This window comes from Lampris incognitus, chromosome 13 (genome assembly GCF_029633865.1).
Source record: "Lampris incognitus isolate fLamInc1 chromosome 13, fLamInc1.hap2, whole genome shotgun sequence".
NCBI lineage: Eukaryota > Metazoa > Chordata > Actinopteri > Lampriformes > Lampridae > Lampris > Lampris incognitus.
This window is the reverse complement of record NC_079223.1, coordinates 38,039,097-38,111,185: the sequence shown is the minus strand read 5'-3', so window position 1 is coordinate 38,111,185 and position 72,089 is coordinate 38,039,097. Positions and strand designations below refer to the sequence as shown.

General features: G+C 47.5%; 1 protein-coding gene across 5 annotated transcripts; it reads right to left on the bottom strand.

The window, feature by feature from the left end:
- Positions 1 to 13,025: 13,025 nt before the first annotated feature.
- On the bottom strand, positions 13,026 to 67,014 carry fgfr2 (fibroblast growth factor receptor 2). Of its 5 annotated transcripts, none has more exons than XM_056292337.1 (18): positions 66,404 to 67,014; positions 63,946 to 64,201; positions 54,712 to 54,969; positions 54,135 to 54,209; positions 48,809 to 48,978; positions 45,812 to 45,935; positions 39,163 to 39,353; positions 37,335 to 37,473; positions 33,009 to 33,214; positions 30,818 to 30,957; positions 28,063 to 28,184; positions 26,189 to 26,299; positions 24,862 to 25,052; positions 23,038 to 23,160; positions 21,161 to 21,231; positions 17,656 to 17,793; positions 16,555 to 16,660; positions 13,026 to 14,916 (listed from the first exon to the last, which is right to left on the bottom strand). In XM_056292337.1, the coding sequence occupies exons 2-18, from the start codon at positions 64,124 to 64,126 to the stop codon at positions 14,752 to 14,754; spliced, it is 2,511 nt and encodes an 836-aa protein (XP_056148312.1). In that variant the 5' UTR covers positions 64,127 to 64,201; positions 66,404 to 67,014; the 3' UTR covers positions 13,026 to 14,751. The 5 variants fall into 5 exon arrangements, with proteins under 5 accessions (XP_056148312.1, XP_056148313.1, XP_056148309.1 ...); XM_056292338.1 differs by having other exon boundaries at positions 33,015 to 33,214; XM_056292334.1 differs by lacking the exon at positions 37,335 to 37,473 and adding an exon at positions 35,600 to 35,744.
- Positions 67,015 to 72,089: the final 5,075 nt, after the last annotated feature.

Here is a 72,089-nt window from a genome sequence, read left to right as displayed (position 1 = left end):
AAAGAGAAAGAGGGATGGTGATGGTGGTGGTGGGGGGGGGTCAGGTTTTTGCTGGAAAAAAGGAAGAGTGATTGGACTTGACAAAGAGAAGAATGTGGGACAAGGAGATCCAGACACAGGCAGGAAGAGAACCAACAGACGTTGAAAGAAAAATTTGAAATTGACAAATTATGCCACAGAAAGTACGTTTTGCAAACGCTGACATTTCTTCTTTGTGCGTTGCTGTTACTCACAGAAACACTGGCCTCGGTGTTGACCAGAGACAGTGATGTAGGTGAGGGAGAAGGAGGAGGGCCCTGCTGTGTGATTTATACTCTTTGGCTGTCACCATGGCATTGCTATGTCGATCATCAGTGATTTAGACTCTGAAAACAGTCGACCTTACATGATTAGCCACCAAACCCTGCACATACAACTGAGCCTTCATTAGCTTTACCACTCAGCTCTGTCACGGTTAATGTGCTGTACATGTTTTTCAGCATGCCCAACAGCACTGAGGATCGGACATGTTGTTTTCCTTTAGTTATCCAGGGTCTCTTAATAACTGGACCTCAGTGCAGCCTTTGACACCATTGATCATTGTATACTATACACAGATTAAATTGTAATTTTGGTGTCTCCGACTTAGCTCTCTCTTCACTTAAGTCCTACTTATCTGGAAGAACACATTGTGTCTGCTATAGTAATATTACATCAAAATTCTCTGACGTTAAATATGGTGTACCTCAGGGCTCAGTTCTTGGCCGTCTACTTTTCCCTCTTTATATTTCACCTCTGGGTCAAAATATACGCAGCTATGGAATAAATTTCAATTGCTATGCTGATGATACTCAGTTGTATGTGCCTATAAGGGCTGATGATCATACTCAAATGACTGATATAGAGGCCTGCTCGGCTGCTGTGAAAAATTGGATGTCACTAAACTTTCTGCTTTTAAATTCAGATAAAACCGAGATGCTGGTCATTGGCCCTGCTAGATATAGACACCAATTTGATCAAGTAACAGTAACAATCGACAATTCTGTTGTTTTACAAAGTGTGGCACCCAAAAATATTGGTGTTACGTTTGATCCCAGCCTTTCCTTTGATAAGCACATAAAAGAAATCACAAAGACTGCCTTTTTTCACTGATGTAACATAGCTAAAATTCGGTCTTTTCTGTCCATGGCTGATGCAGAGACTCTAATGCATGTATTTGTTTCATCCAGACTTGATTACTGTAATGTCGTTTTCAGGCCTGCCACATTCAAGTACTTCAAGTCTTCAGATGGTTCAGAATGCTGCTGCTAGAATCCTAACTAAATCTAGGAAATTTGACCATATTATACCAATTCTTGCCTCCCTTCATAGGCTTGCTATCCATGTTAGATCAGAATACAAGGTGCTTCTGCTGACTTATAAAATCCGAAATGGGCTTGCCCATCTGACCTGTCTCATCTCCTTAAACCTTACATTCCATCTTGAGCCCTTCGCTCTCAAAATACAGGTCTCCTGTGTGTACCCAGAGTTAAAAAGAAGTCAGCTGGTGGCAGGGCCTTTTGCTATCGGTCCCCGTTCCTGTGGAATAACCTGCCTGCTGCCATCAGACAATCAGAGTCTGTTGAGTCCTTTAAATCCATACTTAAAACTCATCTTTTTGCCTTAGCCTACAATTAGTTGCCTTTAAGTTGAGTGCTTCACAACCTGTATTGCATGGTGGGTCGGTTTCTGTCTCAATGAATTTACCCATCATTGTTCTGCCAATGAGATTATAGCGTATAGATTATGACTAATTGATGACTTAATTGATTATGACTAATGACTATTGCAAACTGTTCTCTTCTCTCTCATGTCTTTTCTCTTTCTCTTTCTCTGAATGATGTCATCTCCTTTCTCTTTGTCTGTGTGTAAATGATGTCATGTGAATCTCCCTTGTGTGCATGTGTAGTCGGTTCTCCTCCCAGGTCTCCGTGTGGTGACGGTGGTCGCCACCTGGACGCTGCTTGGCATTCCCCTCGTCACATTTTCTTTTTATTTAGGTTATAAATCCGTATAATTTTGTTATCCTTTTTACGTGGTGATGTTGGTCGGGTGGCCTTGGTCCTGGGCTGGGCACTACTTGGCATCCTGTGCATCGTATTTATAAATTTTATAATTCCATCATAATTTTGCCATCCTCTTTCAATGTTGTATTCAGTAAATTGTGCAAACACAGCATCCATTGCACATTGTCCATCTTGGGAGATCCCTCTGTTGCTCTCCCTGAGCTTTCGTCCTATTTTTTCTCCCTATTGAGGTTTTTTTAGGGAGTTGTTCCTTATCCGATGCGAGGGTCTAAGGACAGGATATTGTGTTGCTGTAAAGCCCATTGAGGCAAATTTTTAATTTGTGGTATTGGGCTATACATGTTATGGTATGCAAGTATCAGTGTACATTTTTAGGAAAATGATCTGAAAACCAAGCAGAAAAACCGTAATCGTGGGCGTCCGGGTAGCGTTGCCTACCAACACGGGGATTGTCACTTCGAATCCCTGTGTTACCTCCGGCTTGGTCGGGCGTCCCTGCAGACAAAGTTGGCCGTGTCAGCAGGTGGGAAGCCGGATGTGGGTATGTGTCCTGGTCGCTGCAGTAGTGCCTCCTCTGGTCGGTCGGGGCACCTGTTCGGGGGGGGGGGGTGTGGAACTGGGGGGAATAGCATGATCCTCCCATGCGCTACGTCTGGCGAAACGCCTCACTGTCAGGTGAAAAGCAGCTGGCGACTCCACACGTATCGGAGGAGGCATGTGGTAGTCTGCAGCCCTCCCCGGATTGGCAGAGGGGATGCAGCAACAACCAGGATGGCTGAGTGGGGTAATTGGCCAGGTATGATTGTGGAGGGGGAAAAAGGGGGGGGTCCAAAGGGGGGAAAACCCCCGTAATCACCTCTGCTAGTGGAACATGAACAAAACAGTTATATCTTAAACTCACCGTCTTGACTTTTAATAATTATTTCTTGCACATGTTGAGTTTTGTGGAGGACTGCTTCGCCTGAGATATGAATGTAACACCCATAAGTCTGACACTAAGGGCCAAAATAATATACATGCCTCCTTCTTTTCTACTTCCGCTATGCCGTCTCCTCCTCTCTTATAGGCCAGCGGGTGTGGGCCCTTGGGAGCCATAGCTCTGATGAACTGCCCTTCTGCATAGTTTCAATTAAACATCATTTACGGGCACTTTTTTTTTACAAGGGTTTTTATTGGCCTAGGCCTGTGTTTACTCATGACAGTAACAGTGCTGGAGTGGTTAACTGTCCTGTATGTACACAGTCATATATCTCCATCAAACCTGCCTCTCGGGACAGAGGCACAGTGAAGACACAGATCTCCACTATGTTCGGCACACCAACAGTCCCCTCTCTGTTTGACTGTCCCTACTGAACTCCACTTTCAAGTTCAGGTTCAGTCAAAAATGAAAAAAAAATGTTGATAGCAACTTCCTTTAAATCGTGACTTGCAGTAAAAGGCACAAGAAAATTCATAAATTTTGGCCATGCACATACAACTTATACCATATTTAGTCACTTGGTTCAGGAATAAAATAAGAAAAAAGTTGATTTCACTCTAAACTTGTGGAAATATAATGGAAAATCAAATCAAATTGTGTCTGAAAATTGTCCTGGTCTCGCTGCACTAGCGCCTGCGGTCGGTTGGGGTGCCTGTTCGGGGGGGGGGAAGCTGGGGGGAATAGCGTGATCCTCCCATGCACTACGTCCCCCTGGCGAAACTCACTGCCAGGTGAAAAGAAGTGGCTGGCAACTCCACATGTATCGGAGGAGGCATGTGGTAGTCTGCAGCCCTCCCTGGACCGGCAGAGGGGGTGGAACAGCGACCGGGACGGCTCGGGAGAGCGGGGTAACTGGCCAAATTCAGTTGGGAGAAAAAAAAAGAGGGAGGGGATCCTAAAAAAAAAATTGTGTCTGAAAATGAGATAGCAAATGTGCAAAACAATGATGCCTGCTCTTCAAAAATGAGTAAGTCACATTAAAGACGACAGAGTTAGGCTTCATTTGGACGCATTTGGTTACAAAAAAAGAAGACGTGTGGGGGGATTAGAATAACCTCTGTCTTTGAAGTGATGGCGGATGAATTTTAATTTGGAGTCTATGAGCAATGTTGGTATGAAAACTAAGAATCTCAATTACACCCATACTGAAACAGGAAATAAAATAACGACAGCTATTAGCTGGGGTCGCGAGTGTGATAAAGCAATGGAAATGGGAAATTCGAGCATTAACACCCACTCGTTGTAATGTAGAGCTCTGGATTTCCTGCAGACCAATGAGCTAATTGCTCTGATTGGCATCACTGGGCAGGAACCATTATGACTAAAACTACACTCATTTATAGGGCACATGCCCCAAAACTGCAAAATATGCCATGAAATGTAATAAATCGTTGAATTTTACAGTACAACCAGAAACCTGACAAGAGTTAAAAGCATAACATTTGCACTTACGGCTACACCGTTAGCAAATGGAGCAAATGAAATTTCTGCGCAACTAGATTAAGTCTATGCTTTGTTAAAACACCATGAGGTCTTCAGTTGTGCTCTTTGAGCTGACTCTAAACAATTCAGAGCTGATGACTCTAAACAATTTAGAGTCAGCTCCTTTTTTTCTTCTTTCATTGTTACTCTCCAAGTGCTTCACGTTTGACCCTGGTGAACGTTGCAAAGTCAGCAAGTAAACTGAAGGGAAGCGGAATCTTTGAATTACAACTGCTCCGACGCAAATGAACCATTAGCAAATGTTTAGAAGATCCCATAAGGCAACAAACCACACACAGGCACTTGCTAACACAGACATAAACAGCGCCAAACGCACACACACATGCACACACACACATGCACACACAGATACAAACACACACTCGTCTTGTTTATCCTTGCATGAAGAACCAGACTTGGTGCCTTGCGAACCTTTAATCAAACACAAGTAGATCCCTCCCATGAGCAGTGACCTAGCGATGAACCGTTTATTATCTGCTACTCAATACAAATGTTAGGTTGAGGGGCACAGCCCTGATGGAGGGAACGCACGAGGACTCTGCTTGGCCTCTAGCGAGGCAAAAAAGTAAAAAAAAAATTTTTTAAAAAAGCTTAAATATAGAAAAAACAACATTATTTAGCAAAAACTAGGCACAAATGTTTTCCAAGCCTTTATATTGACTTGCCATTTCCTTATAACAGCCTCGAAATTCATGCACAGCCGGACTCTGTTACGGGTGTGGAAGAGTTAGCTTTAGGTTAGACGGTCACTGGTGGTAAAAATTAAGCGTAGTTAAACTTGGGGTCACACTATAGCTAATCCATTTCCCGCCGCCCTCTCGCTCCCCCCCCCCCTCCCCATACGTTGGTGGGATCTTATCTGCAGCAGGCTCCTATGGCTCTGCACAAAGCCTGATGTTGACATTCCAGAGGACCAAGCCTTGTGCAAACACACCAGCCCCCACCAGACGCCCAGCCAAGGAGGAGAGGGCTAAGACGAGGACCTCAGAAGTGGACTAAGACGCAGAATCAGAAATACTGCAAACACCGGATACAACAAAAAATAATAATATCCAGACATTTTGAGTGCAGATGCAACTGAAACGGTACATAACCATACATGGCATGAGGAAAAAACATCAACGCTAAGTGAATGGAGCATCCCGAGGTTGAAGCATTCCTCTTATATCCTGCTCCTTCACATTGCCAACGGCTACCGTCCTGTTCCCCAAAAAGCCATTCAAAGCTTGTATTTGGGGGTCGCTGGGTTAATCTTTAGAGTGTTGGGAACCCAAAGAAGAAGTAAGCCCTCAAAATGAGAAACTCATTTAGGGCCGCGGTGGGCCAGCTTTATGGGTGGAGGGCAAGAAAGTCTCAATGCCTGATAAGCTCGAGGAACAGTCTGGAGGGGGAAAAAACCCCGAGGAGACGTTGTAGTGCAGCAAACAGCCCACAATGATTATTTGTTGGTAGATTTATCCAATTAGACTACTTGAGGAAATGTGTTATAAATCTTAGCATGACATGGCAACTTACACAATGCTGTGCCTGGGGAGGAAGTAGTTATGTGCTATATTAGAATACTCTAACACACACACACACACACACACACACACATTATATATATATATATATATATATATATATATATATATATATATATATATATATATATGTAACCGGTTATGTTCTTGCCCGGTGCGGGATTCGATACGGGGTGTACTGCACCACAAGGCGACGTCACTAACTGCTCGACTAAAGGGTCAGACCCGTTAGCTAGGGACTAACGTGTCTTATTAGTAGTTTACATACACTATCTGGCCACTTTATTAGGTACACCTTGCTAGTACCGGGTTGGACCCCCTTTTGCCTTCAGAACTGCCTTAATCCTTCGTGGCATAGATTCAACAAGGTACTGGAAACATTCCTCAGAGAGTTTGGTCCATATTGACATGATAGCATCGCGCAGTTGCTGCAGATTTGTCGGCTGCACATCCATGATGCGAATCTCCCGGTCCACCACATCCCAAAGGTGCTCTATTGGATTGAGATCTGGTGACTGTGGAGGCCATTTGAGTACAGTGAACTCATTGTCATGTTCAAGAAACCAGTCTGAGATGATTCGAGCTTTATGACACGGCGCGTTATCCTGCTGGAAGTAGCCATCAGAAGATGGGAACACTGGTCATATAGGGATGGACATGGTCAGCAACAATACTCAGGTAGGCTGTGGCGTTGACACGATGCTCAATTGGTACTAAGGGGCCCAAAGTGTGCCAAGAAAATATCCCCCACACCATTACACCACCACCACCAGCCTGAACCGTTGATACAAGGCAGGATGGATCCATGCTTTCATGTTGTTGACGCCAAATTCTGACCCTACCATCCGAATGTCGCAGCAGAAATCGAGACTCATCAGACCAGGCAACGTTTTTCCAATCTTCTATTGTCCAATTTTGGTGAGCCTGTGCGAATTGTAGCCTCAGTTTCCTGTTCTTAGCTGACAGGAGTGGCACCCGGTGTGGTCTTCTGCTGCTGTAGCCCATCTGCCTCAAGGTTCGACGTGTTGTGCGTTCAGAGATGCTCTTCTGCATACCTCGGTTGTAATGAGTGGTTATTTGAGTTACTGTTGCCTTTCTATCAGCTGGAACCAGTCTGGCCATTCTCCTCTGACCTCTGGCATCAACAAGGCATTTTCGCCCACAGAACTGCCGCTCACTGGATATTTTCTCTTTTTCGGACCATTCTCTGTAAACCCTAGAGATGGTTGTGCGTGAAAATCCCAGTAGATCAGCAGTTTCTGAAATACTCAGACCAGCCCGTCTGGCACCAACAACCATGCCACGTTCAAAGTCACTTAAATCACCTTTCTTCCCCATTCTGATGCTCGGTTTGAACTGCAGCAGATCGTCTTGACCATGTCAACATGCCTAAATGCATTGAGTTGCTGCCATGTGATTGGCTGATTAGAAATTTGCGTTAACGAGCAGTTGGACAGGTGTGCCTAATAAAGTGGCCGGTGAGTGTATATATATAAAACTTTGGTAGGGAAAGTGCTAAACATATAAGGAGAAAAATATTTCAGTGAGTCAAGTAAATTCTTTATGAGACCGTACAAGGCTGTTTCATGCCATAAGCAATCAGCTGTCTATAAAGCTACTCGGGAAAGAACATACTGTAGCGAATTCGGGGGACAACGCAACCACAGGAACTGCCGCGGCCGGGAAGCGAACCCGTATTGCCCGCACCGCAGGAGGCATCGCTAACCGCTCGACTAAAGGGTCAGACCCGCCAGCTAACGGCCAGCGTGTGTTATCCATGCACGTTACAATACCATTTACTGCCTCGTCACGCACATCACGTGCACAGCGTCCAATGGATAAGGGAGGAGGGGGGTTATTTGTCTATTGGCATGATTTACTTATAATTACAAAATAGATGCTTACATCTATGTCTGCAACTGCTGGCCAATTCCTTCCTGTTATTCAATATGGACATTTGTGGTTTGCAAATGATAAAATATTTTTCAGTTCGCCATAGATTCCACATTTTACTGCTGGTTGAACATGCTTTGTTCTTTGAGAGGATTTTCCAGGTGGTTGAATAATTAATGTTTCGGTCCGCCAATGACCAAATATAATGGCTTAAAGAAGTCACATTCTTTAAACGCTTGTTTCTAAAGCCACACGTGTGCATTAAACCTCTTTTTGAATGTCCCCTCTGTTAGACCGACGTGTGTCTCTATTTTGCCGTTGTCATTTCTCATCACCGTAGCCTGGTAGATAACTCCTTTCGTCTGGCATTTGCCCTCGAGGGGGGCACGAGGCGTTCACACGGCAGTTGCAGTTGGGGGGACTCCACATGGCAGTTGCAGTTGGGGGGTTCGGCTGTGATGAAGGTGTCATTGATTTGTTGATGATTCTTGTGTTGTGGGATGATATTATTTGTTGAATGTTAGGCGTACAGCTGTAAAACATTTTGATGGTGTTCTTATTGAATGGCTTCCTCAGTTGACGGTCCGGGGTAAAGCACTTATCCAAAAGTTAAAAAAACTGCTTACTGATGTTTGCGGCCATGGTATCACTGTAAGGTGGGTTGTACCAGGTGATGTTTCGTCTTCTGCTACGTTTGTTGACTTGCTGGCAGTCAGTATTTAATGGTGAGTTGTACTTGAGCTTAAAATTGTTGCCGCTCTTTTGTAATGCATCGTGGTATGGGGGGTGCAGCTTCATTGAATATGGACTCACTAGATGATAATTTTGAGAGTCTTCTATTAATGCTTTCTGGGATGTTCTTGTGATTTTTAGCCCGTTGTTTGAGAATATTTTGCATATTGTTTTCTTAATTTGCTCGAACACTCTTGGTTTTTTGCTAGAAATTGCTAGCCCATCATCCCTGTAGAGTCCAACATTGATGTCTAGGTCTTGTAGTTGAGATAACAAATATATTCCAATTAGTTCACAAGTTTCCGCCCTGTCGAAGCTGCCCATGGTTACATCAAATTTGTTATTATTGATGGGCTATATATATACACTGCTCAAAAAAAATAAAGGGAACACATAAGCAATGCAATGTAGCTCCAAGTCAATCACACTTTTGAGATATCAACCTGTCCAGTTAGGAAGCAACACTGATTTGTGAATCAATTTCACCTGTTGGTAAATTGTCTAATTTCCACCAGGTGGAAATTAGACAATTTGCAAGACAACCCCTATAAAAGGAATGGATTTGCAGGTGGTGGCCACAGACCATTTGCCTGTCCTCATCTTTTCTGGCCGATCTTTGGTTAGTTTTTCATTTTGCTAGTGCCCTCACCACTAGAGGTGGCATGAGGCGGTATCTGCAACCTACAGAATTTGCTCGGGTAGTGCAGCTCATCCAGGATGGCACATCAATGTGTGCTGTGGCAAGAAGATTTGATGTGTCTCCCAGCACAGTGTCCAGAGCATGGAGGAGGTACCAGGAGACAGGCCAGTACACCAGGAGACGTGGAGGGGGCCGCAGGAGGACAACAACCCCGCAGCAGGACCGCTATCTGGTCCTTTGTGCAAGGAGGAACAGGAGGAGCACTGCCGGAGCCCTACAAAACGACCTTCAACAGGCCACTAATGTGCAGGTTTCTGCTCAAACAGTGAGAACCAGAATGCATGAGGATGGTATGAGGGCCCGACGTCCACAATTGGGGCCTGTGCTCACAGCCCAACACCGTGCAGCCCGATTGACCTTTGCCAGAGAACATCTTGGTTGGCAGATTTGCCATTGGCGCCCTGTGCTCTTCACAGATGAGAGCAGGTTCACACTGAACACATGTGACAGACGTGAGAGAGTCTGGAGACGCTGTGGAGAACGTTCTGCTGCCTGCAACATCCTCCAGCATGACCGGTTTGGCGGTGGGTCAGTGATGGTCTGGGGAGGCATATCCTTGGAGGGCCGCACAGACCTCTACATGCTAGCCAGAGGTACCATGACTGCCATTAGGTACCGGGATGAGATCCTCAGACCCATTGTCAGACCATATGCTGGTGCAGTGGGCCCTGGGTTCCTGCTCATGCATGACAATGCTCGTCCTCATGTGGCCAGAGTGTGTCAGCAGTTCCTGTATGTCGAGGGCATTGATGCTATGGACTGGCCTGCACGTTCCCCAGACCTGAATCCAATCGAGCACCTCTGGGACATCATGTCTCGTGCCATCCGCCAACGCGATGTCGCACCACAGACTGTCCAGGAGTTGACCGATGCCCTGATCCAGGTCTGGGAGGAGATCCCTCAGGAGACCATCCGTCGTCTCATCAGGAGCATGCCCAGACGTTGTAGGGAGTGCATACAGGCACGTGGAGGCCACACACACTACTGAGCCTCATTTTGACTCGTCTTGAAGAATTTCCACAGAAGTTGGATCAGCCTATGTTCTCATTTTCCACTTTGATTTTGAGTATGATTCTGAATCCAGACCTTAATGGGCTAATGATTTTGATTTCCATTGATCATTCTTAGGTTATTTTGCTCTAAACACATTCCTCTGTCTAATAAAGATTTTCAGCTGAATTATTTCATTCATCGAGGTCTATATTGTGTTTTTAGGTGTTCCCTTTATTTTTTTGAGCAGTGTGTGTGTGTGTGTGTGTGTACACAATACAAGCGAGAACACAAAGAAGAGGAAGAATTGTGGGTATGGTGTGTGTATGTATGTGTGTACATGTAATGTCAAAGGGGTGACGAGGGTTCGAAGCAAATTGAAGCTAATCCAGATTTTCCTTGAAAAGCACAAAGACAGTTTTCCTTGTCACTGAACAGACGAACCCATTCAAGATTTCATTGTACCTTTTATAAACTATAATTTACTGTTTTACCATGCATAGATACTATATTTATATCCACTTATCTATTCATAGTAAGCAGGATTAACTTGCCTTGAAAGATGTTTTTGATTACGAGTCGGCCTGCTTTACACATTACATCACATTACATTGCAGACATCACTTAGATTGTATTTGCCTTCGCTCACAGCCACAGAGACAGATCAGAGGGTATTTGTGAGGACAGAACAATCTAATCCTCTATGCAGTCTCTGTGGAGCTCACCCCTCCCTGGCCTCTGCCTGTGTGTGATCAGCCTGCAGCACAATGGCGAGCGGCTGTGCTACCATCCTGATAAAAGTGTGCAATAGCCAGTGTGGATATCCGGCCGCCTTTCTCTCCAGCTCCCCCACCCTCCAACCCCTTAATGAGGGGTGTATGGTGCTGTGGTTTATCCTGACACTCTTTCTTTCCAATCCTCGTCCAAGCCTCCAGGGCTCCTGGCTTTTTCCTCCCTTCATCCTATGGAAAAAGAGAAATGTTTTCTTGCCTGACTTTTCCCTTCAAGTCCTTCTCAAGTTCCGGAGACAGGAGAGAACACGTCCTTTGGAGGATAGGAGTCTGTGTGCATGTGTGTGTGTGTGTGTGTGTGTGTGTGTGTGTGTGTGTGTGTGTGTGTGTGTGTGTGTGTGTGTGTGTGTGTGTGTGTGTGTGTGTGTGTGTGTGTGGATGGATAAGTGATGGGGTGATGAGGAGTGGAAGCAAGTTGAAGCCTGGTAATAATCCCAGTTTTCCTTGCACACACAATGACATTTTATCTCTCGCTGAAAAGACCAACCCATTCAAGATTTAATTATATCTCTTCATTTCACTGGTATGATTGCATCGTTAAATAAAGTCAACTGTCGGGGCGTCCAGGTGGCATGGCGGTCTATTTCGTTGCCTACCAACACGGAGATCGCCTGTTCGAATCCTCGTGTTACCTCCGGCTTGTTCGGGCATCCCTACAGACACAGTTGGCTGTGTCTGCGGGTGGGAAGCCGGACGTAGGTATGCGTCCTGGTCACTGCACTAGCACCTCCTCTAGTTGATGGGGTGCCTGGGGGAACTGGGGGGAATAGCGTGATCCTCCCACCCGCTACGTCCCCCTGGTGAAACTCCTCACTGTCAGGTGAAAAGAAGTGGCTGGCGACTCCACATAGTATGTATCAGAGGAGGCATGAGGTAGACTGCAGCCCTCCCCGGATCAGCAGAGGAGGTGGAGCAGTGACCAGGATGGCTCAGAAAGGTGGGGTATTTGGCCAAGTACAATTGGGGAGAAAGTCAACTGTCCTAATCCTGGCTATTTTCACATAGCAGATATACCAGCTTTCTTTAAATGGTCCCCTATATTGATTTCCTGCTGTGTACTTGCAATGCAGAAAAATCAAGTGTTAAGTTAATTTTTTTCCCATGCCTAAAGAGGAATAAAAACACTAAGGAAAAAAAAATCCTGTGATGGCCTGGTGGCCTGTCCAGGGTGTCTCCCCGCCTGCCGCCAAATGAGTGCTGAGATAGGCTCCAGCATCCCCGCGACCCTGAGAGCAGGATAAGCGATTAAGATAAGGGATGGATGATGGATGGATGGAAATTGTTGAATAGAGGTACGTCTGCCACTAACACAGTGATAATTTCATGAATTCTGCACAATACTGCCGAGGGCAGCGGGGGCGGGCGGCTATGTCATTGTTATGGAAAAAAAATATGTAGTAATGTTATTGCTTGGGTTGATATGCATAAACCGCCATTACTTAATACAGCCATGGGCGAAGCAGGCGTTATCAATCACACCTGGTTAACGAAGCAGCTCTGATGAACGTCCACGTTACCAGATACATCAAGCATCCAATCTGCTAAGATGAAAGCTGGCCTGATAAGAGAAACAAGGAAATCAATCAGTTAATCAAAGGGCCTATGGCTTAACAAAGAGTCTTTGTCCCACTAGAAGTCAGACTGATCCCGTACTGTCCTGTCATCATGACAACGACGGGCTCGTCAACAAAATGCTTCGCCACTGCCGTAAAATTCCAGCATCTAACTTGATGACATCTGGATTCTTTGTGTCCTTGCTGAGCTTTGAGCTTTTGCGTGAAGTCTCGGTGTATCAGAGCAACCAGTAAAAGACACCAATCCAGACATGGGGGACAAAGGCCTACTTTTTTTTTTTTTACATCATTTATTGTCCCAAATGTGGTGTGAACACTTGCAAAAGACATCTTAAAATTGGTCCTGTAGAAAAGAAAAACAACCAAAAACCAAAAAAAAAAACACTTGAATGATTTTAATACTTTGTTTTTCGGCTTTTAACTGTGTGAAATAAATCTGGCTTCTATATTTAGTCTAAAATGAAGGGAGCAGATTCCTAGTGGGTGTTTCCAAAACTCTTCTTTTCTTTTGATCGTACATAAATATCCAGAAATCATCTCGTTTCCTAATTCAAATCTAAGAAAGAGTAAAATGGCTGGATAGAAAAACCGCATCATCTACATAAGAAAGGGATTAGCTGGCTATAAAATGTACAGTATTTAAATTTTAACTTAATATTCACATTCATATATAAAACTTACAAAACCTGGATCTTTCAAACCCGCTAAAAATACCTTTTTTTTCCTGTTACTGCTGAAAGATCATCTTAAATTACCATAAACTTAATGGATTATTTATGTGTGATCAGCATCATTAATGTCATCAGTTTCTTCGGTACTGTTTTTCTTCCTTTTTTCAGACTCTTCTACTCATTTAAAAAAAAAAAAAGTCAATAAATTAACATGCTACCTCTGTCCCTGAAGGCCAATACTCAACTGTGTTACTGATAGAGAGTGAGACAAGTGTGTGTGTGTATGTGTGTGTGCGTGCGTGCGTGTGTGTGTGTGTGATAGAGTGCGACAAGTGTGTGTGTGTGTGTGTGTGTGTGTGTGTGTGTGTGGAGAAACATAGGACACATAACCTGGGTGCGAGCACACCTGTCTCAAACTCGAGAAAAGGAGAGGGGAGCTGGGTGAGGTGTGGGGGGTAAGGGTTATTCTGGAGTCCATACAAAAAATAATTCACTGTAAATATATAATATATATTTATACATATTTGAATATATTTACAAATATACCCAGCACTATACAGTATACTGTGTATAGCGTTTTCTTCTCCGTTATAACTATGTAAGCTAACCGAGAGAACGGGAAAAAGAAATGCAAAACATTTTTTCCAAAAAAATAAATGAGGCAGTGTCTGTATGCGCTCTCCTCCTCTTCCTATGGGTTTGTTAGTCAACGCTTGTGCTCAGTCCTTTTCTTGTTTATCATCCTCTTCTCGTCCCTTGTTTCAGTACGCAGCGGTCCATACATTCTACCGGGAACAAACAAAAGTCTTGGAATGCCAGCCAACAGAATGGGAACGGGATCTTGGAATAAGTGACTTTGTCGATCCCGAAAAACCTCTAGGTAGAAATCATGAGAAAGAGAGTAAACGTGTGTGTGTGTGTGTGGTTGGGGGGGCGTCGAGAGAGGGGGGAGGTGGGGGTCTGGTTCGGGCATCCCTAGGAACATCAATTCATTGAGTCAGTGAGGGAACAAGTCTCACAAGGGTCCCTGCCCTCCTGCCCTCACCTTAAGACCTTTGAACACACATGGGAGCGGGTTTGTGTTCTTGTGTGTGTGTGTGGGTGTGTGTCAGTCTGAGCTGAGTGTGGTGCGACAGCAGCACTCCCACCAGTCCGGTCCAGTCCCGTCCGGGTCCATTAGTTCATTAGAAGCCAGAGGGGTCAGTGGAGGGGCAGGAAAGATTGGTTGATGGGGAGGGGTGGTGGGAAGGAGGTGTCTCTGTGCACGGTGTTTGTGTGTTTGTGTGTGTGTATGGTAGACAAGTTGGGGTTTGGGAGGTGGAGGTGCCTCTGAGCATGAGTTAGAGGGTCTCATGTTTTGACCCCGCCATTGATGTGCTGGTACTTGGGGAGGCAGGGTTCGTCTGGGAGGGGGTCATGGGAAAATACAGAGTCGTCGCCAGAAGAGCAGGAACTGCGGGTGTCGGGGAAACTCGGAGAATACTGCTCTGCGGGGGCGCACAGGTCCAGATACTCCTACACACACACACACATACACACACACACACACACACAGATTGTGAGAAAATGGGAGAGAAGCGAGATGCAGTACATGCAAGAATATGCAGAAAGTGCAGAGACATACAGCAGCAGAACGGGGGCTTTGCAGAGAAAAGAAAGGGAGCGAGAGAAAGTAACACTTTCATAGTGATGTTCCTGTAAACCAAACCAAATCATCTTGGGTGGACTCATTAAACGCTGGGTGGAACGCTGGGGAAAATACTCTTAAATCGGATACCATATAAAAATATTTGTAAGGATAACAGTTAACAAATTGTGCATTGGACCAGAGAGGTTGGTGGCTGGCGGGAGTTCATAGCGTTAGGGTTGTACATAGCAGGGCAGACCTTCACTCGGACCCGGTCCACTACAAAGTGGTTCAGTGTGTTTGGGAAGTCAGAGAGGAAAAGGGATGTTTGAGACCAGAATGCCGGGGGAGAGACATGCCACCCCATCCCACACAGCCCCGTTTCACATCAATCTCTACAGCAATCCAAACAAACTTCACATCTGAAAGTGGAACACTTAACACCAGCGCCATAGGATGGCTGGAAATTTTTTTTTCTTCAAGTTGCTAAACAAATAGACCAGTTCTCTGGCAGCATTCTGCGCTCGTCCCCCCCCCCCCCCAAAAAGGCAGAAAGATGAAAACCCCAGAAGTTCTGTTATTAATTTTTGACTTAGTCCAACATTTTGTGGTTGTTTTGGTCTTTTCATCTGGGCTGAGGCACCCCTTTTTTTCCTCTATCCCTCGACTTTCATGGCAGTTTTTGGGACTAGTTGTGAGAAGGAAGACTTCTTGGGTTTTTTTGAGAAAAAATGAGTGCTGGCTTCCATTTTCCCAGCTCAACAGGAGGAGTCTCACATTACTAAAGACCTCCACATCTGCCAGCGGTTTGGGGCAGAGAGAAGTTGAAAAAAGACAAGAAAAAGGCGCTTTATTACATTTCAAAAGTTCAAACTCAAAAGTTGAGCTTTTTGGCATAAATACATGAAGTCCTGGTCTGAGAGCAGACGAGCCTTGACAGATTTCCATCCACGGCCTCTTTTCAGCTCCGCACACGGATATCACACACGACAGGAGGAGAATGGAAAGAAACACAAGCCATTATGGGGAGTGAGGCATGGCTGTGATGATTGGTCAATTTCATTGGGCCGTGGCAACCATGTTAAGCCTGGATCAGATCATCCAGCCATTTTCTGGTCACCGTTAAGGTCATGTGTCAGCAACGCTGCTTCTAATGCTTCTCAGGGTCTTAGCAATATTGCAGCTGAACCTAGCTTGCCCTGCAAAGAGTAAGGATGTGGTTTGGAACAGAAATATGTAACTTTGCATAGGAACGCATCATATTATCCTATTATGCTGTTCAGAATGGCCAAACCTGTTTGCCAAGGAGTCGCTGTATGGTTTTTACTGTACATTCTTTTGGTCAATCATGAATGTGTCAAAAGAACTTTTTCAAATAGAAGAACTCTTGATTTTTGCTAAATGTGAACAACAGAGAAGAAGAAGAAGGAGAAGATGAAGCAGAAAAAGAAAAAGAAGAAAAAGTAGTAGTAGTACTAATAGTAGTACTAGTAGTAGCACAAAGTACAACTCCAATATGTTCTCACCTCATTGGTGCTGAGGGTGAGGATGCGATCCAGATCTTCCACTAGCTGCTTAAAGGTGGGTCTCTGGGAAGAGATGGCATGCCAGCAGTCTTTCATCATCATATACCTATGGAGGAGGGTGAGTGCAAGACAGAGAGAGAGAGGGAGGAAGAGAGAGAGAGAGAGAGAGAGAGAGAGAGAGAGAGGGAGAGAGAGAGAGAGAGAGAGAATTTGATTACACAAAAGTTGGTCTGTCTGTTTTGTCTGAAATCTTTACTTTGAAAGAGAGAGTGGAGGCAAAGGTGAGCGGTATGAATAGCTCAGTAAAGTGACGCGGCCATTATTCTCTCTGTCCAAACACAAGCTGTACAGTGCCAGACACCACTATTCAGCTCGTCATCGGCTTTCACCGTAAATTTCAAAGAATTGCCAGTCAGAAGTGGCTGAAATGATGAATTCCCTGGACCCCGGTGACTTGATATCAAAAAGAGCGAATTGAGACAGCAGGCCACAATTTCACTTTCTTGATGGCTTGCTGCTGAGAAACATGGCTGCCAGTCCTTTGATGTCTTTGAATGCAGTATTATCTTGTGTGTGGTGCACTGACAGTGTGTCTGGTTCTGCCGGGCTCTCAGTCAGCCCTCTCAGTGCAGGACCAGGGCAGTGCCATTGTCTCCGCTGACTGGAGAGGGCCTATTGTGAATGAGGACATTGATAGCAGCCAGGGACAGCTGTGTAGACTGCATGAGAGAGAGGACATTGAGCCCTGGGTTCATGGATCTGATGGAGACAACGTCCAGAAAGGCATTAAGAGTCATGACAAGCCTGAAAATGTATAGAATGACTGTTTTAACAGCAAACTGGCAGCTTGGCTGGGAAAGTGGGCCCACAGTTCTCCAAGTCTCCAGTTAAATCTTCATCATCACTGCTACTGAACTGCCTTTAAAGAAGGGACTCGACTCATGTTAGTACAGGAAAAAAAAAAAGTTGAAGGGGTTCGAAAAATCTATTATTAATAAATACAGCGATAAAATATAAGGCTCAGTTTCTTGCAAGATATTGTGCTTGTTTCTTTCTATGTGATATTAAACCTAAGGATGATGGAGAAACTCAGGCACTTACAATTCATTGGTGCAGTTGCCAGGCTTGTCCATGCGATGGCCCTCTTTGAGCAGCTTAAAGAGCTCCTCCACAGGGATGCCCGGGTAGGGGGAGCCCCCCAGGGTGAAGATCTCCCACATCAGCACCCCAAATGACCAGCTGGCGAGAGAGAAACACACATTTAAGCATTTATATTGAAGTCATGTATCTTACGATTTACAATAAAACCGTCACCACAGCGTGGTCTCTGATAAAGGATTCATTTATAATGAAATAGTCAAAGCCACAATTCCTACACTGCCTTAGAAATATGTCACTGTCTGAACGCAAAAATTACCGTGACGCACTTTTCTCCATCATCCGCAACTTAACCAAGAGACGGAGGCAACAACCATGTGGCTGTGGTGGTGTCAATGCCCTCTTTCTGCGCGCCGGTAACTGGTGGGCAGCACCCCTTCGGCCCTGGTCTCAAAGATGGCTTTTGTGTTTGACTGGGCGGTCACACTGGTTGGCATTGTCCAGTCACACCATTCAAAAATAAACAGTAGAACACCCACAGTGGACAAAAGAGACACGGTGAGGGGGGACGCAGCGACCGCTATCAACTATTAATCACTTCCTCATTATGCAAAATCCAGTCATTAATTATCAACGTCTTCATGCCACTGATATCCATCAGCGTCATCCCGCAGGATATATTAAAAAGAACCGGAGATGCTGTGTGACCAGTCTGTCTCTGCACTGCAGCCAATGAACCAGTCTTGCACCAAATGCATGCTTTTCTGTCAGCAACAAAGGCTGTATTATAACACACCGAGATGCCAAAACACTCTCGTGTATGTGCGCACACACAGCATACTTACACAAACACCCATTCTCTCTCTGACATACACACAAAAGGCAAACAGCTATGCTAACGGCACAAGGCGGCTGGCTGGTAGGCATGGCCAGGCAGATTGGGGGGTTTATCAATTTCTCCATCTGTTTACACAACCAACTCTGGGTTCGTGCTCTGCTTTATCTCTCGGTCCAAATCTGTGTGTTTGTTGACAGCACTCGTCTGCTCCTTTCAGGGGCACTTTGTATCCATCATTTGCCTGCACACACACCCCAGTGCTCTGTGCAAGTACGTGCGCTCCTGCACACACACCTTTGACTCACCTAACAACCACAAACACACAAATAAACATGCTCAGGGTCACTCTCTTGACCCGGCATCCTATTTTTACGGTTTGTGTTTATGTAACCAGGATAACTGTACACACACTGACCTGAAGTGGTCGCAATTAACACACAACACTGCACGCAACACTTTGTACTTTTCAAATCAGAATACAGACTCTTCTTTACTTCTTTCTACCGAAGTAAATTTCGATATCTTTTTTTTTTTTGGGGGGGGGGGTTCTCCATTTCCCCTGCCCCCAAATTGTATCTGGCCAATTACCCCACTCTCCCGAGCCGTCCCGGTCGCTGCTCCACCCCCTCTGCCGATCCGGGGAGGGCTGCAGACTACCACATGCCTCCCCCGGTACATGGAGTCGCCAGCCGCTTCTTTTCACCTGACAGTGAGGAGTTTCGCCAGGGGGTGGGAGGATCATATTATTCCCTCCAGTCCCCCCCCCCCCACCCCCAAACAGGCCCCCCTACCAACCAGAGGTGGCGTTAGTGCAGCGATCAGGACACATACCCACATCTGGCTTCCCACCCGCAGACACGGCCAATTGTGTCTGTAGAGACGCTCGACCAAGCCGGAGGTAACACGGGTACTCGATCCAGCGATCCCCTGCGTTGGTAGGCAACGGACTAGACCGCCACGCTACCTGGACGCCCTCTGTAAATTTTGATTTCTACCTGTCCTGTCCATCTGACTCATATTACATTCCCATCTCATGCACTTAGGTTTTCCATAGCCACACTCTGGATGTGTGTGATATTGAAAGAGAAAAATCATGAATATGATTATCAGTGAACCAATCAATAGGAAAACATCAGGGAATCGGAGCAAACCATTCAAGGGTTCAAGCCCCTACCGAGCCATTTAAGAAAAGCGAGGCCGAGGCGGAGAGACTGAAGGCTTGTTTTTCTTCTTCTTCTGTCTAGCCCCTCTTACTGGATTAGACCCCTCGCATCGCCACATCCTGGAACATAGTGGACTTTCCCTATGCCATCAGAACGACTCTCTCCCCTTAACTCACTAAGCCTGCCTGTGACAACCTCGCACCGAGTCCTCTGGGACAATTTGTCAAAACAACACAGGGCGGCTTTCATTGGAATGCATGTATTCATTTAATCTGATGTCATGTATAGATCGGTGGAGTTTCTGGTGAGGTTTGGGTGTAAGTCCTCCTCCCCTCCTCTCTTTATACCCTATTTGAAAAAGCCAATTACTAAAAGTGAGTGATGAAATGTAATTAGTAGTGAACACGGCACAAAGGACTAAAGCAGGCATTGCTTCCCAGCCCCCCTTAAAAAAAACACACACACACACACATACACACATACACACGCCCACAAAGGAGTCATTCCCCTCAAACTGATCGTTTAATTGTGAGGGTGCTTGTTGTGTGTGTGTGCGACCAGTGTATGACTCATAGGCCCACATGCACACACATACACACACACACACACACACACACACACACACACACACACACACACACACACACACACACACACACACACACACACGGAAAATGAGCTTTCCCAGGGGTCAGGACATAAGCATTTATCTAATTGCTACACACACTTTCTGCCGACTGTGTCTGGAGCACAAACTTCAAACAGCACTGTCAGACTGCATAAGACTCAAACACCAGAGTGAGAGGGACGCTATTCCTTTGTTCTCTGTTTTTAGAACGAGTAGCCTCCAACTTAAAGAGAGTGAGACAGGTCAGCTCTCCCCATACCAGATGAATGGAAGCAAGAAGGGGGCTGGGCGTATTTTGATCACAAAATTGGCTCCGATGGATGAGCCTAATGTTCACTGTGTTGGTGAATGAGGAGAGGTGATGGGGTGGGGTGGGGTGGGGTGGGGATGGAGCCAGAAGAGGGATGAGGCCCTGAATCGGAGGCGCAGCATTGTTGCGTTCAGACAAGTGTGAAGGCCTAAGAGGGGGGGAGACTTCCGTGCAGGGCTGGTGGAGTGCGGGTGAGGTGAGGGAGGGTGGTGGGCACAGGCCCCTTCTTGGGCTTTTGAAGCAGGCCAGATTAGTAACACAGCATTGGCTGCAAGTCTAGCATGAAATCCTCACTTTTGCCTCAGACCGGCCAGTGCTGCCCTCCCCCCCCCCATAAAGCTCCCCCACGCCAACACACCGCTCTCCGACAAAACACCTCACTATCTCCCTGCCTTTTAACCCTGATAAACAACCTTTAGAGACCCGCTGCTGCTACAGGAGACTGGCTGTATCCCACAATAACCATGTCTTTGAGAGTGTGTGTGTGTGTATGTGTCCAAGTGTTTTGGAGAGATAGGAAATTGCAACGGAATTAATAGAGAATCGGTATAAACCGATTAAATACTCACACGTCACTCTGGTGTGTGTACACTCGGTCAAACAGCGCCTCTGGAGCCATCCATTTCACCGGGAGACGACCCTGAGGGCGCACATACACACAGGTCAGAGGTCAAAACGGTGCAGTCTGTCACACTTTAACGTACGCACTGAAACACCCCTGGCATCATTAAATTCTTGTCTGATCAGCATGTTTTTAATTCAGACTCTGCTGGGGGATGCCGTTATCGCAGGCAGTATAGGAAATAAAGCCCCCCGGTGACTTGGAGGTTTATTTGGAAGAGGGTCATTTACATTGCTAAACCCTGGAGCTGATAAACAAGGTCATAGATAAAGCATAGTTTATCTCTATGTGCCACTAAAACACTAGCGTGGGTGGCTAAGCACAGCTGACAAGCAGACCCTGGTCAATACCGCCGTCTCTGTTGCGGTGAGGTAGATCAGAAAGACTTGGTTCAATTTGTTTCTACTTGGAAATAAAGCATTAAATGCTCTCATAGAATCTTCTATGAGGGCTTGATGGGACCCAACAAAACCGCACATCACTCTGCCACACTTCTTTTTTTTTTTTTTTTGGATCCCCCCCTTTTTCTCCCCAATTGTATCCGTCCAATTACCCCACTCTTCCGAGCTGTCCCGGTCGCTGCTCCACCCCCTTTGCCGATCCGGGGAGGGCTGCAGACTACCACATGCCTACTGCGATACATGTGGAGTCGCCAGCTGCTTCTTTTCACCTGACAGTGAGGAGTTTCGCCAGGGGGACGTAGCGCATGGGAGGATCACGCTATTCCCCCCAGTTCCCCCTCCCCCCTGAACAGGTGCCCTGACTGACCATAGGAGGCGCTAGTGCAGCTATCAGGACACATTCCCACATCTGGCTTCCCACCCACAGGCACGGCCAATTGTGTCTGGAGGGATGCCCGACCAAACCGGAGGCAACACGGGGATTCGAACTAGCCATCCCCGTGTTGGTAGACAACAGAATAGACCGCTACGCTACCCGGATGCCCATGAGCTGGCTATTTTAATAAATTTATACACCTTGTATTTTCATTGAGGGAATTTCATTATTTTTGGCTACGCTAGTTAATAGGCAAGAATAAGGCTACTTTATATGACCTTTGGCAAGAGTAGTCCAATAAGTACGAGCAAATAAAAAGGCCAAAAGAGCATAATGAAGATACAAGTGCAGCGCTACAACCATGATACTTGTCAGAGCAGTCTTAGTTAAGTAATCATCATCGTGGCTGTTGTCATTGTCCTCATCATCATCATTACCATCAGCATCAACGTGTATTGTTGTTGATGTCAGCTAGACTTAGCATGATTGTGCGTGTAATGAAAAGGCAGCCATGCATACCAAATGAGTATAGGCATGTGATGCAGTTCTGTGGTGGGAAAGATACCACTGGCCCACTAAGGGGGGTGTCAATTATGTTTAAGCCCTCTCGCTCGCCCTCTTGCTGTCTCTCTCTCTCTCGCTCTGGCTAATTGTATAAGTGTCTATGGACCTAAAGGTTCAAGAGACTGAGGGATAAACAAGGCAGACTCTTCAGAAACATTACACTCGCAGGGTGCCTGGGAACCTACAGCTTTTGCCAAGACACCGGCCAAGGGAGGGAGGGAGGGAGGGAGAGGGAGAGGGAGAGGGAGAGGAGAGAGAGAGAGAGAGAGAGAGAGAGAGAGAGAGAGAGAGAGAGAGAGAGAGAGAGAGAGAGAGAGAGAGAGAGAGAGAGAGAGAGAGAGAGAGAGAGAGAGAGAGAGAGAGAGAGAGAGAGATGGATGAAGGGAGAGAGGGAGGGAGGGAATTAAATAAAGGGAAAGAAGGGTGGAGAATAGGGCCCTTCAAAACATGCCACTCCCTTGAAGCAAACTAGCTAGGACTCACGTTGGTCGTCTTTTTGTAGTAATCAATATTGTGGACGTCCCTTGCCAGGCCAAAGTCGGCGATCTTCATGAAGTTACTCTCTGTGACCAAGACATTTCTGGCAGCCAGGTCTCTGTGTATACACTGGTTTGGAGAGTGTGTGTGAGAGAGAGAGAGGGCGAGAGAGAGAGAGAGAGAGGGAGGGAGAGGGACAGAGAGCGACAGAGACAGAAAGAGAGAATTTTGAATTTTTAAAACAAGTCTTTATTTAACAAAAGAATTATCAAAAAAAAAGACTCAATATCTTTTTAACAATATAAACAACATTTGTCAAATTACAAACAAACACTTAACATGCATCTTTTAACAATCCCAAAAATAATTATTCAACAACAACTCAAAACATAAAAAAAAAACAGGTGAGACCCGTTATCCAAGCTCTGCGGCAAAAACCAGATCATCCTCTATGGCTGAACACAGCACCCCTTTATCACACCACATGGTTGTGAATTTGTCCAGATCTCCCACTGCTTTATAATAATTAAAATTAACCCTTATCCTGGCCTTGACCATCCAGGATGGACAGACAGAAAGAGAGAAAGAGAGTGAGAGAGAGCGAGAGAGGGGGGAGCGAGAGGGAGGGAAGGAGAGGGAGAGAGTGAGAAAGGGGAGGAGAAAGAGAGAGAGCACGAGAGAGGAAGGGAGGGAAGGAGCGGGAGAGAGAGAGAGAGAGAGAGGGAGCAAGCGAGGGGGAGTGAGACAGAGAGAGAGAGGGAGCAAGCGAGGGGGAGTGAGACAGAGAGAGAGAGGGAGCAAGACAGAGAAAGAGGGAGGGAGAGAAAGAGCTAGCGAGAGAGGGGGAGTGATAGGGAGAGGGGGGAGAGAGAGTGAGAGAGGGAAAGAGAACAGAGAGCGAGAGAGGGAGGTAGACAGGAGAGAGAGAGCGAACAAGAGAGAAAGATGGGGAAAGCGAGGGAGAGAAAGAGAGAGAGAGAGCGAGAAAGGGAGAGAATTTTTTAAATGTTAAAACAAGAGAGAGGTAGGGAGAGAGAGAGGGAGTGAGAAAGGGGGAGAGTCAGAAGGAGAGACTGAGAGGGAGAGAAAGAGAGAGAGGGAGCGAGAAAGGGAGAGAGAGAGAGAGAAATGGTGAGAGGGGAAAATAAAAAAGAGAAAGAAAGAGGCCAGGTCAAAGAATATAAAGAATAGGAGAGAGGGAAGAATAAGATGTTTGTGAAAAATGAAAAATAAGTAAATACTCGAATGTGCACATGATTAGCTAGAAATGGTTTTACCATGTTGATGCTGCCTGTAATCAACCAGTGACCTGCATCTTACTGAGGGAGCAACTTACTGGATGCCACAATGCCACAGTCATGATGAACATGCCTGGATAAGTAAAGATTCCTCACATACTTTGTCAGATATATGGTAAGAGGTGTGTGCGTGTGTGTATGTGTGTGTGTGTGTTTGTGTGACCAGTATTCTCTGTCACATTCCAACAGTGAGAGGGAGCGTGAGGCTGCATTTGGCCAACATGGCCATTCAACATTGTGAAAACTCGACAATTCTTTGGTTGTCTAAACAGAAGGGCTTTGTGGCAGATTCGCAGACAATGCAGGGATTTGGATGGTGTGTTATAAAAGTATTTTCAGGAGACAATATTCCCACAGTGACGCGCACGCAAGTTTACCACGTAAAATATTCCCGGATTAAGCACATCAAAAGCCCGGCTCCCTGGCACGGAAACCTGTCTGGCCAGCCAGGGGGTAGATGTGAGAAAGGGACGCTATGATTGTGTGTGTGTGTGTATGTGTGCGCCCACTGGTGTGCCTGCCCATTGTATACCTTCTGTGACGCCAGGTACTCCATGCCCCGTGCCACCTGGTAAGTGGCAGAAACCAGGTCCTTGAAGGTAAGCTGTTCGTCTGACACGCGGGCGATGTCATAGGAGTATTCCATACCAGGGGGTCTTCGGGCACGGAGGTACTCTCTCAGGTTGCCCTTGGAAGCGTACTCCACAATCACATACAGCGGACCTGCACGGGGGACAAGATGGACATAAATGGTAGAGAACAGTCAGAAACAGATCTACTACTTAGGTAAGTGCTCCTCTAGCGCCTCCTCTGGTCGGTCCGGGGCGCCTGTTCGGGGGGGGGGACTGGGGGGGTAGCGTGATCCTCCCATGCACTACGTCCCCCTGGTGAAACTCCTCACTGTCAGGTGAAAAGAAGCAGCTGGCGACTCCACATGTATCAGAGGAGGCATGTGGTAGTCGGCAGCCCTCCCCGGATCGGCAGAGGGGGGTGGAGCAATGACCAGGATGGCTCGGAAGAGCGGGGTAATTGGCTGGATACAATCGAGGAGAAAAAGGGGGGGGGGGGGGTCCACAAAAAAAAAACTGCTCGTGTATGAACTGTATTTGCATAGTTTAGATGGCCCATTTCTGGATTAATATTATGGTCTGGACTGACAGGATGGGCTGCGGTCTCACCTGTTTATCGAGGATCTGCTTATTCCAGGGCAGGCTTATGCTTTGGTCCATGTTATGGAATGCAAAAGCCCAAAATTTACCTTGATCTCAAAAGTGCTAGCATATGCATGCGGCACTGCAATCTCCTCTGTTCCTGATTTGGTTTTCATACTTGGAAGCTGGTGGAAAAGGTTCGCAGCCACATGCAGGAAAGATGGAATTATATCGCTCAACTTTTAATCACCCTAAATGGGTTGCCCATTAAATCTAGAAGGAATTTTAAGATTTCATGGAAAAAACTATCAAGGCACATCTAGGTCTGGCATCCAGTTTCAAAACAGACCTCTCAGACCCCCCTTTCAACCCCTTATGCACCAACATATAGTAAGGTCCCAAAGGCTTTTCCTATGACTAAGAACACCGGGCCTTTGCTGTCAGGACGTGGCAGTGGATGGAGCACAGGCCGGCCAGATTAGCATCCTCTTTTAGCTCATTTCTCAATATATACTTCTACAGGAATTTGTGAAGCACCGTGTAACTGTGGTTTTAAAATATTCGAACCAAAAAGTTGAGAATGCCCCAAATCTTCCCAGTGCACAACAGCCAGTCATCTGGTAAGCTGTTTACCAAACAGTTGGTGTAACGTTTAAGGGGTTTTGGCGTGTCTGAAGATGGACCGATGGCATATCCTGCTCTGCTCACCGTCCTGTGTACAGGCTCCAAGAAGATTGATGATGTTCTTATGTTTGCCGATCATCTTCATCATCTCCATCTCCGACACCAGGTCAGACAGGTCCTTCTCGGTGGCGTCGTCTGCGTGAGCAAAAAGGGAGAACACTAAGCAGAGAGGCTAGGGTCGGCGAAACAAACACACCCCTGTCATCTCTCGCCTTTTTACCCTTAATTCAAGGCCCGCTAGTTGCCCTGTCCGGTAACAGCTTGTTTTGTAGATGGCTGTGATTAAGCGTGGCTGACAGACAACGTGGTCTAGCATTACGGCAGTGAAGGCCTCTCCTCGCACAGACTACAGAGGCGTCCTTTCAGCTGCCGGGGGGGAAATTAAAGACATTCACTAAATCTTGACTCATTATCTGCAGCACAGGCTCCTTTTTCATGGGGCTGATTGAGCGAGCAGAGGTAGCCCCACAGACACAATGGCATAGCCTGCATTCCTCCTCTGCATCATTAACTTGCTTGGGTGTTCTATGTAGCATTGTTCTAAAGGGCAGATTTCTACCGCCAAGGTCGGATCAACGGCTACCTGCTCTACCTGACCTAACCCCCCCCCCACACACACACACACACAGACACATGCCCTCAACCTCAACCCACTACTTTTATTAATTACAATAGTGCTGCTGGTGTAACTTGCCTCTTTGTGCGGGTGCTGACTGAACTCTAGCCAGCTGCTGCTTTGGGGGTCAGGTATGTGACCCAGTACCCCCCCCCGCTTTACACACACACACACACACACACACACACACACACACACACACACACCTTACACCTAGCCGTCACTCAGCAACAGCCAATAATGAATAATAATGACAGCCACAGGCTCCACCTCGCCCCCTGCTGAACCCTCATTGGAGCATGACAGAGATTCAATGTCAGATTTATGGAAAGGCGCTCTCGCTCTCTCTCTCTCTCTCTCTCTCTCTCACACACACATTTTTATGCACATGTATAAAAGTGTAAGTGGGATGGGTGTTCATCGGTGGTGCAGGAAGGCGGTACAGGAAGCAGGTTGTAAATACATAATGTGACAATTATAAGTAAAAAACGCACTGATAAAATGTTGCTAGATGGATCAACCAAAATATGATCTGTTACACCTCAACCGATCCATATCCAATTTTAAATGGGTCAAAAGTTTACCAACACAGTTTAACTGTTCAGGGCAGCCTTTTAATGGAGCTAGAATACCCCCCCTTTTTTTTTCTCCCCAATTGTACCTGTCCAATTACCCCACTCTCCCAAGCCGTCCCGGTCGCTGCCCCGCCCCCTCTGCCGAGATCCGGGGACTGCAGACTACCACATGCCTCCTTCGATACATGTGGAGTCGCCAGCCGCTTCTTTTCACCTGATAGTGAGGAGTTTCACCAGGGGGACGTAGCGCGTGGGAGGATCACGCTATTCCCCCCCAGTTTGCCCTCCCCCCCGAACAGGCACCCTGACCAACCAGAGGGGGCGCTAGTGCAGTGACCAAGGACAAGTACCCACATCCGGCTTCCCACCCACAGACATGGCCAATTGTGTCTGTAGGGACGCCCGACCAAGCCGGAGGTAACACGTGGATTCGAACCGCGATCCCGTGTTGGTAGGCAACGGAATAGACCGCCGTGCGACCTGGACAGCCTGGAGCTACAATATCTGTACACTGTGTCTTTATGCATGCTCAGTAATCCAGGTAAGAAAATCACAGGAAGTTGGATCAGTTCATCCGGCCATGTTTACTGAGAGAAGAACATTGAGGAGTGATGAAAGGTTCCCCTCAGTAAAGGTGTCCACATGAACCGATCCAGCGTTCTGTGATCTGGACACTGCGGCTGGGCAAATGGAAAGGACAAGCTTACCTTTGAGCATCTTGACAGCAACGGTTACAGCCTCCTTGGGTTTGTCCTTATCGATGCCCAGGGCCTCTGCCATTACCACCTGACCAAAGCAACCCTCCCCTAGAGGCTTGCCCAGGGTCAACCTGCGGGTGCCAGACACACGGCACGGGATTAAAAACACAAGAGGGAAAAACAGACCGAGCTCAAGCTGGCAGTAAGTTAGCTGCTGAAAGACAAACTAAAACCCATTTTACCGCTCACTTTATGTGACTCTAAAACAACAGAAAAAAAACTTCCAAGTTAGAGAGAAAAGTGAGAGGGATTGAAACTAGGCACGAGGCCAGTATTTCAACCTCACCCCGTCTCCATTCCTCCCTCTGTCTCTGACAGAAGCTATCTCTCCCTCCCTTTCATTCGCTCTCAATCAGATTGTGTCTATGAGAGTGCTTTGCTGGCGCGGTGACTGCAGCCCGTGCCAGGGCAGTAGGTAAGAAGGTAGAGACGCCAGCGATAATCACCTGATAAAGCGAGAGAAAGGAACTCTTCTCTAAACTGTTTACCCTACCTTGGCATGTTCCGATATACACTCTTTACAAGCCATTACATAGGGATTAGCTTAACCTTGACACATTAGCCAGTGATGGATCTTAAAAGTGTCTTTGTGCTGCCATACAGGTGGGGCTGACTACAAGATCAGATAGAGATAAAGCTACCCCAGTGTAAGCCACAGCACAATATCCTGCAAAGCTAAACTTTGTCCAAACCATTGTGCTTTACGACAGTGAACTCACACACACACAAACACAAACGCATAATCATGCACAAATATGCTTACACCTCTATCCACCACCTCCATAGTACCCCTCTGACCCCAAGACCTGGCGGTGCGCTCTGGTGGAGGTTGATTGACAGGTGTTGGCCCCGCCCCCAGCCGCCGAGTGTCCAGGCTGTGTAAACACTCACGCTGCTAGCCGTGAAGCCCAAGGCCTGAGGCCAGAGCACTGGCACAGTAACACAATCCCCTATCTGTCTACACACAGTCCTCACCACTACACTGCTCTCAAAGGCATCCTTTCTGTTCATCCCATCACACATAATCAATGTTATTTTTCCTCCATGCTACCACAAATGTTAGCATTCCACCATGTTCTGCCATTCCAACACGGCCCCTCAGGCGAGGAGCACAGAGGGATGGAGACCCGGGGAGAAAAATACACACAACTGCATCCAGCCTAGAAAGTCTCTCCCAACACATGGATCTGGTCTGAACCCTCAAACCCCCTTTGGAGGCTTGTATCAATTAAAATCAAGAGTGGTATGTTTCATGTGTGCATGACATTCTGCATGCATACAAAGAGGCTCTGTGTAACAGCGCATCACAAATGTCATTCTGTGACATGTGGGAATTGCTCAGAGATCCAAACTTAGTTTTGGCAAACTATTTTTTAAAAAAATGTTCCCCCTTTTTCTCCCCAACTGTATCCAACCAATTACCCCACTCTTCCGAGCCGTCCTGGGCCGCTCCACCCCCTCTGCCGATCCGGGGAGCACTGCAGACTATCACATGCCTCCTCTGATACATGGCAGTGAGGAGTTTCACCAGGGGGACGTAGCACGTGGGAGGATCACGCTATTCCCTCAGTTCCCCCTGCCCCCGAACAGGCACCCTGACTGATCAGAGGAGGCGCTAGTGCAGCGACCAGGATGCATACCCACATCCGGCTTCCCACCCACAGACACAGCCAATTGTGTCTGTAGGGACACTCGACCAAGCCGGAGGTAACACGGGGACTCGATCCAGTGATCCCTGTGTTGCTAGGCAACGGAATAGACCGCTACGCTACCCGGACGCCTTTGGCAAGCTTTTTAAAGAATGTGCAGACCTTCACATTTATGGTCAGGGATTTCCCCTGTCACAGCTATAGCCGGAGGCCAAATGCAAGTACTAAACTACAACGCCTTAGCTGGCCAACATCCTTCAACCTGAAACATTCTGCTGACCGCTGTAATGGTGAGTAAGCAAAACCTCGGGGGTGCTAATTTCTCTGGTATGAAAGCAAACAAATAGCCCTCCGCCCAACATGCAGATGAAAGGCACCAGGGAAGCGTTTCTGCTAACCACTAAGCACAGCCTTATGTGTATGTGAGTTTGTATGAGTGTGCCTAAGTGACACAGCAGCTGTAGAGTTGAAGCCAGAGGAGAGGTGCCAAATTCAGGCAAGTCTACTAAAGGAACTACTGATGAATCACTGTCCCGTATCACAACATTACTCACTAGTTAGTCATTACTGTCTGCTGTCTACAACAGTTAATGGCACACTTCAACAAGAACAATAGTTATCTGAGCTCATAACAGTTAGAACACAATGATCCAGATGGTCATTGTGTTATAATCTAGGTGTTATCTGATACCGTAACCAAACTGCTAACCAGAGATAACAGTAAATACTGTGGCGGGTGCAGGCCAAGGACCTTAATACTGATCACTGCAATTACAATATTGATGCTACTGTTTGCAGGGACTTGAAAACTCACCTTTAACCCATTAATGTTATATAACACTGCAGATAAGCACTTTCTGAAAATTCTATATTCTGAAATGTTTTGATTTTACATTTCATGGGGGAGAACCAGATCTGCATAAGAACTCATTAATGATGTATCTATAATCGAGGAAGCGTTGTCTATTTATATATCAAAACATGCATTAAGAACAAGCAAGCTGCTTATATCTTCCCAGTTTGCTTGAAATCCCAACCCCCATAACCATCTTCACCTGTCTCGGGCAAACTCCCAGCGGGGGTCCTCAGGGAGGTCGTATTCAGGAATGGGCTCATCGTGGGCAGAGCTGCGTCGTGTGGTGATACGGACCAGAGGTGTATTGGAGTTCATGGAGGAGCTGGAGTCAGCTGACACCTACAGAAAGAAAGAGAGATTGGCTGATCACCACAGCCTGGGCTCACAGGCTGACTATAACAAAAGGCATGACTAGAGGACTTTGGTCTGTGTGACTTTGGTCTGTGTGTGTGTGTGTGTGTGTGTGTGTGTGTGTGTGTGTGCGCGTGCGTGCATGTGTTTGAGACTCTATTGCTGGGTAAAATGGTTGGACTGGGGCACCCGAGTAGTGTAGCGGTCTGTTCTGTTGTCTATCAACATGGGGATCGCCAGTTCGAATCCCAGTGTTACCTCTGGCTTGGTCGGGCGTCCCTACAGACACAACTGGCCGGGTGGGAAGCCGGATGTGGGTATGTGTCCTGGTCGCTGCACTAGTGCCTCCTCTAGTTGGTCGGGGCACCTGTTTGGGGGGGGGGGGCTGGGGGGGATGGCGTGATCCTCCCATGAGCTACGTCCCCCTGGCGAAACTCCTCACTGTCAGGTGAAAAGAAGCGGCTGGCGACTCCACATGTATCGGACGAGGCATGTGGTAGTCTGCAGCCCTCCCCAGATCTCGGCAGAGGGGGTGCAGCAGCGACTGGGACAGCTTGGAAGAGTGGGGTAATTGGCCGGATACAATTGGGAGAAAAAGGGGGGGAAATAAAAAAAAAAAGAAGAAGAAAGAAATGGTTGGATTGGTGGGCCGCTCCCTCTGCCATCAGCCGTGTCCACATACACCGGGCCTCGACAGGAATGAGGAGGGGTTGTGTTTGTGGACTGTTATCTGCTTTAGCCGACGCGCCAGAAATGCACCATGACTAGAGAACCTTGGTCTGTGTGTGTCTGTGTGTGTTTGTGTGTGGTAGTGTGATACATTTACAATGAGAAAATGCCCCCGCATTAATCAATTAATAGACGACAAGTAAAATTATTAAACATATTTTGAAATCAAAAGAACTTATCACCTACCGTCTGCTCTGGAAAGTGTTGAATTTAAAAATGAACATTAGCAAGTATGGTGCAATAACATGCACATGGGTGAGAAATACTCCCCGCAGCTCATTTCCATACTTAATACGTCGCCATTATGCAGATTAATCTCTTTCTCCGAGCTAGAATTTACATTTAAGCATTTATTAAGTGTTAGCTACCGCCGTATTTCAGATAGGCAGCCTTGTTAATGCCCCTGGACTCCTCTCTTCTCCCTAACCTTACCTTGAAACAGGAATCCATCTCTCCATGGCATGTAATCCAATACTTTTTGTGCCTTTTAGAATGTTGTTTTCCCTTGAGGGGAAGGAATGGCTCATGCACAGAGGTAAAACTCAAAACGTGCAGGACAGCAGTGCTAGCTTGCTCAGATATTCATGAAATGCCTCTGAGATGATGCTTCACACTACAAAAGCCTCTCAAGAGGCAGCGCTGTTTAAAATGAGAAGAGTCTGCTGTGCTGCAGAAGGATGTTTTCAACAGAAACCTAGTATTTATTCTTTTTTCAAAATTCATTACTCCTGCACAGAAATACAGTCTCATTTTTAAATCTATCGGGTGTCCAACTTAACCTTTCCATCCATCCATTCTCCAAAGCGCTTATCCTGCTCTCGGGGTCGCAGGGATGCTGGAGCCTATCCCAGCAGTTCATTGGGCGGCAGGCGGGGAGACACCCTGGACAGGTCACCAGTCCATCACAGGGCCGACACACATTCACACCTAGGGACAATTTAGTACGGCCAATTCACCTGACCTACATGTCTTTGGACTGTGGGAGGAAACCGGAGCACCCGGAGGAAACCCACACAGACACAGGGAGAACATGCAAACCTCACACAGAGGATGACCCGGGACAACCTCCAAGGTTGGACAACCCCGGGGCTCGAACCCAGGGCCTTCTTGCTGTGAGGGGACCACACTAACCACTGCGCCACTGTTTTATTATCTGTATTTAATACCCCCCCCATACCATCTCCACCAAGACCCCATATTTCATATGCCTGAGTGTATATTCAAGAGAGTCGGTTATCATGAGTGCTTTTTACCATGTGTTACTGTCCTCTAGGGGTGTTAGATGCCTTTCAAACTCTTTATCTACTTTCTGTTACCTGGCGGCGGAGAGGGATCTGTTTGCTGAGTTTGTGGACCGCTGGCTGGCCCCCAAAGTCCGGCTTCTTGGCCGTGTTTCTCATTCGACACACGACCACGATCACTACCATGCAGGCGATGAGGAAGACGCCCACGCAGTATATGGCGATCTCCACGTAGTCGGGGGATGGCAGGCCTCTAACTATGTCATTGTCTTCAACTAAGAAAAAATATAAAAAAAATGGGAGCAGTTGGAGCAAGGGAGAGAGGTCATGGGGGAGAAGAGAAAGGTGGAACCTCTGTAAGGGAGGTGTTTATGGACACACATGTACGGGTGACCCCCGTACAACAACCCCCCCAACACACACACATCTATTCTTTTTTTTCCTCCCTCCCCAATTGTACATGGCCAATTACCCCACTCTTCTGAGCCGTCCCGGTCGCTGCTCCACCCACCTCTGCCGATCCGGGGAGGGCTGCAAACTACCACACGCCTCCTCCGATACATGTGGAGTCGCCAGCCGCTTCTTTTCACCTGACAGTGAGGAGTTTTGCCAGGGGGACGTAGCGCGTGGAGGATCACGCTATCCCCCTCAGTTCCCCCTCCCCTCTAAACAGGCGCCCTGACTGACCAAAGGAGGCGCTAATGCATACCCACATCCGGCTTCCCTCCCGCAGACATGGCCAATTGTGTCCGTAGGGACGACGGACCAAGCCGGAGGTAACACGAGGATTCGAACCAGCGATCCCCATGTTGGTAGGCAACAGAATAGACCGCCATGCCACCCGGACGCCCCATTCACATCTATTCTGCATATGACAAAACACATATGGACGGCAGACGTGACACAGACAGACAGCTGCATTACAAATGTTGCATTATGAATGTTACATGGGATATCTTCTCCTCTCTCCTGGTTTAACCTCGTGGCCACATCATTTGTGAGCGGCAGAAGCCAGCCTCTGCTGAGCCAGCGCATGTCTGTGTTTTATGCTACTAGGGGAGACACGCATGCAAGCACACAGACCGCAAACAAGTTAGAGCAGTGTCCTCTGAGACTGTATATGGCCTGAACTTCCTGTCGAGGAAATGAGCTGTGCATGTGCGTGTGTGTGTGTGTGTGTGTGTGTGTGTGTGTGTGTGTGTGTGTGTGTGTGTGTGTGTGTGTGTGTGTGTGTGTGTGTGCGCGCGCGCGCACATGCAGAAGACTATAGGAATGGACTGTTCTATTATGCATGGCCCTCCACAAACAAGGCCCATGTGCCAAACAGCGAGCCGGCCAGTCAGCCAGATTGGCAGAGGGGGGCTACATGGAGGAACTTCTTGCATCCACTGGGTTCCAAAAACCACATGACACACAGATGCCACAGCCACGCAGGCGCCACCAATGCACATAGAGCATATCAGAAGACAATCAATTACACATATTACACCCAGAGGAAACGGCCTCCCTGTGGTCATCATATTTCACTGTTTATGGGCAAAACAAAATGGCAATCTTGTAAGAACACTGTGTTTGTGCACGCGTGGATGGAGATGTGTGGAGGAGCGCTGGCTGTCTGTGTCGAGGGCAGAGACTACCCATCTAACTACCCTCAATTTATCACTTTGGTGCTAAGACTTGCGAAACAACACACATCTGTTGTTGTGAATGCCTGCAGACACTAGGGTGACGTTTTATGCATTTGGTCTTTCAGCAAATATCACGACAAACCAGATAGCAAGCAAAAGACAAAAACAGGAAAAATACAAACAGATGGGGACACACAATGCAGACACATGGACACAAGTGGACAAACATTCCCATACATTAAACAAGATAAATCAAGTTACTGTGTATTTGCTTTAGTGGTTTGGCCCTGATAATTAAGAAAGTCAAGCCAACAAGATATGAGCGTTGAACTTTGCCTTTCAATCCTTATTTCAAGGAGAAATAAGGGTCTTAAAGACATCCGATTATCAGAGCCAGGAAAAGGGCGGAGCCAATTTGAGGAAGAGGGAGTTAATATCCAGTCATAAGTCATGCAAAACGCACATACCATAAAGAGACAGACAGGTTCCCTTGACATGTAGTTAGAAAACCACAATCTGGCACCGCCACATTTTCCCCAAAAAGAGAGAGCGAGAGAGAGCACGAGAGAGAGAGAGAGAGAGCAAGAGAAAGAGAGAGCGTGAGAGAGAGAGAGAGAGAGAGAGCATGAGAGAGAGAGATAACAAAGAAGAAAAATGAAGGATGGAGACAAACCCTCTCCCTGTCACTCTGGAGTCGGGAGACACTTGAGCTCTGCTGGGAACGCCACTTCCGTCTCTAAGTTGTAATAAGTCATAAGTCAAACTACCCCGTTATCTGGCCCCAGCTTTCAACAGCTCGCCAATCTCGATAGCATTATAGAATTTATGCTCACTGCTCTTACGTTACACTGGCTCCAATGATGAGTGTGCGAGTTCATCACAGTAATCTAATATTTGAGTTTGCATGCCTTTGACTCCAGGGGGAGGGATTGCCTTCCGCAGAGGTCGCAGAAACAACATAATCCAACCATTTCGGACAACGGCGAGGAAAGACAGACAGAGAGAGAGAGGGCAGTACGTGGGTGTGTGTACCTTCAAGCACCGTCAACCAAGCAGAGTGATAGGAGATCCCAATAGAATTACCCGCCAAGCACGTATACTCCCCAGCGTCCTCGAGAGTTACATTGGGCAAGTAGAGAACCTCTATCTCCTTATCTGTGGTGTTAACACCTGCGGTCTGAGAGAAGAAGAAGTAGAAGAAGAAGGAGAAGAAGAAGAAGTAAAAGGAGAAAGAGGGTGGAAGATAAGGGTTCGAGCGGAAAATATTTGCAGATAGAGTGACATTTGGAAAGAGATGAGGAGAAAGAGAAGATAGAGAAGTTGGAGGGGAGAGGGGGAGCAGAGACAGAGAGAGGGAGAGAGAGAGAGAGAAAGAAAAAAAATGAGACCCACAACACCAAAAGAGAAATAAGAGAATCTGGATGGTTTCCATCGCTGTGGTTCCATCTAAAACGATGATGGGATGATGGGAGTTTCCGTGTGTGTGCGTGAGGGGATGGGGGAGGGGGGGGCAGCTTCATAGCAAACAGGAGACAAAGAAAGACCCCCTTGCAAAGACAAAACATGAGAAAACAAAGAAAATGCACAGAATAAACCCCAGTGTGCCCATCACCGTGCCACAAGAAACCCTGTAGGCCAGTCCAGTTGGTAACGGGTCTGGACACATGCACACACGACTACAGGGGAGAGGCATGGAGAGCACCATACTACAACACCGTACAGCGCCCTGGCAGAGCAAGCAATAGAGAGAGAGGGGGAGAGACAGACAGAGAGAGAGAGAGAGAGAGAGAGAGAGAGAGAGAGAGAGAGAGAGAGAGAGAGAGAGAGAGAGAGAGAGAGAGAGAGAGAGAGAGAGAGAGAGAGAGAGAGAGAGAGAGAGAGAGAGAGGAGAGAGAGAGAGAGAGAGAGAGAGAGAGAGAGAGAGAGAGAGAGAGAGAGAGAGAGAGAGAGAGAGAGAGAGAGAGAGAGAGGCAGAGAAAGGGCCCTGTGACTTCGGTCTGATGACTGTTGCATGAGGCATGTGGCTCTGTGGTGACGTTTGGTAAGGACGTCTCACATGCAACTGCAGACAGTGCTGTCCCTGCGTCCACTTTTCTTTTTTCCGTTGTTTTCATTTTCGGCGAGTGTCGTCATTAAATGTTTGATTTCTAAACCCCGTTATTACACCGTGTCTACCTTGCCCACTCGGCATCTAATGCACATCTGGAAGAGGGAAACCTCCTCCGATGCTCCTCTGATGTTCCTCCTATTTTTGTAGAAAATGTTTTCGTCATCTGATTTGGGTTTCTAAGAATAGAGGCTGCTGTCGCTTGTTATTTACTTTATGTATCTATCACGTAAAGCCCTTTGATGATGTAGCAGTGATTTAGAGCTATTGTTATTTACTTTATGCATCTATCACGTAAAGCCCTTTGATGATGTAGCAGTGATTTAGGGCTATAGCCTATTATCGACTTGACCTGACTTATTCATTGAAACAAGGGACGGGAAAAGGAAGAAAAAGAAAGAAAAGGCGAGAGCGAGTGACAGCTGCGGCAGTTTCTTTGTACAGGTGTGCAGATTTGACTGGTGCTTCCATGGCTGCAGTCTCCGTAGAAGAGGAGCAGCTCGGACAACAGGAATACTCTTGACTCTATAGACAGAAAGTTCGTGAACCCAGGACCACCAAGAGACCACCAGCAGGACCACCACAGCACACTGGGTCAGGGACAGGCCCAAAGACACCACACCGGGGGTAGGTTGGTCAGCGATAAGGCCTCAGGGTTACCTGGGATGACAGTCAGCCACCCTGACTGGTTGGCCTCCCCTATATAATTGGAGACTTTACAGGTATACTCCCCAGCATCCTCCTCTGTCACGTTGGTGAGGGTGAGCACCTCCACGTCCGAGCTGTTAATGCCTGAGCGCTGAAATCCAGGTACACACACATACACACACACAAGCAAACGCATGAAAAAGCACACAAAGCCTTGTGTATATAGAAATATCAACAGCCCGCACACACACACACACACACACACACACACACACACACACACACACACACACATACAAATATACCTACATACTATCAACAAACATCCAGCAGCATTGGGCTAAACACAAATACACTACCGTTCAAAAGTTTGGGATCACCCAAACAATTTTGTGTTTTCCATGAAAAGTCACACTTATTCACCACCATATGTTGTGAAATGAATAGAAAATAGAGTCAAGACATTGACAAGGTTAGAAATAATGATTTGTATTTGAAATAAGATTTTTTTTACATCAAACTTTGCTTTCGTCAAAGAATCCTCCATTTGCAGCAATTACAGCATTGCAGACCTTTGGCATTCTAGCTGTTAATTTGTTGAGGTAATCTGGAGAAATTGCACCCCACGCTTCCAGAAGCAGCTCCCACAAGTTGGATTGGTTGGATGGGCACTTCTTTGAGCAGATTGAGTTTCTGGAGCATCACATTTGTGGGGTCAATTAAACGCTCAAAATGGCCAGAAAAAGAGAACTTTCATCTGAAACTCGACAGTCTATTCTTGTTCTTAGAAATGAAGGTTATTCCATGCGAGAAATTGCTAAGAAATTGAAGATTTCCTACACCGGTGTGTACTACTCCCTTCAGAGGACAGCACAAACAGGCTCTAACCAGAGTAGAAAAAGAAGTGGGAGGCCGCGTTGCACAACTGAGCAAGAAGATAAGTACATTAGAGTCTCTAGTTTGAGAAACAGACGCCTCACAGGTCCCCAACTGGCATCTTCATTAAATAGTACCTGTTAGAGCCTGTTTGTGCTGTCCTCTGAAGGGAGTAGTACACACCGGTGTAGGAAATCTTCAATTTCTTAGCAATTTCTCGCATGGAATAGCCTTCATTTCTAAGAACAAGAATAGACTGTCGAGTTTCAGATGAAAGTTCTCTTTTTCTGGCCATTTTGAGCGTTTAATTGACCCCACAAATGTGATGCTCCAGAAACTCAATCTGCTCAAAGAAGTGCCCATCCAACCAATCCAACTTGTGGGAGCTGCTTCTGGAAGCGTGGGGTGCAATTTCTCCAGATTACCTCAACAAATTAACAGCTAGAATGCCAAAGGTCTGCAATGCTGTAATTACTGCAAATGGAGGATTCTTTGACGAAAGCGAAGTTTGATGTAAAAAAATCTTATTTCAAATACAAATCATTATTTCTAACCTTGTCAATGTCTTGACTCTATTTTCTATTCATTTCACAACATATGGTGGTGAATAAGTGTGACTTTTCATGGAAAACACGAAATTGTTTGGGTGATCCCAAACTTTTGAACGGTAGTGTAGCTGTGTGACGTTAACAACTTTGTATAGTTGCAGGGAGAACGCACGACAAGAATTGCCCCCCCTCCCCCCCAACAGTCAGCATGGTGAAGACCTATTACGTTATAGGGGAGGAAAGCTGATGGTTAGTGGAGTTTCCAATTGGGCCTTAGTCTTTATCACTGTTGGACATACTGCAAGAAAACACAATGGCAAACAGGGTAAATCCAAGACAGGGAGGATTCAGTAAAGCAGAACGTCGGGGAAGACGAGCCACACACAAGTCACAGAGGCGGCGGCGGCGGAACGTACCTTCAGCACGCGGACGTAGGGGTGTCCATCGGGGCCGTAGTGGCTGCCGTTCTGCGTGATGTGCTTTAGCCACTGGATGTGGGGCTGGGCATCGCTGTACACTTTACAGACAAAGCGTGCATCCTGCCCTACGTACACGGTCGTGTTGGCCGGCAGACCCGCCTGGAGAATGGGCCGGTGAGGGGACCGCTCTAACACCAGGAGAAAAACACGGGCCAAGAGTTAGTGGAAGCAAAATCTGTAAAGGGTTTTAGGGGAAAGGCACAAGTCCACCCCCCTTCCCCTTTTTCTCCCCAATCAAATTTTGGGCCAATTACCCCCACTCTTCTGAGCCACCCTGCTCGCTGCTCCACCCCGGGGAGGGCTGCAGACTACCACACGCCTCCTCCCATACATGTGGAGTCCACAGCCTCTTCTTTCACCTGACAGTGAGGAGTGTAGCCAGGGGGACGTAGCGCATGGGAGGATCACGCTATTCCCCCCGGTCCCCGCCCCCCAAACAGGCGCCCCAACCGACCAGTGGAGGCGCTAGTGCAGCAAACAGGACACATACCCACATCCGGCTTCCCACCCGCAGACACGGACAATTGTCTGTAGGGACGCCGACCAAGCCGCAGGTAACACGGGGAACATGGGGATTTGAACTGGAGAGCCCCGTGCTGGTAGGCAACGGAATAGACTGCCACGCCACCCAGTCGCCCACTGTGTACCGAATTGATGGAGAAATCGGTGTTCTCCTGCTCACAGAGTCTTTCCCACCGTGCCTACAGGTACCAGAATGCATTGCGTGTAAGTCTCTGTACCATCGTCCGCAACATCCCCTCACCAATGTTGTGGGATTTTATTTTAACCATCGGAAAAGCAGCTTAGTCGAGAGAACGAGGATGTGTTTTTTTTTTTAACAGCGTGTTCAGAGTAGTATCGGAAACTCTGCTAGGATGTAGAAAAAACTTGCTCAGCTAATCCAGAGATGATCGGGAACAACTGCGGTGTTTTCTTGACGAGTTATCTCTGTTGCAGACAGATGAAGTGGACAATTGATAAATTTTCCGTTTAACAGATCAGCATTTAGTGTGTTGAAAAAAAACAACGAGTTAGTGTTATCTCTAGTAGATGAGAGACAGTAAATCTGCAGGGGAATATCTGAAAAAAACAAAAACAACATCGCTTTTATCATTTTCTCGCTTTCCACACTAATTGGCCTGCCTTGACAAAATACCACTCGGCATCAGCGATATCGTGGCTGTGTAGCAGTTAAGCAAAAAAAAAAAAAAAGCACTTGCTTTGGAAAGTAAAACAACTTAATCCCCCCCCCCACCCCAACTCAAACTATCTGCATTCTTCTGCAAGCAAACATTTGGCCTGCGAATCCAAACAGAGCGAGACCTGTTGAACAATGCCCTCTTTCACACACTGCACTGCCTCCACAATCACACCAAGCCACCCACCAACCCCCACTCTGACAGCCACCCCATGCCACCACCTAGACCCACACACACACGCACACAGACACACACACACAGACACATGCAATGACATCACTTAGCCTGAAGGACAACATAGCCATTACAAAACATTCCCCAAAGGTAGGTGCTTGAATTAGTTTTGTGTGTGTGTGTGGGTGTGTGTGGTGGGGGGGGGGTAAGTGTGTGAGGCTGTGTAATGAGGGATTTTTGACAGGTTAGGAAGACTAAACTGAGAATTGGGGAGGGGGGGTAGGAAGGAAAAAAAAGCAGAGATGAGGCGGAGGTGGAGAGATAAATCAAGGAATATAGAGGAGGAACAGATGGGGAGTGAGGAGAAATCTTCCATATGTCTGTCTGTCTGTCTGTCTGCAGCAGCTCAACAATGCCTAACAGTCCATCGTCTGTCCGTCACCACTGTTTGGTCTGTCAGATCAGATGATTCCCACCCCTCCCCTTTCTCTGCTCCCCCCTCTCTCTCTTTCCACCTCCCTCCTCCTTCCCCCACATTCCTAGGGCTCGCTGTGTTTACTCTCTCCCTCTCTCTCTCTTTCCTTCTCCTCCCCCCTTCTCTCCCTCTTCACCCCCCTCACCCTCTCCCATCATCCCACATGCTGTCTTTCTCTACCTCACACTCTCCAAAACTCCACAACACACGAGCAGAGACCACTCTCACAACAATCGGACATTTTTTTAATTTTATGTTGAACTCAAGACTGCTGGTCCTAGTGGAAAGTCAGATTCTGCTGAGTGCTGAAATACCTTTTTAGGGTGCATACTTGGATTAGTGATGCACTAACGTGTTTACCGCAGTGTTACCACACTGTGGTGCACGGCACGAGGTAACAAAACGCCTGTCGAAAAGTTACCCGCAGGAAAGATGGAGGGAGCAACCATTTCAGACGAGCTCAGACTAGTATCAGTTATCAATCTGTGATCAGATCTATAAGCAGTGGTACATTAACTGAGCCACAGTGAGTTGTAAACAACTCTTAAGTTCTCATTTTCCAGATAAAGCCTCATAATATTTTACAAAATTGTGCTCTATTTTTTAATGCAAAAAACTCCTGCTCCAGTTCCTTGAGTACTAAAGTTACCCGAGATAGCATCTTGGTTTATGTTAGGGATAACAAAAATATTGGCAAAATTTCCTTTTAGCGAAAATGAACATGCATCCCTGCTTCTGACTCGCTGATGCTGCCACCTCTCCATCTCAGCCCGCCTCTAATACTCTGGTAAAACATTTACAAATAAGAAAACATACAAAATATATACAATAAAACTGAGAGGAGGGAAAATGTAATCAACTTTCCCAATCATGTGGAGATCAAGTCAAACAATCATAGGAGCCCACATGAAAAAAACAACAACAACAACAACAACAATGTAGAGGTGTGTGGGTAGCATAGCGGTCTATTTCGTTGCCTACCAACACAGTGATTGCCAGTTCGAATCCCCGTGTTACCTCCGGCTTGGTCGGGCGTCCCTACAGACACAATTGGCTGTGTCTGTGGGTGGGAAGCCGCATGTGGGTATGTGTCCTGGTTGCTGCACTAGTGCCTCCTCTGGTCTGTTCAGGGAGGGACGGGGAACTGGGGCCAATAGCGTGATCCTCCCACATGCTACGTCCCCCTGGCAAAACTCCTCACTGTCAGGTGAAAAGAAGCAGCTGGCGACTCCACATGTACCGGAGGAGGCATGTGGTAGCCAGCAGCTCTTCCCGGATCGGCAGAGGGGGTGGGTCAGCAACCAGGATGGCTCGGCTGAGTGGGGTAATTGGCCAGATACAATTGGGGAGAAAAGGGGGGGAGGGATCCAAAAAAAAACAACAACAATGTAAACAAACTCGCACGAATATGTAGAACGAAGAGTGATCAGGGTCGGTCAAAGCAGACAACGATCTAGACAGTATTTTTTCGTTTATTGTAGCCAAACTCCATTCAGCTATTTAAAACTTAAATCTATCAATTATGTTGTTAGTGGAGTAATTTTATGGCAGCGTGATGGGGAGGAGAGGTGGGTGAGGTACTCTGTGGCATTCTGTGGCATCCCATGCGAGACCAGTGACCTCTGGGTAACCTGGCGGCTTGGCACGCAGGGCCCTAGGGGTCAGGGAGGGGGTGGGCACAGGAAGAGAACAGCAAGGCAAGAGATGGCATGGGGCTATCAAAGTGCCGCCCGGCCATCGGGTGCCATAGCTTTGCCTGAATGGGCCAGCGGGTGTTATGCCTGTGTTTGCATCTATGTGTGTATGTGCATGCATGCATGTCCAAATGCAGCCCCCCCCCCCCGCCCCAAGAGGCCAGTTTGAACCAGAGAGGGATGATTAAACTTGGTTATAATGGCTGATCCGGTGAGTCATATGGGCCCAAAAGGCTGATAAGAAACTGCCTCTCGGTCTCTGTTTCCCCTCTATTTTTGCCCCCCCACCCCTCCTCCTCCCACTCTTACTCCACTAAAAAGGAGTCAAATGAAGCAAGAGGTTGCAGGGGGCAGTGACTGTGGAGCCAGACATAGAGGGGGTTTACTGCTGTGCAATAAAACAGAACAAAAAACAGAAACACACCCGTCTGAAGGAGAGCTTTGGCTTGCCCCACAGCAGAGCAGGGGTCCTGAGTGGGGGTGAGTGTATATGAGTTTGTGTGTGCGTGTGTGTGTGTCTGTGTGTGTAACGATGATTGCATACATGTGCCTGACCTTGCATGGTTTTTAAGCGCATGTGTGCAAAAAACCTTCCTAGTATTCGAGATGCACCAATCCCCCCCTTTTTTTCCATTTCCAATCCGATCCGGATACCTGAATTTGGATATCTGCCGATACCGATACCGACCATGTGTAAGGTTACACGAGACTGTAGTAGACCACACAGCCCTTCTTATTAAAAGAGCAAAAAAACATCTAAAAATGCATGAAATTTAAGTTTATTCCAAAACAATTTAGGTTTCACATGCAAGCAGGTGGTGGTGGGTGGGGTGAGTTTCCCCCTTCACTGTGAAGCACTTTTGGGTTTCAAGATAGAGCGCTATATAAATGTAATCCATCATTATTATCATTATTATTATTATTAGGACTGCAAATTGCTATGGCAACTCCTTTAACGCGGCAATTGATTTTAAAGAGTCAAACTGTGCTTTTTTTCCTCTCCAAATTACCCAAAATAACTCAATTTTTTACAAAAAGACCTCTACCCTGTAGTCATTTCAAGTAAACATGCCAGAAAGCTTTATATTTTTTTGTTGGTGATCTACGGCCTGTCCAGTCTGGCACCGCTGACCCTGTTCCCTGAAACCTTTACCCATGTGTACTGTCTGCTGTTTGAATTTTTTATTCTCCAAGCATCAATTAAATCAAATTGTGACAATAACCTGGATAAGGTGATGGAAGATTGTAAATGTGCCTCTTCACTTGTCCTGTCCTGTCAAGTGTCGACAGGCGGGTCCCGCTGCCGCCTCTCACCCATCATTGTGCACCTCCTGCGGCAGCTGCTGGGGAGGTTACTTACGCAGCAGCACCACTAACTCCACGCACACCGGGTCCCTCTGATACAGGGACACGCTAAAGACCCCAGGACCCCCCCCCCCCCCACTTCAGCCATCTGGTTAGCGGCTTCCCCATGCTCCACTTCCCGCTCTCTATGTGGGCACGTGAAGCGCTTGTGTCCCACGTCCCCGCACTCAGAACACTTCACTACCTGAACTGACATACACCATTCTGGCTACTATGGGGCTTAAAACTGCATCATTAGCTACACACTTATAATCCATTAAAACATCAGACTATGAAATCTGGATCGGTAATGGATCAGTAACGTCGGTCCAATATCCAATGAGCGATTACGTCAGCGTCGGTGCCCGAAACCGGTATTGGATCGGGTCGGTCCCAACTCTACCTAGAATTTTATCAGACTTCTAGTAACTCAAGAGACGCAACCAAAATTTTGCAGCGTGTAATGTCTCCCTGTCAGTCCACTAGGCAGGGGGGGGGGGGGGTAATCTATTCCCCTTGGGAATATGGATATTCACCCTGCTGACACACATGGTCCACTGGCCCCTAAAAACTTGTACCCGAGTAAAGAATCTGCTGCATGGCCCATCAGGTTATCAGTGAATTATTGACAAAACCTTCAGGATATTAAGTAGGGTAGGAACGCTCTGATGTCTATTGTTTGTATAGTGGCACAATGAGGTTAAAGGGAACTAGTTCTCCACAAAATATGGGCAAAGTTGACATATGCACATATTTGCAAACACACCCACCCACACCCACACACACACAGCACTCCAGCTGACCATCTTTTACCCCTTTCCACCTGTTGCCCTGCTGCCTATTGATTCTGCAAACTGAGCAGAAAAGAGGCCTTTGGTTTGTGCGCTCCAAAGTTCAGAGTGAGGGGTTGACTAAGTTGGGTCTTAACTCGCTGGACCTGAGAGTGCTTAGTCTAGCAGCACTGTCTGCCCCCCGACTCAGGAAGAGTCATACTCCTCTGGACTATTAAAGCCCACCTCATGCCTCTCTTGGGTCAAATGACACTACGACACTTGGATATAATCCAGAGTTTGTATGAGCAAATTCAGGGTACCGGATGGGTCGGGGGTCAGCATGCTGGGCAATACCCCAAGTACTAGGAATTTTACTAAAATTTCAGAGCAGTATTTGTACATCAATTTGGCATATTTTCCTGCTGTTAATAATTTAACTTTCACAATATGGTTCGATTTCAGGAATACCATCCACCTGGTATTCCAAGTGAATTTAGATGAGCACGGGGAATTGATTAACCCAGGTCTGCCTTATATAGATCATGTCACACTGTGATCATGACCCACATACCAAAATAAGCCCTGCAGTACCTGGCTCTGTAGGAGGAATCCTTAATCTGAGTGGCACTAATAAATAAAGGTTAAACACTAGCCGATGGAAGAAAAAAAAACATGTCTACCAACACACGAGCACATATTTAGTTGCCACAGACTTGGCTGCGGTCCTTGACATGCACCTGCGTACAGGGTGCACCTGGGGGATCAAAAGGCATACACACAAATACGTATGCACCCTCGTCTCACCATGAGAACCCTTGCTGCAAGCCAAAGTATCTCTTTGCCCACCCTTCATTCCCCCCCCCCCCCACCTCCATTATTCCACCAGCAGGTCTATTCGGGAGTGGGAGACATTGGTGCAGTACTGACCCACTACATCCAAAGTGTAGGTGTGGTTGATGGCTCCATACTGGTTCTCCACCAGGCAGGTGTAGTTGCCCTTGTCTGATGGCACCACGCTCTCCATGATCAAGGTCCAGTGCTGGCTACGCACCTGGGTACAAAAGATACACGCACAAAATCACACCAACGTGTATGTAATGTATGTACTCGCATATTGGCAGACATGCATGCACTAGCTAGATATCGCCAACTACACACTAAGCAGCGACTCACAACACATTGTCGAGAGAACTATATTAAATATCAACAAGCAGTGGCATGTGCTATAAGGAGAAGTGAAAGAGAAAAAGAGTGCAAGCGGGCGAGAGAGAGAGAGAGAGAGAGAGAGAGAGAGAGAGAGGGAGTGGGTGAGAGAGAGAATGGCTTTGGTTGACAGGCTGAGAGTCGAGTGCTCGGGTGGTGTGTTTTCACTCGTGCCGGGACACAATATTGAGCCTGATGACAGGCTGATTCTTCTGGAATGCCTGAGATACACGGGACCATTTATGGATGCCTACACCTCACATCAACTGCCGGGAAATGAACCCCATTCAAATCTTTTTCTTTTTTTTTTTGGTATACTATATTAATCCTCATGGGGAAATTCCTCCCTGCATTTAACCCATCCTAGCTGTGTAGCTAGGAACAGTGGGCAGCCGCCGTGCAGCGCCCGGGGACCAGCCATGCCTCGGTAAGGGTATACAGACAGGAGTAGTAACCCTAACATGCATGTCTTTTTCACGGTGGGGGAAACCGGAGCACCTGGAGAAAACCCACCGCAGACACGGGGAGAACATGCAACCTCCACACAGAGGATGACCTGGGGTGACACCCCAAGGTTGGACAACCCCAGGGTTCGAACCAAGGACCTTCTTGCTTTGAGGCGACAGCGCTAACAGCTGGGCCACCGTGCCGCCCACAGTCCGATCCATTACATTTGGGGACCTTAAAGAGTCTTAAATGTTTGTAGTTTGACCTGAAGAGTAAGAATCACTGAGACCTGGGGCAAACAGCTTTTGTAAATAATTCCGTGTTTTAACCTACCTGGTGTGCCAGGTAATGGGTCAGGACACTTCAGAACGAGCAAGGTCAAATGCACTTTCACATATTTTCCTTGTGTATACTTTCCCTCACTTGCTGCATGACGGTACTCCAAGCAGACTAAATCAAATACGAAGAACTATTTATAAATGTTTCACCCATGTCTGGAATCCGCGGGTGTGAGCTCACAACCGCCTCAGTCGACGCAGCGAAGCAATACAGTAGCAACCGGTTGTCGAGGCCAACGTTTCATACAATGGGGAACGATTACCCCAGAGGGTTAGGCTCAGGTACAGCTATTGTCCACCAATCACGACAAAAAAAAACAAAAAAACAAAAAATGCACAACCCAAAGTATGCATTACATGCTGCCTGAGTGTCACACTGTCTCATTTCCAACACTTTGTCACTCATTTCTGTTTTGAATGTAATGACTGTGCTGAAAGCCAAAGGGGACAGACATTAGCGGCTACGTCAACACACTCTGCCCTTCAACTTCCCCGAGAGGCTCCGACCGTTTCCTTATAAACCATCACCCATTAACCGAGAGGCTCGTATATTCTGTGCATCACCCAGCCGATGTTCACTTTTCAGAGGAAATAAGACACCAGCAAATGGCTTTATTCTCCCGTGACATACTGAATGGGGGTATTTTCAGAGCCAGTTAATCAAAACCCAGCTCGTTTCCTAAAGAGCAATAAGAAAAAAACGAGGGAGCAGACAAGAAGCAACTTGTTTTTTTTTTTTGTTGCTTCCACAAATATGTGTAAATGTACAGCACTGAACTGGATGTGTTTTGAAATCCACGCACTGTTACCAACCACCATGTGCACCTGTTACATAACATTTGGACTATGTGCCATACAAAATAGCACATGCTTATGTGATTTGGTGCTTGCTGACCCGTTTACAGCGTCGCTGAAGTTAATTCCTAGTTCACCGTCACAATTTGCATCGGGGGTCTTTCCGTTTAAACGTTAACCAGCTCAGCAATGGCGTGTGTAAATCATGCATACGCATTTCATTACGATAGAATCGTAACGAGTCGCCGAAGCCTGTGGGACCTGTTCTCCCTGATTGAGTTACCTCAGCGTTCTCGGCTCGACTCACTTCAGCTCTTTTTTGCTATCCGCTTTCTCTATACGTTGCTGTCTGGGTACATTTCACCTTCCAGTCACGTGTCGGCCTTGTAATTGCTGGTGGTAAGGAACCATTTTGGAGTTACAGTCAGAGACTTCTCAAAGTGCCCCGGTGAGAGGGGGCACGCGGATGAGTGATTCCAATTTCACACCGGCAACCCCACACTCGTCCCCCTTTAGCCCCCTCTCCTCTATCCTCTCGTTTCTCCAGCGAAGGGTGGAAAGAGGGTAAATGGACAGCGAAAGAAGCAGGAAGGGGCAGCAGCAGGACACAAGGTAAATATTGCATTCACAAAAAGGCAAAAAAAGAGCACTGAATTGTGGGAAAAATATGGAGCACAGTTATACTATTCATTCATACCTATTACTTTGTTTCATTCTTTTACCCCGCTCTTCCGAGCCATCCCGGTCATTGCTCCACCCCCTCTGCCGATCCACAGAGGGCTGCAGACTACCACATGCCTCCTAATCTGACACGTGTGGAGTCGCCAGCCACTCCTTTTCACCTGACAGTGAGGAGTTTCGCCAGGTGGACGTAGCGTGTGGGAGGATCACGCTATTCCCCCCAGTTCCCTCTCCCCGCTGAACAGGCGCCCCGACCGACCAGAGGAGGCGCTAGTGCAGCGACCAGGACACATACCCACATCCGGCTCCCCACCCGCAGACACGGCCAATTGTGTCTGTAGGGACACCCAACCAAGCCGGAGATAACACGGGGATTCAAACTGGCGATCCCCGTGTTGGTAGGCAACGGAATAGACCGCTATGCTACCCGGACGCCCCTATGGTTTCTTCTTTATCCTACCTTATACCCTCCCATGCGGTCCTCCTGGCGGAACGGCCGGCTATTTTTCAGCCAGCGCATCCGTGGCCGGGGGTTGCCTCCCGCGGCACAGCGGAACTTGACTGTGTTGGCTGCCGGCACTGCGTGCAGTTTCTTCTCCATCTTTGCCGATGAGGTCCAATACGGAGCACCTAAAGACAGCAGAACAGGTGGTTTTCAGTCGGTGTGCGAGCCCTGAACATGTTCCCAGCATTAACAACGTTGGCTTAAGAGTGCCTTGGAGGGGATACAGCAGATAAAGTGGTACAAGGAAGCGTGACCGTTGAGGATTTTCCAAACACTACTAGAGTCGCCTTCGACAACACTGACTGACCCGCCGTCGGGACAAAACAACCCAGTATCACGATCACACACTTAAACCAAAACACGAACGACTCTGCGTGGCTGGGTGTTGAAGGGGAGGTGGTGGGGGGTGGGGTGCTCGGGCGTTACCAAGAGGGTTAACTAGACCATCACATTCAATTTCATCTCATTCCACTTAGCAGTTTTTTTTCTCAGTCCACTTCCTCCAATTACCATAGCTTCCCTCTTTATCTGCCCTGTCACTTGGCTTGATACGGGCGGCAGGGCCAAGGATACTTATCACCTTTGGAAAATCATTATGTGCCGTCAGGGGAGAAAATGAATGTCACGTTTCTCTAAGATGTAAAATCCGAGAACGCTTATCACCAAATTACATCAACTCCAGACTCTTATCGCTGTCGCCTGAATCCTACACATCCCCCCTTTTTTTCTTTTAGTTCCTCTTTTCAAACGATGCAGTGGCAGATGCAGATATGTGTAAACTTTGCCCCCCCCCTTAATTTTTTCCCTTCATTCACGTGCTATAATCAGTTTGATACAACTCGGCATCGCACGTGCCATCAATTTACTTGGTCAAGATGTATACGTCAGCCTGAAAAGGTGGGTAAATCATTTTTTAAAATGAAAGGCTAGCTTCCCCTCCTTCTCCCCCCCATTTCTATCTGTCAGTCAGCTGGATTTTCCTGCAGCGGCACCCCCCACCCCCACCCCCCGACCCGAGTCTTCCCTCTCCCTGCACCTGGGAAAGCGATTGCCTAAGCAGATGGGGCTCAGCGAGAGGAGAAACTCTCAGTCAGACAACAACACGAACTGTCTTTTCTACCATGGCTTCCCTCCCGTGCGGAGAAAGGACGAGGGACACGGGGGATAGAGGAAACCCCGCTGCTGGACGACACCTCACAAACCTGACTACAGTCCTGTGAAAAATGTGTTTTTATGTTTTCACTGTTTTCATTTTCAATTCTCATCCCTCCATTTTCTCCCCTGGCTGTCCAATCTGCATACTATCGGACACCTCCCATCATTAACTTGGCATGCAACCACCAGGCAAGACACGCATACTTTGATAGCGAAGTCAGTAAACTCTGCTTTCCGGGATGGATGCGCGCGCTGAGTGCCGCGACTATTATTAGACGAGGCTCCCCTCCTTCTTCACTCTCACTATCTGCACAGCTCATCCTCCGTGTCTTCTCCCTTCCGTCTCCCCATTTCTCTCCGTCCGCCCCGTCTGTCATCACTGTCCGTTCAGACGAGGGGACAGATTAGGTGGAGACTGGCCCGTCGCGAGGCTGTCTCTCTGTAATGACCTCTGACCTCAGACTGGCAGCTGGGCCCGAGGATGAGGTTGGGAAATGAAAGGTGAGCAGCCCTCTTTCCCATGCTCCCACTCCGGAGGGGCGGCACTTCAAACGAGGCGACCCTCCAACCCCTGTCCAGATGAGGCCAAACTCCCACTGGCCAGTTGCTGTGGTCTCCAGGAACTCCCTGGCCCCACGGCCCTCTGTATCCGGAGACCAGCTCAAGGCTGTTTTCACTACGCTGGCCTAGGGTGAGCTGAGGTTATCTAACTCCGGGGCAACGAGCCAAGACCTTTACCTCCAACGCTGCATAAAAAAAGAGTCCGTGTGAACCTACTGACGTCCAAAATAGTGTTTCAAAGTCGATGTCGTTTCAAGTCATGACACCCTCCTCTGTGCCAAAACAGCAATCAGGATGTTCATCATTATCTCCACACATGTGTCGGAGGGGGTAACCGTCCATTAGCAGACATAATACCGCAGTCTGAAACGCCGCTGAAATTCTGCAGAATGTATGAATCGCCGTCTTTGTGTGGCCCTCAGTGACATTGGCTACAACAGCTATATATAACCTTATTATTTGCATTTTCTTGTACGGCGTAGCCTATTTCTACACAGCCCGCTGAAGGCAGTGACAAATCAGGAAGTTTTCACATTCATGGGTCGCCCACCGGCGATGTCTCTTGCGGACAATTTCTCATACAATTTTGGCAGCATTTGAGAGACACACACAGAGACCCGCTCAGTATAGTGGCCGCCAAGTAAGTGTTATCCCTACGACATATCCAGAGATACAGAGATAATGTGTGAAATTGTGATTGTTTCCTTTCCGCTAACATGGTGTTGCCCCGAGTGTATCCGAGACTACAGTAGCAGGTGAAATGTGGAGTCTTCCTCCAAGCAGAGAATGAGGAAGGTTAAGGGGCAAGAAAACACAGCTCCAAGTGCATCTTTTTGGTTTTTTGGATTCTCCCCAATCATACCCGGTCCATTACCCCACTATTCCGAGCTGCCCCGGTCGCTGCTCCACCCCCTTTGCCGATCCAGGGAGGGCTGCAGACTACCACATGCCTCATCCGATACATGTGGAGTCACCAGCCGCTTCTTTTCACCTGACAGTGAGGAGTTTCCCCAGGGGGACGTAGCGCGTGGGAGGATCAAGCCATTCCCCCAAGTTCCCCCTCCCCCTCCGAACAGGTGCCCCCATCGACCAGAGGAGGCGCTAGTGCCGCGACCGGGACACATACCCACATCCGGCTTCCCAACCGCGGACACAGCCAATCGTGTCTGCAGGGATGTCTGACCAAGCCGGTGGTAAAACACGGGGATTCGAACCGACGATCCCCCGTGTTGGTCGGCAACCGAAAAGACTGCCACGCCACCTGGACGCCCCCTCCAGGTGCCTCTTTAACCTCATCATGACGTTACAGCTAGGGGCCCAACCCCGACCATAAGTGCCCCCCGGACACACACACACACACACATGTGCACAGAGAATAGCTTCCTGTCACATGTGCCTATCGAAGACCCTGCATGCCTCCTACAATTTCCCCACCAACCCCAACGATAATCCACCTCCTTTAACTTCCTGCTACTTTCTTTTTAAACACCTGTGTTGTTCAATTCTCTTTCAACTGAAAGTGAAATCAAAGCACTCTGTTTAATGGAGGCCTAAACCCATTTCGAGAGCCTTGGAAAAAAAGAAAAAAAAAGAAAGAGAAAAGGCACAAGTCTGATGCTACACCCCTTACTTTCCTCATTCCCTCCCACGCCAACACACACACCCTCCTCCCCCCCTCCACGGTCCTCGGCCCGGGGCCAGAGCCCCACACCATACTCGAAGAAGTGCTGGTGCTGATCCAACCCTCTTAACCCCCCTTCCCACCCCTTCATTCCCCCCCACCACCACCCCCCGTTCTTCCCCGCCCCTCCTCTCAATAATAATCTGGGTTTTGAATTTTTCAGAAACACACACTGCGAGAAAATGCGACTCAACTGCCAGAACGGCTTTCGCTTCATTTTCAAACAGCTTTATTACCACCAGAATCACTGAATGCTCTCTCCCTCTCTCCCGTTTTCCCTCTTTCCGAGTTCCTCTCTTCCCCCATATTAAAAGGATTTCAGGCAATTACAGTCAACCCAAAGTGGTGGGGGAGGGCTCACAGTACGACGCAGTGCGTGTGGAGAATTTTAACAAGATGTGGAAGCCCTTATCTTCACTTCAGCTCCAATTTGTGGTGCGTTAGTGTGTGCGCACGCGGGTACGAGTGTGTGTGTGTGTATGTGTGTGAACATGCGTATGTGCACACACATCCATGAACCTATATACATGACTATCACACATATACTTCCGTGCACATACAAGCAAACACTCGCAGACAAACACACACACACACACACGTGCATGCACACAAACAGACCCATCAGGTGGGTAACTGGGTCCAGATGGGCGTCTTTCATAATGGATGAGCCCAGCTGACAGGCTGGCTGGCTGGCTCCACGGGGCCCGACTACCTGAGAGACACTGGCTCAAGGAATGTAAAGAATCTCTCTTCCCTGGAGCGCCTCGCATGGGAGACACACACACACACACACATACACACATATTAACACTGCACACAAACAAAACACACACACACACACTCCCAACCTCACAGTATAGGTCTGGACAGGAATGCTGGGGTATAGAATAACACGGATCTGGGTGCAGGGCAGAGCTGGTGGGAGTTTGGGGTGGTGTTTTAGCCAATCAGTGCACAGCTGTCTGTCCCAGGTCCCAGGTCCCAGGTCCCAGGGAACCCTTATTCATAATCATCATGTCTTAATAGGACTAATAAACACTGACCAAACTAAAGAGATGACTCCACCTAGGGATTATTGCTGAGAACGTTTTGGACTCACTAATGCGTCATGATGTTTTGACAGGTTGGTAGAAGTTTCCGGAACGATGAGAGTGCTCATGGGGAGACAGCAGGGTGAGCTGTTCTTCCCTCTGGCTGGATTTGTTTAAGCCTTGTTAATACAAGGAGGAGATTCAGTGATGAGGCATGCCCTTGTTCAGCATCTCCCTCATTTTCAGCTATAACCACCCCCCCCCTTTTCTCCCCAATTGTACCTGGCCAATTACCCGGTCGCTGCTCCACCCCCTCCGCTGATCCAGGGAGGGCTGCAGACTACCACATGCTTCCTCCGCTACATGTGGAGTCGCCAGCCGCCTTCTTTTCACCTGACAGTGAGGAGTTTCGCCAAGGGGACGTAGTGCGTGGGAGGATCACGCTATTCCCCCAGTCTCCCCCCCCAGAACAGGCACCCACTGACCAGAGGTGCTAGTGCAGCGATCAGGACACAAACCCACATCCGGCTTACTACCCACAGACATGGCCAATTGTGTCTGTAGGGACACCCGACCAAGCCGGAGGTAACACGGGGATTCGAACCGGCGAGCCCTGTGTTGGTAGGCAACGGAATAGACCGCCACGCTACCCGGACGCCCGCTACAACCATTTCTAAGAGGGCGCTGACCATCACAACCACAATCTGCCACTGTTAGCCACTGAGCCCTTTCACTGCAGCAGTTGGGTGCCTTGCGAATGGGCAACTTGGAAGAAGGTTTTTTTAGAAACATCAGCGTGTTACACATTTACCTCCCACGTACACCAGCTCCACTCGCTTTTCTCCATACTCACTTATCTGCTCTCCGTCCGCCCCTGTGTCTTCTGACCGCTCTGTATCGTCCTCATCATCCCCCGATGAAATGGCATCTGCACAGAGTAACCATGGTTACTGCCATCACTATCCAATCTGTGCATACACAGAAACATTCATACATCCATCTATCATCCATCCGTCCATCCGTCCATCATCTTCACCCGCCTTATTCAGTCATAGGGCAAACATACATGTCACAGACGGGAGGCTTAATTAATACTGACTTCCTGCATAATCCCAGAGAGAGAAGCCTGAGTAACATATTGACACTCAAGAAGAGTTTCGAGAAAACAATTTGATAATTACTATTGGTAACATTGTACACAAACACTCACTAAGCAGCCCGAGTCACTCGGGAGGACCGCCAACATCAGACTCCTCCCCTCCCCTGCCCGAATCCGCTCCATGGCCAATTCACAGACTCACACCCTACAGCCTTGCCCACGAGTGTTCTACACAGCGGGGCCTGCCAGCAACCACGCGGGCCTCCTCCTCTATGAGTGTGTGTCTGGCAGCTGCTCTCAGCCTCGCTCTCCTGCCTGCGCCCTGACTCACCTGTGACGTTCACTATGAAGCAGACCGTGTCTCTGCCCACGCTGGTGCAGGCATACAGGCCCGAGTCCTTAGGCGTGGCATCACGGATCTGCAGCACCTCCTGCTCTATCAACGTGCGGTTGTTGGCGCCCAGAGAGCTGCCGTCTTTGGTCCAGGTGATGGTCCCCGCCTCTGGCAGAGGGCAGCTGAGCTTCAGGACCTCCCCCGGGTGCACCGAGCACACCGTGGGCTTAGAGATTTGGTATTTGTTCGGTGCCTCTGCAGAGCAGTTGGGGGGAAGGATGGATGGGAGGGAAAAAAAGGGAAAGACGGAAGAGGGTGCACATGAAGGAGAGAAAAAAAGGGGAAAATTGAGGAGGTGGGAGAGGAAGAAACAAGCCATAGTATAAGAAAAAAAAAAAAAAAATCACCACATTACCCCAAGAGGATGCACTTGGAATCAACCTATGCAGAAGGAGCTGTACAGAAAAGAGGAGGCCCATTGTTTTAACCAGTACACCATTATTATGTCAATCACCAAGTCAGTCTCTTGGAAGACCCTCAGAAGACACCATTATTTCCTTGCGGCGTGCGCAGCCGCGTGATTGGCGTGTACAGATTCCAGGCATGCGATTATGGTCATAGCGCAGTGTGCAGGAGGAAGGAAAAAAACAAAACAAATATGATGCTTTTTTTTTCAAAACAGACGAGAATTAAACATGGCTGCGTTGCAAGACAGCGCCAGACCCCCCCCCCCCTTCCTTCCTTCCCTTTTGGAGCAGAGGTGCCAAGCAGCCAGAACGTGTGGGTGAGCGGGAGGCAGCGGGACAGACGCAACACCGCACAACTGTGAGATTTTTAAATGACAAAAAAGAGATTTAAAAACCTGTCGAGTCTGTCCCTCAGAGAAGAAAGCAGCCGGAAAGATCTGGAACAGAAGCAGCTTCTGGAGAGGTGTGTGTGTGTGTTTGTTGGGGGGGGGGTTGCTCACATCTCGCTTTCTCCCCCGTTTTTTTTTTTTTTTGTTTTTTTTTAAGTGCGCTTAGCTTCGAAAACCTTGACCTGACTGCAGCCTAACTCCTCTGTTTTCCATCTCTCCCTCCCTCCCTCTCTTGCGTTTACAACACGGCCATGGAGAATCTCATTTCAACCCTGCGCACGGTCTGCCAGCCGAGGCAGAGAGCGAGGAAGTCAGCTCCCCTCCAAAGAGCATAAAAACGCTCTCTTCTGGGAGCCGCTCCAAATCCTCCTGTGGCTGTGTGTGTACGTACACCGTGTCCTCCCGACTTGCACAACTGCGTGGACACAAGTGTTTCCGTCCACCAGGTGAAAATCCACTTTGTCCAAGGCATCTCTTGAGTGCCCATAGCTGAGGCTGCAAAAGTTAACTAAACCCCCGCCCCCCGCCGCCCCCCTCGGTATGGAGCTTACCCACGTCCAAGCAGAATCCGAACCGAGGCTAAATACTGAGTAAGGAGGAACCTTCCAGAAACTCAAGTTGGCTGTAACAGAATAGAGTGAAGCCAATTCCAGTAACCCTGAGGCTCCTGCAGACTTCAACACGCAGACGCAAAGACACACACGCACACACACACACACACACACACACACACACACACACACACACTCTCTCTCTCTCTCTCTCCCAGCTCAAACTGTGGATAGATTATAACAGTGCGTAACGCTTCAATGTGAAAAAAGACTTTTGGGAGGAATTCCAAGTTCCCCTTTTTATTACAGTATAAAAATGTGTGCAAAGAGTGTGTGCGCTTGTGCGTGCATGTGTGTGCGTGTGAGCGTGTGTGTGAGCGTGTGTGTGTGTGTGTGTGTGTGTGTGTGTGTGTGTGTGTGTGTGTTCTTCAGGAAAAAGGGGCTGATCCCAGAGGGATTAAAAAGATTTGAGTGAAGAGAAAATGATCAACACTGGAGAGGCGAATGGAAACGGCACTGCTTATGGTGCTTTGTTGAGCGACTGGCTCAAGGCTGATTTTGATAATTACAGAGGTGGAGGCGCTCCCAGCCTTTCCTGTACCTCCATATACCTGTTCAATAACACCCTCTTTGTATGTTGCTGTGTCTGTGTGTGCATGCACGCTACACCCAAACACACATACACGCAGATACGTATATCTGTGTAGAAAAAAAATGTTTGGTAACACTTTCCATGAAGCTTGCATCTATAACGCCCTATAAGCAGCTATAACGTCCTATAAGCACCTATAATGCCCTATAAGCATCTGTTGCATCTATAACACCCATACTTTCCTATAATGTGTATTACAATGACTAACGGCTATGGCTGAAGACTGTGAAATAGCACTGAAGTCTCATTATGCATCTCTACAAAACTTCAGCAAAACAAGTTGGCTATGATGCATCATGACATGTGACAGATACACAGGCTAACGATGACATATTTATTATGCACAAATCCGTTTTAAGTTGACATAATGTATCATAAAGGTGGTTATGAGGTGTTGACAGGGTGTATACATGGCTATAATGAATCTTACAATGACTTATAGCTACACTTATAGGGTGTTATAGATGCTTATAGGGCGTTATAGACTCTTATAAGGCGTTATAGATGCAAGCTTCATAGAAAGTGTTACCAAATTTTTTTCTTTCTTTCTTAACCCCAGCACTGCGAGGAAGGGAAGGTCTTCCACCCACCGACCAGAGGCTGCAGCACGTGCGTAAGACTCCTCTAAAAATTCCCCCTTGGGCCACACAGACCGTACAGGTAAAAGGTTCCGGTACGGTCATATCGTCTCCCTCCTTTTCTTTGTTCTTCAAATAATGAACCCGTCCCTCCCCATCCAGTGCGGAGTGTGTGGTCTGACGAGGAGGTGCAGCTCCTGTGTTGACGGATGGGACCTGTCTATTTTACGAGACCTTTTTCCATACCAGGTGCTGCTACCTTTGTCTCAACGTTATAATCAATGGTATAACTGACTCGTGCTTTTGCTGACTGTTCGGTTGGCGCTGAAGAAAAGAACCGTGGCCCATATCCTGTGGGCCCAAACCAGCAGGAGGCTCAGTTAGAGAGCCGGTGGACACAGACAGCTTCAACGAGGCTCGCCTTGAGTCTTCTCCATGCAACACCTAGAAATGTAACACATGCATGCATGCATGTACAGACACATGCACGCACACAGACGCTACACACTCTTGTCAGCACACAGAACAGAGAAGGGTGGCCTCGGCTGGTGTGTGTCGGTGTTCTGACATGGGTGTGTGTGTGTGTGTGTGTGTGTGTGTGTGTGTGTGATTGAGCAAAATTGCGGGAGGGAGGGAAGATGGATAGTGAGGGAGAAGGAGAGGACCCGTCCAAATGGTGGGTCCCACCCATGTGTCACACTCCACCTACATCATGTCCTTATCTCTACCATGTCCATCTGTCCCCCTCAACACCTTCTCCTCCTCCTCCTCCCTCTTCTCTCTTGCTCACCTCCCCCTCCTCGCCTGCACTCCTGCCCCACATGAGCTGTGCTGCCCCGACCCTGACCGTGACCCCAGCCTTAACCTGTCGACACGGGAAGCACACGGTGGCCACCAAACACATGCACGTGCACGTCCACAAACACACGCAGTTGCACAACCTCGTCCACCAACAGCCGCTGCTGCTGATGAGACTACGCAGAAAGTTGCAGATATTGACAAACACAAATGCATGAACATTCACACAAAGAGGCAGATAGGCATATATGCGGACACACGCATGCACACGCACACGCACACACACACACGCACACACACATGCATGCAAGTAATCCTGGTTCTTAGCTCCCCAACTTTACCCACTCGAGGAGCATTTTGAAGCATCCAGGGACATTGGGTTGAAGAGTTGAAACACTGCAGATTTTTCATCTCTGCAAAGTTTCATCCTCCTCTGCACCACAAGAGGGGAGGGAGGATCTCTCTCTCTCGTTCTCTCTCTCTCTCTCTCTCTCTCTCTCTCTCTGTCTGTCTCTGTCTCTCTCTCTCTCTCTCTCTCTCTCTCTCTGTCTCTGTGTGTCTCTCTCTCTCTCTCTGTCTCTCCCTGTGTCTCTTGTCTCTCTCTCTGTGTCTGTCTCTCTCTCACTCTCTCTCACTCTATCTCTCTCACTCTCTCTGTCTCTCTCGCTCTCTCACTCGCTCTCTCTATCTCTCTCTCTCTCTCTCTCTCTCTCACACACACACACACACACACACAAACACACACACACACAGATGCTCAATCAATTTCTATCAAACAGCTTTCTCTCCTTCCCTCCTCTCAATCTTTATCGCTCTGCCTCTCCTCTACTGAGCCCTGTCCTCGTCCTCTACAAACCTCTCCTCTCTTTCTCTCCGCCTTGCGCCGTCTCTCACCATCTCTCCCTTTTTTCTCTATGTGTCTGGTGACAGTTACTATCAACATGTCTATCAAGGTGCGATAGGTTTGGGCTGTCCATTCACACCTCTCTGCGCTATCTCCTCCGTTCCCTTCTCCATCCTCGTTCTCCACCTCCTTTCCCCAACCACGCCGTGTTGGCTGGCAGTAGTTAAGCTCCCCGAGCGCCTGCAGCAAGATCGCAGCGAGCAATTTCTACAAACACCGCCTCACTTCCACGTCTATTCCTCCACCTGTCTGTCGAGCCGGAGACAGCAGGCGCCGAGACTCCGTCAGTTCCGCTCAAGTAAAGGACGGCATGGCGGTTCTCTATGCAGAGAAAGGCAGCTAGCTTAAAAGAGTCAGTTCTGCACGCTCCTCCCTGCGGTGTGCTTCACAGGCAAACAGGTAAGACTAGGTGCAACAACTAGCGCTGCGGAGGCAAACACTCAGCAAGCATGCCAACAGAAAGACGGAGGCAGCCTTACAACGAGACATGGTAATAAATCACATCACCTCCTGCTGCCCAAACTATCCTTCCTTCCTCCTCTCCTCATGCAGTCAAATCCTAGGACTTTCTTCCTTTTTGTCTCTTTCTCCTTTCTGACCTCTACGTCCTTTCACATTCAAATCTCCTCCGGTGTTTTTTTTTTTTGTCATGACAATGGAGCCGCTTTGCCAACTGGCTTGTCCTGGCACCCATGGCAACAGCCCCACCAGCGGCCCTCTTACCCCACCTACAACCCCCCTATCAAGGCATTCCCTGACCCCCGGGGGTTACGGCTTGATGACCCCAGGGAAGAGCTGGGCCGGCTCTAGGACCCCATGATTTACACAATGCATGGACAGCATCACAGAATGGAGATGTACGTATGGATTTCATACCAGCGAGGGTGCCGATTTTGGAAATTTGGCAGATTATTGCAAAATTTGCGACCATATTAGGCATTTAAATTACCCTTAGACCATCTGTTGCCCTGCCTTGCAGAATCACTGCCGCGCTTCTGTGTCTTTGTGCATGCATGTGTGTCTTTGTGCATGCGTGTGCGTCTTTGTGCATGCGTGTGTGTGTCTCTGTGGTGTACACACATCGTTGCGTGCACACATGAGTGGATGCACGTGGGTTGGTGGTATGGGATAGAGAAATAAAAAATGCTGAAGTGACCACCATCGCAGAAGAAAACAACAACAGAAGAAACACAGCAATTCTGCTTTTGCTTTTATTACTGTCGTTGATCGCACACATTTCCTTACACTAAAAATGGGTGAAAAGACAGTCTGAATTAAAAAAACATGAAACCAAGAAAAGCAAATATGGGGAAAAATAAGACTTTGGGGGGAAACAAATAAAACAGATTTCTACTGGTCCTAACAATCATGGTCCCCGCTAAAGTGCTTCAGTACCAGTTTTAATTCCTAGAATGCCCCTGAGTACTTCCTCTGCCTGGCTTCGGCTTCTCACTATGCATTTACTTTGGTTGCATATTTAACAGGCTGTGTCAAACACAACACATCAAACTTGCAAATGCTTGTTTGATGCAACACGACACCAGCCTTGGTCAATCACTGTGCCATACCAAGGACCAATCTGATTGGATTTTGAGCCAAAGATGATACCGGTATAAAATTGATGCAACACGACACCAGCCTTGGTCAATCACTGTGCCATACCAAGGACCAATCTGATTGGATTTTGAGCCAAAGATGATAGCGGTACAAAAATCTGGATTTTAGTTCAGCGTGAAAGGGTTATCAGTGTTCTCTTCTGTCAGCCAGCACCTGATCACCTCTCAGATGCCTCCAGCCGATTGAGATCTGAGGTACAAGGTGGCACAGGCTGTGGATCTGCCCAGCCTCTTATCAGACAGGTGTGAGACTGAGCAGTGGCGTGGCAAGGTGTTTTCCTGCACATCAGCCAAAGCAAATAACAGTACACACACACACACACACTAACAGACAACGACCAGCCAACGGCAGGCTCATAAAAGTCATGGTGTGAAGGAGGTCTATTCAGACAAACTGCGTCTCCGCTGCACTGCAGGACAGACGCAGGAGGAGAGAGAGAGTTCAGTTCCACTGCCATCGCCACAGACGCACACAGAACAAGTCATTAACAGGCCGGCTGACACGTTTATATTTTTACAGCCGCACTTCTGCTGTGTAGATACGACCATGTAACGGACTAGTCATAAAACCACAAGCTCCTTGACCATCCATCCTCCGAGTATACGCAAACACGAAAAGAGCCAACAAAAGATACTGCAAACTGTGTCTCTCTCTCTGCCTTAATTAAAAGTAATTCATAACCGGCTTGGTGGTAAAGGCTATCTCAAATATTGCCTTCAGTGGAAGTAACCATATAGTGTGTTGCCATGTGGTAAAAGGCTTGTCACAGGAATCTAGGACTGACCATAATAAGTATCCCCCATAAAGGCCTGATTTATCCCATATTTACTTAAAACAACTTTTTTTCAGGTTTCACATCTATGCCGATGATACGACTTTTGAAGAATAGAGTCTGACGGAAAGCCAAAGAAAATCCAAACCACAAGTCTTAATTTTGTCAGCTGCACTGACGCGAGCCTGCGTTCCACTGTGCCTGGTGTCGCATTAACTCATCATTAGAGATGGTAAGTGCCTCAACACTCCATGAAGCAGAGAATGCCAACACTAAAAACACAACACATTCACGCACACACACACACACAAACCAACACAATGCATTTATGACTATTGTTGTTTAGCTCAGTTAAAGTATTTCAATCACTGCGTTCTAATCAGAGTGCTTGGACAAGGTAAACGCTCCCATAGATACCAAGTGTGCACCCCAACAACAATGGCAGGGTTGTGGAGTATGTTTACCAGTGCGCTAGCCCTACCATCTACTGTTACGGGAGCCACAGGTAAACAAACTAGCGGGGCCACCGAGGGTGCAGGCTTGGGCTCTACAAAGGCAACATTGATATGGAATCTGGTGAATCTTCGGCAATCACCACTCCCACATAGGCATTGATGGGAAAGTGGCTGCAGGGCATGCAGGGTGTGTGTATGTTTATGTGTGCATGTATGAGAGCGAACGAGACAAAGAGGCAAGGGGCGAGAGGTGAGAATTCCAAACACCGTGGTGGTGGTGGTGGTGGGGGGGGGGGGTGATTTATTTGGACAGAGTGGGTGGGACCAACCAATCTGTCTCCTTAAAAGCCATGCCCTAAAGGTGACACTGGAGTAGCCAATCACAGCCGAGCCTTAACAACATTGGAGAGGCGTCCATTGTAGCATACGACTAAATGAAGCTTATTCATGAGGTCGCCATGATTCAATTACAGAGACCTGCGAGCACTCAAGTTATGTTTGTCATGTCCAGGGGGAAAACTGATCTGGAATCAGATAAGCAGGCCAGGTTCTCAGTTAACCGCCGGCCCGTGCCCTGCTGATCCCTCGTCACGTGACCCCAGGTCTAGCCACTTAATACTGCAATTTTCTAATTTTTAATTCCATATCTTTTGTTAATTTAAAAAAGAATTTTAGTTTCGACTTAATCTGCTTTTGTCTTTAGGGTTCTTTTTGAGGCTTAACTGATGCCTAAGTATGTCATGGCCAGCAATGCCTGCCACGCTGTATTGTTGTGCATTTGACAAATAAAACAACCTGAACTTGAACTTGAACGTAATCTCTAGTCACATGACTTCTCTTCTCCCCGGCTTTCCATAATCTCCCCCATCTAAAGGAGAAGTCAGATATGCACAAATCCTCTAAGAACTTTCCTCGGGATTGGTTAACTCTCTCCCTTGCCCTTCTCCACCCCTTCCCTGTTTTCTCTGCGGCTGTGTAGCGTAGCGTTCATACTATCCGGGGCCCTGAACCCACCAGTTTGGAGCCAAGAGGTCTGAGAGAAGACAACAAAAACAATAACAACAGAGCAGACCTGAGATGGCCTCTTGTCATGGCAAGCGAGAACCACGCCTGACCCCAGGGGCAGAGGGCAGGAGAAGATGTGTGTGTGCTTGTGTGTCTGTGAGGAAAAAGTGGGGGACGTCTTAGAAAACGTGATGCTCTGTTGTTGGACCAACATGCAATTAGCATGTTGATTAAAGCCTGGGAACAAAAGGCTTAGGAATGTGACTTACCATCCATCACAACAACTCTAATTAGCTTTGGAGTCTCTGACCAGACTCAAAGACTGAAGACATAGCAGACAGGGTAACCTCAAAAAAATAAATCTCTGCAGCCTTTTGCAACAGCTCAAGATTCCTCAAAAATTCCGACAATACAGATATACAACAAAAACCAATGTATTAAAAAAAAAAGTACTTCTATGAGTGAAACAAGGAAATGATCCCTACGCTGTGAAAAAGCAGGCAGTCATGACTTAAAGAAAGAGCAGAAAAACTAGTGTCCTGAGAATCTCGCTCGCTCTCCCTCCCCTTCTTTCCAGGCAAGAGGGGCATAAGAGAGATGCCAATATAAACACCGTCCCGCCCTCTCTTCACACCCCTCCCTCATCCTCCCATATGGGACAACAAACCTGCCTTTCGCATTCAGGAATAGCCCGTACTATTCAGAGTATTCGCGGGGGGGGGGGGCAATGGAAGGGACTTGTAAATCACCTGCTTCGTAGGCTCTGGCCAAGTTTGGTTAGCTGTTTTCTTTTTGTGCATAACAGCCTTTAACTAAGTTCATGCTGTTTGTTTAATTTTTCAGTACAGCCTATATGTAATGGCAGGATGCACTCTATGGGCGGGTTTTAGGGTAAAGCAAAAGAAGTGGGCCAATCCAGCCAACTCTCTTTCTTATCACTGAGTATAACTATATCAACACATGGTTTTCCACCATGCTCCACCTTCAAGCCCCCCCCCCTCCCCTTGTGTATGGCGGTGGTGCTCTTGCGTCGGCTTGCTCACCTTCAGGTTCCAGAGTGGCCTCCTCCTCCTTGGTGGAAGTAAGGGGTGGCCGGGCCACGCTGACAGTCTGCAGAGAGAGCAGGATGGTGGCCAGCAGCCAGGGCCATGCGGCCATCCCCTTAGAGGGGGCCAGCGCTCCCCATACCCCGCTCCTCCGCCTCCCCCTGGACACTGATCCCATCTGAGGGGCTGCGCCCAACCATCAACTGCTGCCTGTTCGGCCTGTCACTCACTGGAATTCACCCAATCACCTGGGCTGAAGGACAGAGAGAGGGAGCGAGAGAGAGGGAGCGAGTAAGGCAACAAGCAAAGTACAGAAGAGAGGAGAGTGGTCATGGTTGAGGTGAAAGAGAGATAAAGAAAGTGAGTTTTGGAGAGAGAGGGCAAAAAAAAACACAAAAACAACAACTGATCAGTGAAGTGGAGTTCCACTTCACGTAAGTCTTCCTCCTCCTTTCTTTTATTTTACACCAGAGGAGACAGAAATAAAGGTCAAGAAAAGCAGCGATGCTGTGTCGATGTCTCAAAATGCTGTCAAACAAGCCGTGCCACAGACATACCGAAGCCGTGATGCACCGAGCCTACCGCAGCCACCTGCACGTGGGACTCGCTGTCACACACGTTAGCAGGTGAGGCGCGGGCGTCTCATCCCGGGCGAGCGTTTAACGTTCTAACAGTACACGTAGGTTTCAAACGCCACATTAGTGTTGTGATTCTGAAGCACACACAGACAAAATACTTGTCTTGCTGAAATTTAGCGGACAAAATGTGTGACATGATAACAAGAGGACTTACGATGCCTTATTTCCACTCTGATAAGAAAGTAGTCGCTTTCATTTCGCCACCTTGGCTGAGAAATATACATACTTCATTGCAGATTTTTTTGATACTACTACAACTATTACCACTACTACTACTAATAATAATAATAATAATGATTAGTAAAACTCGGCCATAGTATTTGAAGAGGAACGATTAAGAGAGACCTCGTTTTCGCAGACTTTGGTTCCGGCGTGCAACAGATGCGCCAAACCTGTTGCTTCCTGTTGGCGTGGAGGTTTGTTCTTAAAGAGCGCTTGTCGCATGTCGGAGCGAGAGCGACTTGATTAGAAGACGAGCAGGCTTTAATCGTTACGCAACACCGGGACGCACACTATCTTACTCGGCGAGCCATCTGCGGCTCAGTCCGTCTAAAAGGGTCTCTCTAGGGGGTTTGCGGGGCGTCCCGGCGGGCACTGACACCACCGCGACCCCCCCCCCCAGCCACGCTTCCCTGATCCGGCCGCAGCTCTTATTGATTACCCGTCATTTGCCTTGTAGAGAGCGATCTCAAAACGTGTCCGGATCCTGTTTTTACCTCAACCGGCCCTCCGGAGAACAGGAGTCCGGGGCACTTTAGCGCACATGATGACGGGCTGAATCAATGAATCCCCTGACAGCTCGCGGCGGAAATTAAGATCTGTCTTAATACAGGTCGGTTTCTACGTTGTTTCTGACATCTACGTAGGTTGCCTGCGCATGCCTGCAAATTATTAACGCCATTCTCCCACAGCCGCTGCCTGCACATCACACCGGGGGGGGGGGGGCTCTAGAAACATCGGTGTTTTTAACGTGCTCGTCATCACAGCCCATACTTTTGCGTCTGTCGCTTGTCAACGTGACGTTTTTGGAAACACGAGGGCTCTCCTCGCATTGCGCATTCGCCCCCCCATAGATTACCATAGCATTCGTCTGGACCGGGCTTTTGAATGAAATTTCTTGGCTCTGATTGAATTCCTATTGAAATTCAAATCAGCTGGCTTTTCCCACAATGGAGGCTCATTTAGAGCGCTCAGTGATTTAGGACTCCAGCACCAAGCAGTGAAAAAACAACTGTGGTCACGGGATAATTGGCACCATAAATGCAATGTAGAAAATTAAGCAAGGTAATAAATAACCAAGGCACTTGTTCCCGGCCTAAACTAATGATGTAAGATTCTCTCTGGTTTTAGGAAAATAAGTAAAGGTTAGCCTCGCTGGATTTGTGGCATGTTCCTGGAGGCTACTACTAAATCAAATGGACGGTTATGACAGTTTAAAAAGCACCAGTTTAACCAAAAGCAGTATTTCATTACATCTCTGCTTTGAAAATAGGAACACAATTCCGCCAATAACATATTACGGTTAAGCCTTCTGCAAAGTTTTTTTTCCCAGTAAATTCTGAATCAAATCCCTTTAATTAAAAGTTTTTACTGGAACACCCACATTCTGTTACATGTTACATTGCACCCGGTCTGACTTCGGCATGAAATCATAAATAAGACGGCGCGACACTGGAAGACCGAAGCTTCCAGCTTCGCTAACATTTTTGTCATGACGCGCAAAATCTGACAGATCCCCCGCAAAATCCGAGCGGGGACTTGCTCCCCTCCAACAGCCGCGTTTTGTTGTGGGTATGCAGGAGGGGGGGATTACTCACCAAAAAAGAGGGAATAAAGTCTCGAAGATCCGTGTTTTCGCATGCACGGATGAGGGAGGCGAGTGCATGGGCCGAAACAAGTAAAGGGGAGAGAGGAATGTCTACAACTCCCGACGGAGCGAATTCTCCCCACTGCACCAAAAATGCGAGGCACCGCTTTTTCTTTTTTTTCTTTTTTTTTTTTAGTTCACTATTCCACAATCGGCAAGGATCAACTCAACCACAAAAAAGAAGAAAAAATTTAGAAAAGTGACGAGTATATTCCAAAAACCGAGGGTAGTCCGATGCATTCAAAGGGAATCCGACTTCAATTGAAAATCCTTCGAAAAATGACTTAAAACACACACAACATACAGCACGCGCAATGTTGTCCCCGAAACTTTCCTCCCCTCGCCAAGTTTCTTTCTCCGGGCATAAACATGTCAGTTTCCCCATGCAGCGCACCGCCGGACTAACTGGGAACTCGCAAGCTTGTGCGGAGGAGCAAGCCGAGGCGAGCGGCAAAAGAGGGGAGATGCAAGACGCGAGGAAACATAAAATCCATCAACGGACGTACGGCGCGGTCCCCCTCGCGAAACCGAGCGTCTTCCCCCCGCGACAACCCTGGTACTGCTCTCAGACGCTTTGTCAGGTTTACTAGGTTTTTTCTCCTCCTTACGTCCCCCACACACTCCCTGCCCCCCTCCCCTCCCCATCCCTCTCTCCCCCGTCACTCCAAGTGGGTGTCACCGCCCCCCCGCCCCCCACACCACCCCTGAAATTCGACCCGCTTCCTGGATAGCGATGTTTTTTGGCTCTGCCCTCCTCCGCCAACCAAACTGCCGTATTTCCCTTCCCCTGCACTTTCTGCATGGATGGAGGAAAAGCTTCACTCCGTGTCGCTCAACTTGCTGGCTGCAACCGCGCGGGCCCATGCCGTCTCTTGCTGAGCCTCGTCAAGCCGCAGTAACAGCGCCCCTCAGTGGCCAGTGTAGGACATCTGGGCAGCGTTATACGTACATGTACATAGTAAGTGTATATACGTATATGCTCATTTGGCAGACGCTTTTGCCTGAAGCGACTGGGGAAAAAAAGGAGTCAGCAAACAGCACATATACTCGGTTGTTACCAACTGGCCTCATGGAGTGCTACAGAGTAATCATATCATGGTAGGCTACTAGCCTACTATATGAAGTAGCAATACTTGTAGTAGTTTGCAGTGGCAGTAGTAGCTCATTTGCTGCATGATAATCATATCATAGAAGTACTATATGAAATAGCAATAGTAGTAGCAGCAGCAAGCAGTTGCTTGTTTGCTACATAGTACATCATGGTACAGCTATATGAAATAATAGTAGTAGTATCCCTTTATGCATGCTCAATAATCCGGGTAAGAAGAAAAAAAGTCGAATCAGTTCATCTGGATACAATGTTTATTGACAGAATCCTTCAGTAAACGTTGTATCCAGATGAACTGATTCAACCTTCTTTGATATTGAGAGAAACTTTTCATCATCCAAGTGACCTCTTCAGTCTCAACTGACTGCAGGTATTCCCACCCTTATAAATAACACGGTAGCATAATGACCGCAAACCAACCATCAGTTTCTGGTTGGTTTCGGTCGTTATGCAACTGCATTGTTTATAAGGGTGGGAATACCTGCAGTCAGCTGGGACTGAAGAGGTCAATTAGACGAGTGATGAAAAAACAAATCTCTCTCGCGCTTTTACTTTAGCACTGGTTTTGCTCTTAGATGCTTGTTTAGAGAGAAGATGCACTTATGACCTCTGATGACTAGTAGTTCTCCTGATTTCCTATGTTAAATGCACTTATTGTAAGTCGCTTTGGATAAAAGCGTTGGCTAAATGACTAATGTAATGAAACGTTTCTGTCAATAAATGTTGTGTCCAGATGAACTGATTCAATTTTCTTTGAGTAGTAGTAGTACCTAGTAATCGTATCATAGTAGTAATCTTATCATGGCAGTGCAATAAAAGGTAAATGGTAAATGGACTGCATTTTATATTGTGCTTTTCTAGTTGTAACAGCCACTCAAAGCACTTTACAGTCAATGAATGCCTCACATTCAGCCACCCACTCCCACACACATACACACACACACAAAACACTCATACACCTTGCATGGTAACTACCAGCTGATCGGGAACAGTTAGGGGTTACGTGTCTTGATCAGAGACACCTCGACATTTTTGCCAGGAGGAGCGGAGGATCAAATCAACAACCCTCCAGTCTTCCTCCTGATCTACTGCTGCCCCAATAGTAGTAGTACTAGTATTAGCAGTGATTGTTCATTTGTTGCATAGTTATCATATCATAGTAGTCTTATGATGTAATAATGGCGACAGGCATGGGTGCAAGTCCATGAATACTGGGACAGCATCCAGCGATTTTCCTGTGCCCCCCATCCATAGGGTTAGTGGTTATGTCAGGAAGGGCATCCAACGTAAAATGGATTCAGATCAGTATGTGAATTGACAAGACCGCACCAGATCGGTTGAGGTCCACATTAACAATGGCCAGCATTGGTGCTGTGCCCTCACAGGGTCCTGATGGAAACTGTAAAATCTGCTGTGGCGACACCTGAAAAACAGGGAAAAAGCTGAAAGATGAAGAAGAAACAAGTAGTGCTATATAGTTATACTAATAGTGGTTTGTTTGCTACATTGCAATTGTGTTAGTAATTAGTAGTTAGTAGTTCATTTGCGTTATAGTCAAATTATGGCTATATAACTAATATATAGTTTTACCATCCATAGGGTTAGTGATTGTGTCAGGAAGGGCACCCGACATAAATTTTGCCAAATCATTATGCAGATTGACAAGACCATACCGGATCGGTCAAGGCCTGGGTTAACAACGACTGCCATCGGTGCCGTGCCCTCTCATGGTACCGATGGAAGCTATCAAATCCACTGTGGCGACCCCTGGGAAACAGGGAACAAGCCAAAAGAAGAAGAAGATAGTACTATATAACTATACTAATAGTGCTTTGTTTGCTACATAGTAATTGTGTCATAGAACCATACTAAGTGGTAATAGTTCATTTGTGACGTAGTAATCAAATCATAGCCAAGAGTGCATGTCACGTGCATATAGTGTAAGTGTGCCATAGATATTTAGAGAAGGTGAATGGGAGAATCAAAGTACAAAGTTGATTTATATTGCCATGTATCAGTATAGCAGGTATAATATTATCATCATAGGAGCATAGAATGTCAAGTGCAGGTAGAAGGAGGGCAGGGCACATTAGCAGACACCAATAATAATGCTGTTTAAGTAATATAAGTAAGGGCACAAAAGTAATAGCTGAAGCCAGTTCATATTAGCTGCAAAGTACCACCGAAGATCATTTAAGGATTTAGCTAGGCGTTAACGAGTAAAGTTTTTAGGCTCCTCTTGAGGGAAGTAAGCGGGTCAGTAGTTGTGAAGAAGGGTGGAAGTTAGCTTCACCGTTGTGGGGCCAGACGAGAGAAAAGTCTGGACTTAGAGCTTGTCACTTTGGTAAAGGGGACAAACAGTAGCCTACCAGAAGCGGGATGAAAAGTGCGAGCAGGAGTGCACATGTTAATACAGGTTTGCAGGTAAGTCGGTGCAGTCCCTTGAGTTGCCTGGAATGCCAACAACTTGCTTTTCAACTTTTTGTATTGGCATAGTCTGCGTATGTGTTGATTTGCTGCTACAATGCCTCACCCATTATTGCTGACTCATGATTGACCACAGTTTAAACCTTTTCTCGAAAGTAACCCAGACACCAAACCGAAAGGAGAGCGGGCCCCGTAGGTAAAGCTCCCTGTAGCGTGCTGCCCAAATGCCCAACTCACACCGTCTCCCACATCAAGTTTTCGAGGTACCTGAAAGAGAGTGAGTCGAGGTGGGAGGTCTGATGTCACCAAAATTCTTATTTCATCTTTCTTCTCCTTTACTTGACAAGGAAGGAAAACTCCTCTATTCGTTTTGAATGAGAACAGTAATAAGACCGTTTTCCTAGGCAAGACATTTGCGTATGAATGGAGAGCTCCTGTGTCAGGTTTTTTGCTCCTCCTTTTCTCTTGTCCCCATGGCGTTCTCCTCCAGTAAAGCCACCAGAGAGACAGGAGGTTGACAGTTTGGCTGGAGCTAAAGAAGGAGCAAGAAGAGGTGAGGAAGGAGAGTTTGCCTCTTTTTTTCTAATGTGGCTCAAAATACGCCTGCACCCTTATTCTCTCTCTTCTCTTCCCTCCCTCCTACCTCAATCTATTTACAATATTCATTCTATTTTGCCACCGCTTGGGCATCACAGGATTAAAAGAAACCTCATCAAGCTGTTTGACAGAGAATGGGCTGGATTCAATGCCCATGTGCTGTGGCATCAACTTGTCTTTGTCCCTCCATCTCTCCACCTTACCCTGGCCTCTCCTCCACTTTAGCCCATTTTCTCTCTTAATCCCTCTCACGGCAGCGTCCAGGGTTCGGAATAAGGGACCAGAGTGAGAGAAAAGCAGCCAATAGCTTGACATTGGCATGTCAGATGAATTTATGAATCAATTGTCGTCCTCGGTTGGAAGTCAGTGAGGGAGGCTGACGTGTTGTAAGGTTCCTCAGTAAAACTACATGATGCGGGGCGCCGAGGTAGCGTAGCGGTCTGTTCCGTTATCTACCAACACGGGGCTCTCGGGTTCGAATCCCCATGTTACCTCCGGCTTGGTCGGGCGTCTCTACAGACGCAATAGCCTGGGTGTGTAAGATGGCGTCGTTCGACTTCCGACGTACGAGTACTTGCACAAGAACTTCCGGTCTGGTTTGTTGCGAGAAGAGATGGCTTCTTTTTACACTTGCTGTTTGCAGAACCTCCCTAAAATGACGGTCAACGATGTACATGGCATCGTGACTGCTTCCTCGGTAGCTCAGACGAGCAAAAAAAGAAAAGGGGTTTAAGATGTATATTTCGAGCTACATCGACAACTACGAAGGTCAGTAACGGCATCATTAGACGGCTTGATCAAGCACATGAAATGCTCATAGGTAGCAAACCTTAGGACACAAGCCATAATACATGACATGGTAGTTTCACGTTGTATCTTCTGTACAGTTAAAGTATAGCCCAGTACTTATTGCAATTTACTATGTGTGGGTGTGAGAGAGGCATGGTGTGGGGGGGGTGGAGAGACTGAACAGGTGAGTTAATTTGGCAGGGGTGGTTAAATGAAACGATACAAATCAGACATACCTGGTGTAAAACCGAATGTCCTCATCGGAACCTGCAAATCACCTCAGGCTGAATTTGGACTGTAGCTGAACGGTCTCTAGTTGTTTCTGGAGCACTTCTATTTGTTTCCTCATTGACTCGTTTTGGGCCAGGGCATCATCCAAAGCGGCAGGATTAGGAGCCACGCAATAGTTATGCTCTTGCAGGAAACTGCTGACATCCATCTCACTATCAGGGGAGTCCAGAGCTGGCAGAGGGGTGACAGCAGGATGCTCCGGACGCTCCCACACACCTAGCCTGGGTGCGGGTTTGGAGTACTCATTCCACGCAGTGTGGGGACAGCTCCTTTCTTGAGCCTTCTTAACACACCTCTAGCTGGCACAGCGAAATCACCTGGTTCAGAATGCTGACTACACACTTTTGTACTCTTGGTGACGGTAAATGTATCCCTCCAAATCTTCGCAAGCCACTTAGCCCTTTCCCTGCAGTTATTAGGGAAT

What these genes read in the sequence shown, in the direction of transcription:
- fgfr2 (XM_056292334.1), bottom strand. Translation starts at nt 64,126, where the DNA reads ATGGGATCAGTGTCCAGGGGGAGGCGGAGGAGCGGGGTATGGGGAGCG. An exon ending in TACACACACCAGAGTGACGT is followed by an intron (nt 17,794 to 21,160) that starts GTGAGTATTTAA and finishes CTCTCTCGCCAG; the next exon opens with CTGGTCATTTGGGGTGCTGA. An exon ending in GGCAACTGCACCAATGAATT is followed by an intron (nt 16,661 to 17,655) that starts GTAAGTGCCTGA and finishes CCTCCTCCATAG; the next exon opens with GTATATGATGATGAAAGACT.